Source organism: Arachis hypogaea, chromosome 3 (genome assembly GCF_003086295.3).
Source record: "Arachis hypogaea cultivar Tifrunner chromosome 3, arahy.Tifrunner.gnm2.J5K5, whole genome shotgun sequence".
NCBI lineage: Eukaryota > Viridiplantae > Streptophyta > Magnoliopsida > Fabales > Fabaceae > Arachis > Arachis hypogaea.
In genome coordinates this window covers 31,159,928-31,232,016 of record NC_092038.1, presented here as the reverse complement: position 1 = coordinate 31,232,016, position 72,089 = coordinate 31,159,928, and the positions used below count along the sequence as shown (strand labels likewise).

At 32.7% G+C, this 72,089-nt stretch overlaps 3 protein-coding genes across 4 annotated transcripts; 2 read left to right on the top strand and 1 right to left on the bottom strand.

Moving 5' to 3' along the window:
* Positions 1–2,319: 2,319 nt before the first annotated feature.
* On the bottom strand, positions 2,320–8,178 carry LOC112790134 (poly(A)-specific ribonuclease PARN-like). Of its 2 annotated transcripts, none has more exons than XM_025832381.3 (8): positions 7,758–8,178; positions 7,178–7,308; positions 6,429–6,623; positions 6,236–6,348; positions 6,010–6,126; positions 5,819–5,933; positions 5,501–5,716; positions 2,320–3,229 (listed from the first exon to the last, which is right to left on the bottom strand). In XM_025832381.3, the coding sequence occupies exons 1-8, from the start codon at positions 8,090–8,092 to the stop codon at positions 2,574–2,576; spliced, it is 1,878 nt and encodes a 625-aa protein (XP_025688166.1). In that variant the 5' UTR covers positions 8,093–8,178; the 3' UTR covers positions 2,320–2,573. The 2 variants fall into 2 exon arrangements, with proteins under 2 accessions (XP_025688166.1, XP_072088807.1); XM_072232706.1 differs by having other exon boundaries at positions 6,236–6,345.
* A 34,173-nt stretch (positions 8,179–42,351) lies between these two features.
* Positions 42,352–58,251, top strand: LOC112790133 (uncharacterized). The gene is made up of 17 exons (XM_025832379.3): positions 42,352–42,537; positions 42,632–42,695; positions 43,234–43,342; positions 44,052–44,114; positions 45,706–45,809; positions 47,045–47,111; positions 47,991–48,062; positions 49,184–49,345; positions 50,065–50,138; positions 50,242–50,339; positions 51,688–51,795; positions 52,863–52,969; positions 55,107–55,241; positions 56,314–56,361; positions 56,821–56,935; positions 57,072–57,172; positions 57,930–58,251. The coding sequence occupies exons 1-17, from the start codon at positions 42,465–42,467 to the stop codon at positions 58,014–58,016; spliced, it is 1,587 nt and encodes a 528-aa protein (XP_025688164.1). The 5' UTR covers positions 42,352–42,464; the 3' UTR covers positions 58,017–58,251.
* A 5,048-nt stretch (positions 58,252–63,299) lies between these two features.
* On the top strand, positions 63,300–66,152 carry LOC112790132 (small ribosomal subunit protein bS20c). The gene is made up of 3 exons (XM_025832378.2): positions 63,300–63,792; positions 63,945–64,114; positions 65,688–66,152. Exons 1-3 carry the CDS (start codon positions 63,654–63,656, stop codon positions 65,919–65,921), a joined length of 543 nt encoding a protein of 180 aa, XP_025688163.1. The 5' UTR covers positions 63,300–63,653; the 3' UTR covers positions 65,922–66,152.
* Positions 66,153–72,089: the final 5,937 nt, after the last annotated feature.

The following is a 72,089-nucleotide window of genomic DNA, read 5'->3' as shown; positions in this document are numbered from 1 at the left end:
CCTAGAGCAGGGACATATATAGCACATATTTAATAATTTTGGGGACTAGGGACTTAGTTAATTTTCCTGGGGGATAAATCTGTCGTAAGTCCAATTTCTTGGGGACCTATTTGGGGTATTACTCTTTTTTTTTAATTAGATACAATCAAGTTGGCCAATAATTTACTGGCCCACAGATTAACTCACGCGCTCTCTTTTGTGCCAAAAAGGCGAAAAACATATTTCTGCTTACCAAAAAAAAAAGACTCCATAACATAATTTTTGTGAACCCTTCTCTTTTTAGTGTTCGTGACAGAGTATATAAACCCTTTTTCTAATCGCACTCTTTCTTCTCTTGATAATTTTGGCACCTTCTCTTCATAATTTTGCCATTCTTCTTCTGTAGAATTAAATTCCTAAACTCGTCCTCAATTGTTTCTAAAGTTATTATTTAACCTCTTCGATCTTTGAATTGTTTCATTAAAAGTGTACGATTGTAGTTCAAATTAGATAATCAACGTCAATTGGTTCTTTTTTCAAAATAACTTAAAAGGAACAGGTTTTGGATCTCGTTTAAATATGATTTACCGGAGTTTGAGATGGTTATTTCTTTGTTTATGCACAATTTGGAGATGACATAATGTATTCATTTTCTGTGTTTGTTGAAACATAATTCTATGTTTATTTTAGAGTATATATAAAGTTCAGCTTCTTTTCATAGAATTTCTTGTTCAACTGCAAACATTTCTGTATTATCTAGGTAATAATTTGTTTTTTTTTTTTCAATTTTCTGTAGTTTTTGGTGAGGAACTTAAATGCTTACAGTTCTCAGAAATTATTTTTATGTTCATAAATTTGAGAGGCATACCCTGGCTTGTTCCAACGATTTGCTGTTACCAGCATGTAATGCAAGGTAGCATAGTCAAAATAATGTGAATTTTTATTTTCTATGTTTATTTTTCAAAAATATAAATCGTGTGCGTATCCGTGTATCATAGTCCACTAGCCACCTTCGGATTCTTCGGATTCATATATGTTTCCTTAAAGTACTCCTTTACTATAGTAGGTTCAGAATTAACTTGAAAATTTCGGACTAAAACTCTTGCACCAACCTTTGTCCTATTTAATGGAAAAGCGAAAAAAAATGATTGGATACAACCATAACAAATCTAATGACCTTCAAGATCGCAACGACACTCAAACATAATCATAACTGCACAATCTTGATTTAGCACTGATATTAGAAGTCAAACTGATTGATTTTAACTTCAAAAAATAAATAAAAATATAGCTTTATATACCTATAATACAAAAAAATTATGTCCTATAAAAAAAATAAGAATAAAAAAATAATTACACAATTAAAAAAATAATATGACAAAACCTCAATTTGTAATAACTTAGTATCAACTTTTATATAATATAAATAAACTTATGTATCTTATAATTAATTTCAAAATAAAAAATCATTTTTACAAATATTAGATAATTATTATTTTATAAAAAAAATACTGTGTAATTTTTTTTGTCAAGTTATAATTTTATTTTACTTTTTTTATTTCTCACGGCCCTAATTTTCAAACTAAATTGCAACTTTCTAAAAAGTTATTTTAATATGCTTATAGAAAAATTAAAAAAATTGACTTCTCTCATAATATAAAGTTTTTTTATCACTCTCTTCTTAAAATAAGTACTTTTAGAACTAAAAAATTCAACATAAAATAACTTATTTATAAATTACTTTTAATATAAGTATTTATTGTTTAAACTATTTTTTCAAAAGGAGTTTAATTAAGCTATTTACCCAAACTAGACCTAAACTCTATTTCAGAGTTTATTGTTAACCAATAGATTATTGCATACAGAAGGTAAAAATAATTTTATAATTTTATTTCTTTACCCGGGCCAAAGTCTAGTTAGAATAACAACAAACATTTTGCACCTTGCAAAATTAAGAGAAGACTACATCCAAATAGCCTAACCTAATGGAAGCGTGAAGGAGTAATTCTGGTGTATAATCATTAAACAGTACTAGTGTGCCCTGTCATGAAAACATTAGTAATATTTGGTGGAAAAACAGAGACGAAAAGACTGAAACTAAGAAACAAAGACTAAGAGATAGAGATTGAAATAAATTTCAATATTCTGTTTGGTACAAAATGGGAAACAGAAATTAAAACAAGAATGAAATTCTAATTTAATTTGTACAAAGGGTAAAATTAAAATTAATTAATTGAAATGAAAGTATTTTAAATATAAAATGTTATTAAAGTTTCAACCTCCATCTCTAAAATATTGTCTCCTATGTCCCCACTTTTTGGAGGTACTAAAATACTGAAATTTTGAAAACAGCGACAAAAATTTTAGTATCAGTTTCTGAACTAACAAACACGATACTGAGTCAATCTTCCAATCTCTGTCTAAGTACCTCAAAACAAACCTACCTACAACTCTAAAAGTGTCTTCTATTCTATACGCATGCCAGTAGCAAATATAAATATATAATACATTTACAGTTTCCGTCTGAGGAAATAGTTATTCAGATAAAAACGTGTCAATTAGTAAACGAAAAACTGCCAATAAGGTTAATGAACTCAAAGATCATCGAAGTTAATTATGTTGTCATTGTACCAATGAATCTCTGAAGATTTGCTCCCAGAATCCACCTTCATATCGGAGTGAGAACCCCCCAAGGCGCTCTCTAATGACTCTGCAAGATTCATCCCCCACAACCCTAGCCTACATATTGTCTTGTAGGTCTGATAAGAGGTTACTCGCATGCCATCTGATACCAAATCCTTCAAGGCTCCATCAACTTCTTTACTATTCATTACATCAAGAAACTGTTTTGATAAACTAGGCTGCCAGAATACAACAATGGCACAACTCTTATCCACCAATTTAACATCGAATTCTCCCAAAAATATATCATGGGATGCATGGAGTAGACTCTTCAACATCCCTGCCGTCGTCCCAAATTTGAATCCCCATAGGAAAACCACATTGTCAATGCTAACTTTCCTAGTATTTTTGGCCCATATACTGATATCCTCATTAACTGGTGCCTCTTGGATATCGGCTGCTGCACATGGATGAAATACGTTGACGAAGTCTTCGAGCTCGGCTGCCATATGCTTATTGCTGGACTCATTAACATATGGGGAAACTTTCAATATAGAGCAAAGTTTCATAAATAAATAGCATAGCCTTAATGCATTAATTCCATGGCTCTTGCCTTCATTTGCTGTACCTATAAACGCAAAAATTAAAATGAAAGAAAATGAGGTACCACTTACCAGTCACTGATTAATATAGCCAGCTATATATAAAATAGAATAAAAGAAACACCAGAATTTCTTAAAGTTGAAAAATTGAGTATGCAATTTGTTAAGTACTAAACATGAATCTTTCTACAAGAATAGCATAACCTTTAAACCTTAGTGCTCAAAATCCGTAAATCTTGCCTTCACTCACTGTATCTGTATGAGCCCAAAAATGAAGAGATTGAAGGGGAGAGAGAAAATGAAGCTTAAAAATGGTTTTGGCCCCCTTTAAATAGTGAATATTGGCATTGGTTACTCTAAATTCGGTTTGGTTTCAAACCAAACTTAAAGGAAATCTACTTTGGTGCGATACACTATATCGTTTCCTCAAGTATAGCGGGGATACCACACTCAAGCTAGTTAAGGGGAGAGAAGAATTCTCCTTGAATATAACAGCAAGTGCATACTGCTTGATGCTGAGCTTTGGGCATCCCAATCTATCCAAGTCCTTATCATGATCCCCTGATGTTAGCACTTCCATTAACTGATGACAAAGATAGTGAAAATCCAAGTCACACATGCTAAGCCTACCTCCATAGTCCACATGGTATCCAAAGTGTTCTCCACTTCTCCCAACTCCACTCCCTCATAATATATTTTAAAAAATGCTAAAAGATAAAGGGCTTCTTCAAGGGTGGGTAAACATCCCCTAGGTTCCTCAAGCAATCAAGATAATTTCTTATGAATCCTTAAAACTCTGAATGTTCAACCATGAGATGAGCATGTTTCTCTCTAAGTGCCATAAAATGAAGCAGGTGCTCAAAACTATTGCAAGGTGCTCCATGGACTGTGATAATATAGACATTGCCTTCCCAATAACTACCAATGATAATGTCACTTACAACAGTCCATGAAAATTTTATGGTACTTCCGACAAGCATAGTAGGGTCTATTACCTCACTAATAGTGTCAGCCATGGTAAGCTTTGGATCCGGCCCAAGAAATTCAGCATTGACTTCAGAAGTATGGTGATTAATCCTTACTATTCTTGAATGTTATTGGGTTTATTGCATTCTTAGCGCATCATCTTCCCAAAAGCCCAATTAAGCCCAAACTTACAAGTAGCTTTTGATTACTATCTTGATAGTTGATACAAAGGAAAGAGACATTGGGAAAGACTTCAAAGCAATTTCAGTACCTCCAAAAAGAAAGGATGGGGCAGAAACACCTTACTGTCCCAATACAGGAATAAAACACAAAACTAGGGGGTTCAATGCCTCCCATATGCAAAGCTAACTCAATAAATCACACAGTCCCTTTTAAAGTCATCAAGTATAATGTTTGAACCTTCATATGCAAGACAAAGCAGTAGAAACAAAATTAATAGGACCACACTCAGATGAGTTCATGATTCTCCTCTAAGCCCACCAGGAGAACTTTCAGTTACCGGTGGAGTCCATCTTCTATTAGATTACGTTCTTAAAAGAGACAGAAAGTTTTGAATTCTCCAACTTGGAGAGGCATCAGATGGCATTGTTGGCTGCTAAATTCAAGCCAAATTTTTTAAGTTGAAATCAACGGCTGTGTCATCCTTGTTCTCCCCATTTGCATCACCAAATGAAGCTTAGGTGTAGCTTTCCTAGTAGCATGACCAATATAAAAAATTACAAGAAGCCAATGATGAGTCCCACCTGAAGTACCACCCTTTCTATCTCAGGGTATATAGATGAGAACTAGCAAGAATAAAATCTAGAAGATTTCATGTATGAAAGGTTTAGGATCTCTGCCAAAACAATCTTCAACAACTGAAAATTTCTATGGTTTTTTTCTTAACTCATTTACTCCTTAAAAGCCGCATTCCTCCTCTTTACAAGCATCGGTCTATTTCATTGAATCAAATAAATACTCAGCCATGAACCTCTTGTCTTCCTCAGTAAGTTGCTTACATACTTACCATGGGTGGAAGGGGTGACAAAACAAACACGGAAAACAACACTTAACCCTATGGCAATGCTATTGTCTTCCCCATAATCATGTTTCAATCAAAGAAGATGCAAAACATGGAGTAGGAAAATATATGCATCTTTAAAGGAGGAAAACCATTAAGAGATAATATGAATATATATCTTGACAAGCATGCAAGTTGCAAAGGAATGACCATATCACTTTCCATACTATTAATAAGATAAAATGGATAAAACCATCCAATAAGCATGCTTTTGTTGCTTGTGAGACTAAAATGTTATAGACTAACTGACCTTGGTCCGGAATTTTCACATCAACAGGTGCAAAGAAATGATTATTCAAGTAGGATATAGCACTAGGTATGTTGGCCACTTTTCTCTTGGTTCCAATTACCCTTATCAAATAATTTACGTCAAGTACTTCGGGGAAAACCGTGCACATGGAGCTCACAAATTCATCTACTTCAGGTGGAAGTGGCGCAATGAATTTTGAATGAATAAGTGTACAATCTACAAAAACAAATAAAAAGTTAATAAACTATAAAATGAAGTAGATAGACCTGGGAAGTACACTAGAATTAAAGTTGAGAAATTTCCATTTAAGAGATACACCATTAAGGCTATTGTGGGAGATAACAGGTTTCTGTGAAGCAGAAATCAAGTCGATCACCTCTCGAAAACCACGAATTTTCTTTGTCTCCTCCTCTTCAACATTTTGAAGCTCTCTCTGCATTGTAAAAACATTATTACTTAATGATGTGACCTTAACAAGGCAAAAAAATAGAGATGAATCATTTAATTACCTCCAAGAAATCCTTATCTTCTTTCGAATTTGCCAAAACAACACGTATAGCCTGGGTGGATCCACTCTTTGCAGGGATTATCAAAGGAAGAAGGTCATCTGAAATTTCTGCCAACATCTGCAAAAGATCCGAAGTACAAAAGAACAGAAAGAAAAGTATACGAGTCAGTTAAACAAGATTGTATTATTCAAGTTGGAATAATTAAGAATTTATTAGCCCATTATACCTCCACAATTAGCTGCACTTGACGTTCACTGCAAACATCTATAGTCAGGCAAGGTCTTGATCTTAATTGTTCACTGCCTCGGACAATATTCCTAAGAGAGTTTATAAGCTCTTCTGCATAAAATTAATGTTACAGAACAAAAGGACCTAACCAAAATCTTATTGTGAGAAGAATCTTGCAAAAGTTGCCATACCATCTTTGTTTCCACTTGTACCAGAGCTTTTACATGTCTTTCTCCAATGTTTAATCCGTGACTTAATCCTCTCAACAAAAACTGTATCAGCAACAGTAGAGATTGAAGAAGATTTCATCACACAAAAAGAAGGGAACGCAGTCCCACAACGAATTTTGGCCACTGACTCTTGTACCCGGGACAAGTATGATATGCCTGTCCCACAAAATAAAATGGATCATGGCTCATTAGTAAGTAAATAGAGCGGCATATCCTCAATTCACATAGCATAGCAAAGCATTGTTCATTCACATGTTCAATAGAGATTTTATACAATCTAGTATGGAGTTAATGGACTTTCTATCCATGGACTATTAAAACCAAAAGAGAAGGGGAAAAATGGTAAGAACCAGTATCATAAACACACAGAATCATAAACTGGTATTCCAGTGTAGAATCTCAGCTCTAAATCAGTAAACTGGATGTGATTACAAGGGTAGGATGCAGAAAGTAGAAAACAAAAGTTGAAAACACACTCTTGGGCAGTAAGGGGACCTTACCCTCCTTAGTCTAATATAACTAATATCACAGCCTTCCTTCCCCCGCCACATTCCCTCTGCTCTTTCTGTACTAGTTGGGTAACAACTCCTCTCTTGTCTCACCTTCCCTTCTATCACTCAGCTCTTCCTTTCTTTCTCTTCCTACCGTAACAAGCCATTCAAATTGCCAAACAGGAGAACGAAAATGCAAGAACTTCAATAGAACCTCACCATCATTTATGCATGCATTGAAATCAAAGCCTTGGCATGCCATAGATGCAAGGGACGAAGGCTGGCATGAAAAACTGTAAGACGGCATCCCCATTCTCAGCTCATCTCTGGGAAACAACAGGAAATTATACCTGCACCATACCCAAATACCAAAACTTCATCTCTTTATCCCATTTCAATCATTGTGAGCCATAAATTTAAAATTCAAAAAAAGAAAAAAAATTATCTGAATCAGACACACAATCTTAATCAAGTACAAATTCACAGTCACGCACAAATCACAACTCCCTGATCAAAATTCAACGCACAATCTTAATCAACTATATAATTTTTTCAGTGTTCTAATTTTGCGCTTATTCAATATATAACTCATTTTTTCAATCCTACTAAATGTTCTTCAAATACTACTACTATCAACGTTCTTCCTTGTAAGCTACTAACTTCGGTACTTTTCCATATTTCCTTAATTTAAAATTGGGCACTGATATGATTCAAAAAGGATACCAAAATAACATTTTTACTATTTAATTAATTAAAGAGAAAGAAGGCGGTTGCAAGCAAGTTACAGAAGGGAACTAACGGATGGGCGACGAGGGTGTTAGAGTCGGATATGGAAAAGGGGCAGACAGCGAACTGGAGGAGCTGGAAGTGATGGGCGGAGAGGCTGGCCTTGAGGTAGGCAGTTTCCACCGTGTCGAATGGGAGGAGGCGGTGCCAGGATGGCGGCGCGGGGGAGCCCGTCTTCTCCATGGATACGGCCACGAAGTCGGAATGCGCGATGTGGTCCTTAATCTCCTGTAGGGATTCAGGGAAGTTGGAGTTGTTGACCTGCTTCACTCTCCATCGTTTGGGGGACGCCCTCGTGCAAAGGGAACGCCTCTGCTGCAAGAATAGTAGCTGAAACAGTGAAACCATCACAATATTGTCGATGGGTCCTTCCACCTTCGGTTTGTATGTACCAGTAAGTTTGAACTTTGCCACCTTGAAATAAGGCTACAAGCCTTTTCTTATTAGTATCAAGCTGATCATAAATACAAAAATTCATTCTTTTCCATCTTTTGAAACAAATAAAAGTTAATAATTTTAATTTCAGTGAAAATTTTAATTTTCACATTTATTCTGTTTTATTTTGGTCTAATTTTTAATTTCATTTTCATAGTTATAATTTTAAAAATTAAAAAATTAAAAATATCTTTACAAAAATATTCACTCCTTTTTTAGTTAAAGACAAATTAGTAAAAGTTAAAATTAATAAGAATTCAATTCTATTAAAATTATGTATCATTTTAAATTATGAATTTAAATTATAAATAAAATTAAATTCTTTTTTAATAGAATTAAATTTTTTTTCTTAAAATTTTTTTTTTCAAACACACTCTTAGTTTAATTTTCAAGTTCAACATTATAAAAGGTCATTATTAATTTCATAGTTTTTAAGATAGCGTTTGAAAGAGAATTTGAGAATAAAAGGCAAAAACTGAAATAAGTTTTAATATTGTATTTGGTGTAAAGTGTATAAGATTAAATTTTGTCTCAATATCCTATTTGGTTTGAGAAAAAGTAGAGATTAAAATGTCCTTATTAATTAAAAATAGTAAATGGTCAAATTGATCATGCGATTTCCAATTTGGTCTCTGAAAATTTTTTTAATCAAATCAATCCCCTCAAATATTTCAGTTTAGTCATTTTAATCCTTCCGTCACTTTTCATATTGGCGGTGTTAACAGAGGCTGACGTGACACGTTAAGTTATATATCAGCACACTCATCTACATCCTAATTGGTAGTCAGCATGATATCTTTATGAAATTTGGTCAAATCAGTCCCTAGTCCCAAAATATTTAATCAACTAGAACAAAATCCTAACTCCAAAAACGATTTTCAGTTTCAGCAAAAGAACACCAATAAAAAATAGAATTTAACAACAGTACAATCCTAAAAAGATGTTCATTAACAGAAATGAAGATTCTTGATGGCCTAGAGAAGGGGGGTTGAATCTATGATCTTCTTTTAAACTTGATTAATTAATTCTCAAACCAGAAAATGAAACCTTGCTTCTGTTTATATTGCGAGATTGATTATGCAAGAGATAATTTTATTTTGTCTCAAAACACATGAAAACAGAATCAGAGCAGGAAAGAAGAAGATGACACAGTCATGTATCCTAGTTCAGCCCTTATGCAATGTAGTCTACATCTAGTCTCCACCACAACAGTGATGAAATTTTCACTATCTTTTTAAGTATTACATACACCAATTTCTAAGGATTCAACCTATTCCTATCACAGACAAACCAAACTTTTACCTAAATTTGACTTGTCTAGGTTCACTCCTTAAACTCTCAACACACCATGTGTCCACCCAACTTAGCAAGGGATACCTCACAGGTACATGATACAAAATAGAAATACAATAAAAAAGATAATACATAAATCTTGGCTTTTCTCTCTAAATACCTCTTTTTGCCTTTTCTCTCAATGATTTTTTCTTAATGCCTCACTTAAATGCATTTTACCACTAAATAGAAACAAAAAAAAGATACAACATACAAATTGAATATTCAATGATAAACCGTAAAAGAGATGATGTAGAACAGCTTTAAAGCTATAAGATGAACTAGATTCAACACTCTCATATGTAGCTCTCTATTTTGGTAGAATATTTTTTTTATGTAGGAATTCTGTCCAAAATATTGAGCAAGAACAGTAGAGAGGCTCTTAATGAAACTCAAACTTTGGTTCACCTCCTTAAACAAAACTGAAGTTGATTTTCCCTTTTGTATAGAATTCTATTTCCACTACTAGGATTTGCTTCCCAAAATCAGCTCATTGAATCTTGAACTAACTGAAGTCTCCTTTTATTTTTCTTTCACCACACTAAAAATCAGGGATTAGATATCAAAGTTAAGCACAGTAGAGAGGAGATGAGCAATAGCAATTTGCTTTCTTAATGAATTTTTCAAATCAAAACCCTTAATCTAGTACTTTGGCTCCAAGTTTTAATATTAGCCATTGATTCATAGCAGATTAAAGTGACCTCCACTTTTTTTATGTTACCCGAAATGGTTGGACAGAGAAAAAGGTGAAATCAACAAGTAATTAACTTGCATGTTTGTGGAAACATTTTATTTTTTTCTTCTGATTTAGCTTGACCTGAACATTATGCTTTCGGTTCCAATTTTGATTTGTCATAGCCACTAGAATTTTGCTTTTTTTTTTCTTTCTCTTTGGTGTTTAATGAGAAAATGATATTTTTTTTTGTGCTATATCCGAATCACCATAACACCACCATAAGCTAGATGCTATTCTTTTCATAAAGACAATGAGCTAGATTGAAAGCTTGGTCCAAGTAGCTAAGGTTCAGGTGCTTGGTTCCATTGTTTTGGGCTACACACTAACACTTGGGACTGTGACACTAAATGACACATCACAACACTTTTGGGCTATCAACCCATTTATAATTATATTTGTCATCACCAAAAATGTTATTATTGTTTACTAAACTCAACAAGAAAAAACTATTTTTCCTTCCACAAAATTAAATTCCATGAAGAAAATGTAAACACCAAAACCAAACAGCAAAACAAACACTAAACATAAACTATGAACAGAGAAATTGATAGCCAGTAAACTTCTTTAATATTCGGAAAAACAAAGGTCTTGACCAACTTTCATGAATCAACAAGGAGCAATACCCTAACCATATAAACGGTTTTCTGTTCCAACAAAAGCCACTAACAAAAAATAAATTTTATCAATGGCACAATCCTAACATGTTAAGTAACCAGAAAAAAACCTTAAACAACAATGAAAATGGCCGTCGGTACCACAAACGGTTTCCAATTCCAACAAAAACCACTAACAAGAAACACATTTTATCAATGGCACAATCTTAACAACAAGTTTAGTAACCAGAAAAAAACCTTAAACAACAATGAAAATGGTCGTCGGTCACGTTTTCAATCATTGCGCCAAAGCCACTCCTCAAAGGTAAACTCGCGAACACGCTGCGTCGGATACTTCAATCGGTGATGATGATGATGAAGGCTTCTTCATCTTCTCCTCAACGACGTCAAAAAGGAAGTGAGAGGTGAGGGTTTTGTGAGAGAAACAGAGAATCCGTGCCAAATGCTTCAAACGGCAACAATGATGAAAGCTTCTTCGAACAGAAGGTGAGAGGGAGAGTTTTGTTTGAGAAATAAGGACTACACTATTTCAATCACTACCTCTCACCCATCATTGCCATTCCGTGTGCGGAATGTGAATTGACCTTCATCGGAGAAGACGCACACAACACCTGCCAGTTAATTGCACGTCAAAATCTAACCTGGTTCGTCTTTCAGTGAGCATTGTTGCTGGGTTTAGAGAGTAACGAAGAACAGGAATTTTTTTACTGAGAGCGAAGAGAAGTGTGGTTGAAGAATGAAGAGTGATCCATATGACTTTGTTTTGATGAACCAGCTCTCCTTGACTTAAAAATGGCATCGTTTTATATGGTGAGGAGTAATTTAATGTGTCAGGTTAGCTTCTGTTAACGGCGAAAAAAGTGACGAAAAGATTAACGTGACTAACTTAAAATCTTTCGAGGATGGATTTCATGAAAAAATATTTCGAAAACCAAAATGAAGATCGTATGATCTTTTAAGGACCAATTTGATCATTTACTCTAATTAAAAAAATAAAGTCGTAAACTTCTCTCTCTCTCTCTCTCTCTCTCTCTCTCTCTCTCTCTCTCTCTCTCTCTCTCTCTCTCTCTCTCTCTCTCTCTCTCTCTCTAGCTTTGCCGTTACTGTCGCCTTCATCGTTTGTGAGCTTCGCTGTTCGTCGTCGCAGATGACGAAAAGCTCGTTGTTATTCTCTATTTCGTTTCTACTTTGTTGTTCTTCTCTGTTATTTTGTGTTGATTACTAAAGTTGTGTTTGTATTAGATCTGCTTTTTCTTGCTGATGTATTGATTCCTGAAGAGAGGGATGGTGGCAGCTAAAGAATATGGCGGCGACGATGATTCGAGGAGAAGAGGATGATGTTGTCCGAAAAAAATGTTATTAAAGTTTCAATATTTGTTCTAAAAAATTTCAGTTCTTGTGTTCCCATTTTTCTGGAGGTACTAAAAGGACTGAAATTTTGGGGACAGAAGTTGAAATTTTAGTTCTAATCTCTGGCCACCAAACACAATATTGAGTCTCAGTCTCAATACTCTTAAATGCTACCTAAATTCACTATCGTTATTATATATTCTTTGACTTTTTTATTTAGTCTTTACTTTAGTACGATGATAAATTTATACGTACCGATACGATAAAAATGTAGACAAATAAAAATACACTATATTATCCATGTCAGCATTTATTTTTTGTTAAATATATATTGTGTTTGTTTGGACGCCATTAAGTTGACAAAAAACTTTTTTTCATTTTTTAGCGTGTTTAGTAAATTTTTAGTAGTAAAAGTAAAAGTATTAGAAAAATAAAATACATCTTTTTTGAGAAGCTAAAATATACATATTTTTTCTTAAAAAAAAAGATATTTTTCACATAATAAATAAACAAAAAATATTTTTATATTATTATACCTAAATATAATTGATAAATAAAAAAATTGTATAAAATATCAAAAATAAAATTATTTTTATTTTTTCATAAGATCTTTTTAAAAAAATAACTCAAAAAAAATATTTTTTTTTATAAATTCATTCAAACAAGTCCATTATATTATTACTTTATTAAAATATTCTTCTAATTTAGTAAAAACAAAAAACGTCTTTTATTTAATTTAGAAGAAAACTTAAATATTATTTGTTTTATGTTGAAAAAAAATTATTCTTTTAGTTTAATTAAATTTTAAAATTTAACTAACTTTAATTTTATATTTTAAATTTTAAATAATTTAAAAAATAAAATAAAAACACATGAAAAACATAAAAAGAAAAGTTGTTCTTCATCTTCTCTAAATTTTCAAGTGTTCGACATCATTAGACTCCTCTCACCTCTCCCTTCTCTCTAGTAAAGAAGAAGAAGAATCCATCTCCTATTTCTTGTGGCATTTGAACACCTGATTTTTAGGCCACCGTCTCGTGATCATCACTGCAAAAGGCAAGGTATACTTTTTGCACCCTCAGCTATCTTTTCACCATAATCTGTTCTCACTCTCACCATTTCTTTGATTTTGGCTTTGGTTTCATAATTATTGATTTTATGATATGTTCTCGTTTATCCGAAGCCATTGAAATGAAAGAGAAGTGAGTAGTGAAGGCAAGGTATACTTTTCGCACTTTCTCCCTTTCATGATTTGCATCGAAGCCATGAGATCAATAACTAAGCTCTGAACTCTTAGTCAACCTTTGAGCTATTTCGTCTCACTCCCTTATGTTCTTCATCTTTCTTCCAATGCTTACAATTCTTCAAATCACTCACCTTTATTGTCTCGCGCAGTAACCCAACGATCTGATATCGACATCTACCGTGCACTTTTTGATGAAATTTGGGGCTGGCTTTGTGGTCCAAGACAATTCCTCATCTGAGTTTTTGTTTTAGGAGGAAGCTAATGGGAGAAATTGGATTTTGAAGTGGAACATGATTACACCAAAGATGTTTCTGGAAATGCCACAGCGAGTATATTGCTTGACAAAGGCAAGAGCCTAAATTGTCACGGCCTTGGACACACTCCAACGCTACCGTGCCGGCACTCGGACTTACTCAACCTCTTGAGCTAAGACCAAGTCACCCTAACCCTCAATATTTAGCAAGAAAGCTAAGAATACAAGAGAACACAAGAGAAAGGAAGTTTTGGTGGAAGAACACTTTATTGCTCAAGTGTTTGTTACAAATGATTCACACACACCTTACACTAACTCTCACCTCCTATTTATAGCCATCCACATTCTCAATGGATGGTTAGGATTAAATCTAATCAATGGTCTAGATTAATCATCTAAAACCTTCTTTATAAATATCTATCCTACCACTACTTTCTAAATACTTCTAGATTGTTCCATACAACTCTTCATACTTTTATATCAATCCACACTCTTCTAGAATATTCTATGATCTTCTAGAGTCTTCTAGAACCTTCTAGGGTATTCCAGGAACTTCTAGGACATTCTAGAACGTTCCAGAACCATCTAGAGTATTCTCAAACACTCTAGAAAACTATACAAACACTGTTAAATTTAACCTTCTAAAATTTACCGTGACATTCTCCCCCACCTAATGCGCAGACGTCCTCATCGCGTTCTGTTCATGATAGCACTGTAGGTGTTCTTGAAATTGCCACAGATCTTCACGAGCTTCCCAGCTTGCTTCGGTTATCGGGAGTCCTTTCCACTTGATCAAGTATTGGATACTTGGTGGTACTCCTCTTCGTCGCACGACGCGATTAGCTAAGATCTCTTCGATTTCTTTATCAAAGGATCTAATTACCACAGGCGGAGCATGACTCGAATCACCTCTACTCGGTTCATCTTGGTCTTCGTGATATGGTTTAAGCATACTCACGTGGAAGATCGGGTGGATCTTCATAGAGGGAGGGAGTTGTACTTTGTAAGCAACCTCCCCAACACGTCCAATGATCTCAAATGGTCCTTCGTATTTGTGGATTAAACCCTTATGAACCTTGCGAAAGGCTTTGAATTGTTGTGGCAGAAGCTTAATCATTACCTTATCTCCCACTTGATAGCTTGCATGCCTCCTCTTCTTATCTGCCCATTTCTTCATCCTCTTGGCAGCTTTGTCGAGGTAAGAATGAGTGACATCTGCTTGTTCTTCCCATGACTTAATCATATGATAAGCTCTAGGGCTCTTCCCTGAGTAAGAGGAAGAAAGAGAGTGAGGTGTAAGCGGCTGTTGTCCAGTCACAATCTCGAATGGGCTCTTTCCTGTAGACCCACTCCTTTGCAGATTGTATGAAAATTGAGCAATGTCTAGGAGTTTTGTCCAATCCTTCTGATTAGCGCTTACAAAATGCCTCAAGTAACACTCAAGTAAAGCATTCACTCTCTCAGTCTGCCCATCGGTTTGAGGATGGAAGCTTGTTGAGAAATGAAGCTCCGACCCAAGGAGTTTGAACAGCTCTGTCCATAGTCATCCTGTGAAGCATGGATCTCGATCACTAATGATGCTCTTAGGCAATCCCCAGTACTTCACCACATTCTTGAAGAATAGTCGTGCTGCTTCCTCTGCAGTGCAGTCAGTAGGGGCAGGTATAAAGGTAGCATACTTCGAAAATCGATCCACTACCACGAGAATAGATCCAAACCCCTCGGACTTCGGTAAGGCAGAGATGAAATCTAGAGAGACACTTTTCCACGGTCGTTCTGATGGAGGCAGAGGTTCCAACAACCCGCTTGGTGTCTTGTTTTCAATCTTATCTTGTTGGCACACAAGACAAGTCTTCACATAGCTCTCCACTTCATCTCTCATTTGAGGCCAATAATAAGAAGATTCAATGAGTGCTAAGGTCCTTTGCTGACCTTAGTGACCAGCCCACTTGGTGTCGTGGCATTCTCTTACCAACTTCCTTCTCAGATTTTCCCATTTAGGAACGTATAGTCTTCTCCCTTTTGTGTAGAGAAGGTCGTTTTCTAACCAAAATCTTTTGGTCTTACCTTCTCTAGCCAACTCCACCAACTTCTTGGCTAATGGATCGTGATGTAACCCTTCCTTGATGGTATGCACAATATCACCTTCAACCGTAGAAATGGCCGCCATCCTGTATGGTTTTGAGATAGGCGGTTTCGCTCCTAACTCCAATTCAATGTTGTCATCCATCTTTCTTCTAGGTGGTAACTGCTTTGGCAACTCGAAAGGTATCACATCCTTATTTTCTTCAAGGACTTCCTTGATTTTGGGAGGAACGTCTTCTCTTTCAGATGTTGACTCCTCTTGTAATAGAGCCAAATATGTAGTCTCTCCCTTCTTGAACCCTTTCTTGAGTTGCATGGCAGATAGTATCGGTGGTCCGCCAACTCTAGAGACTGTAGGGACCATGCATGGAGACCCTTTCTCCATGACGCATACTACGTCGTAGTATGGCATAGGTATTATATTTGCTTTCCTTTGCAAATCGAGTCCGATGACTATTTTAAAATCGTCCATGGGTGCTACTGAGAAATCCACAAGGCCCTTCCAAGAACCAAGAGTCATCTCAACCCCTTTTGCTACTCCCTTAAGGGGTTCACCCTTGGTATTCACGGGTTTGAACCAGCCATTCTTTTCGGTGATCTTCAACCCAAGCCTCTTTGCTTCATCAGGCGTGATGAAGTTGTGTGTAGCACCAGTGTCGATCATAGCCATGACGGGTTTTTCATTGATAAAGGCTTTGACATACATCAAGCCTTTCTTTTCTGCAGTGCTTGCCTCTTTGGCCTTCACAGAATTTATGTGTTGGATAGATCCAACACACTCAGTTACTTGAGTTTGAGCTTCTCGTTCCTCAGCGATAGATGCCAAAGTCCCTAGCTTGGGACAATCCTTCATTTGGTGTGGTCCCTTGCACACGAAGCATCCTTCTTTGGGCACGAAAGCCTTCTTCTTTTCTTCGTACTCTTTCTTTGAAGAGTATTTTCCTTCCTTCTTGGTTGAGAAACTCTTCCCCTTGTCTCCCCCACCTTTAGCAAAACTAGGCTTGGAGGAAGACTTGGATTTAGAGTCTCCCCTATGATACTCAGTGAGTGATTCGGCCACCACAATGGCCTCATCGACATCCTTAACATTCCTTCTTTGTAGTTCTTGCTTTGCCCAAGGTTGGAGTCCATCAATGAAGAAGAACAATGCATCCTCTGATGCTAAGTTGGGGATTTGAAGCGTGAGAGTAGTAAACTCCTTTACGTAGTCGCTAATCGTACTCTTGTGCTTCAACTCCCTCAACTTCTTCCTTGCTTCATAAACCACATTCTCAGGGAAGAATTGTCTTTTCAGTTCCCTTTTGAAATCTTCCCATGTGGCTATGTTGCAAGTACCCTTTTCCATATCTACGCACTTTCTCCTCCACCACAAAGTAGCATTATCAGAAAGGTAGAGAGCTGCAGTGCGTACCTTTATTGCTTCTTCGACCACCCCTTGGCCTTCGAAGTACCTCTCCATTTGCCATAGGAAGTTCTCCACCTCGCGAGCGTCCCTTACGCCCTTGAACTCCTTTGGCTTGGGAAGATCAATCTTTGTTGTCTCCCTTATAATGGTTGGTCGAGATTTCGCCTCCTCGAACCAAATTCGAACTTCCTCAAATAGCTTTAAGGAATTCTCAAGCTTCTCTTCAATTTGGAGCATACTTTCTTTGAAAGCATCTAATTCTCCCAACACGTGAGCCTCGAGGGTTTCCTTGTCATGTTCTATCCTTTGGAAGCGCTCATCCATAGAGGATAGAACATTTTCTAACATAGAAACTCTTTCTTCTAAGAAGTTAGAGTCCTTACCTCTAGGCTCACTTGAAGAACGGATCTTCTTACCTCCCCATTGAGAAGGAATAGCATCCCTTCCCCTTTGAGACTCAACATGCTCCATGGTGATATTAGAAGCCATTCTCACAAACCACTTGTGCTCCCTCTCGAACCTTGCTCGGATACCAAATTGTCACGGCCTTGGACACACTCCAACGCTACCGTGCCGGCACTCGGACTTACTCAACCTCTTGAGCTAAGACCAAGTCACCCTAACCCTCAATACTTAGCAAGAAAGCTAAGAATACAAGAGAACACAAGAGAAAGGAAGCTTTGGTGGAAGAACACTTTATTGCTCAAGTGTTTGTTACAAATGATTCACACACACCTTACACTAACTCTCACCTCCTATTTATAGCCATCCACATTCTCAATGGATGGTTAGGATTAAATCTAATCAATGGTCTAGATTAATCATCTAGAACCTTCTTTATAAATATCTATCCTACCACTACTTTCTAAATACTTCTAGATTATTCCATACAACTCTTCATACTTTTATATCAATCCACACTCTTCTAGAGTATTCTATGATCTTCTAGAGTCTTCTAGAACCTTCTAGGGTATTCCAGGAACTTCTAGGACATTCTAGAACATTCCAGAACCATCTAGAGTATTCTCAAACACTCTAGAAAATTATACAAACACTGTTAAATTTAACCTTCTAAAATTTACCGTGACACTAGGGTGTCTTAGGTTCCAGGATTAGTTTTTATTATTAAAAATATTATTTTTAGGAATATAATATCTAGGAATGAAATTATTTGGTATATAAAATTTTTATATTTAATTATAAAATTTAATGGTTTAAAATATTATGCAATAATTTTAGGAATGAATAAATTTTTGTTTGGTTAAATCTAATTTTTTTGATAATATTATGTAATATGCCAAAATTACTCTTATTCATTCAAATTAAAAAATTAATAATAAACTTAATAAATACATAAAATAATTTACATATAAATATATTTCGAGATAAATTTAATATAATCAATCATCTTTAGATAAAAATATTTATTTTTATTTCCAAAAATACCTCTAATATCAAAATTTTTTTATTTTTCTAAAAGTTAAATATAAAACTAATTGAATATTATTATTTTTTTCATTTTTTTAATTTACAAAAAATATATCTAATAATAAATTTGCTAGAACATTATCATAATTAAATTATTCCTAATAACAAATATCTTTAATTAAAAATACTCCTAATAACAAATATGTTTAATTAAAATTATTATCGATTTTAATTTGTTTAGTTTATTAAAATAACTCTAATAACAAATATCTTTAATTAAAATTAACATTATCACAATTAAATTTACTAAAATATCCCTAATAACAAATATCACAATTAAATTAATTAAAATTAGCACAAATACTTATCTAAATTTCAAAAAATTCCGTAATTCATAATTCGTCTCATAATTCATAATTGAACTTATACAAAACAAATTTTAACATTTTTAAGCATATATGTTTTTTTTTTATCAAAGATAAAGAGACTCGAACTCATAACTTCTTAGGTAAGTATAGAGAACTATGCCATTTGAGATATCACTCGTTAGCAAGCATATATGTATTAAAAAGTTAAAAACCGATAAGCTAATATAATCCATAAAATTTGAAAGTAAGATTAAATCAATTTATTCAGAAATGGCAAAAATTTTTTCGGTTGAAGTTGGAACACCATGTCGTCGATCAAACTATTATCCCTTACAATGCTAAGGACAACCTTCATTTTGCCATTAGCTTCATTCGGTGCTCAACTCCCTTTTTCTCATACTTAAAATAAGAAACCATATCAATTAGAATTGTTGTGTGTTCTTGATAAGAACTTTTCATATCTCTAATTGATTATGCTACTATGTCAAGCACTTCCTCACTTTTGCTCCCTTTTTTTCTTTTATTCTTCTTTCTGGTAGATAAAAAACTAGGCATAGCAGAAGCATCAAGAGCAGCAGAAACACCAGGAGTTGGAAGCTCCTAAAATATAATAAACAATTCAATAAAAGACTATCTATTTAATAGTAGGAGAATCTATTTAATAACTATTGTAAAAGAATCAACATATATAATAACACAAAGACAAGCTTCTACTATGATGTTACATATACAAATTTCTACATTTGTATGTGAATCTTGATGATGCTACATTCACAAATATCGATTGTATATATATCAAACAAGCAAACAGAGCAATAGTAATAACATAGAGAGAAAATCACTCTAAAATTCAAGAAAATACACAACAACAGGGTCAACAATAAATAAATTTATGTACATGAATTAGAGTCAATTGCTTATGTATTTGAGAATCAGCTTCATACTCCATTTCAGTCTCTTCCAAATTTACTTGGGTGTTTTCATTCACCTGCCGATCACTTAAGGTTGCTTCGCGCTCAACCTCCATAGTAGCAACTGTTTGAGTTACATTTTCTGCATTATCTCCTTGAGCCCTATTTCTACCAAATACTATTTTCAACTCTTCAAAATGTGAAAATGGTATTAGAGGCCATTAGCATTAGGATGGGAATGAAATTAAAAGAAAAATAACTAAGCAATAAATATTAAAAAACTAAAATAAATAAATTTGTATTAAGAAAGTTGATTAAAATTTACACTTTTTCATTCATCAAAAATTTGTTGCTCCACTACAATTACTTTATCTTTGTCATTCCAACCAAATCTACTCTCAGCTATGTCCACCATCTCAACTATTACAAAGTATTATCTCTTTAGTAATTTTACTTTTAATTCAATGTATGGATTAGTCTAAACATAAGATAACAATTCAAAGTTACCACAATTCAATAAACATATAGCAAGTAAGATATGACATAACCTTTCTCCAATAATTTTGTCTTCCCACATAAATGGGATATGAAATTGAAACAAAACATACATAATAACAATTAAACCTCATCTCCCTGGTTCGGTGAGTTATACTTATAACAATGCCATAGATTCCCACCATAAATTATGTACATTCAAACTATCAAAATTAAAATTTTTAGCTGCGGTCAGAGAGATTAAATTGGATAATTTATCTCTACAGCAATAGGGTATAATTATGTGACCATCTAAAATGAATTTAATCTATGTAGAGGATAAACAAAATTATATATAGTAGGTAAGAAAAATGTACCTTAAGATTACATCTAGGGATTTTTTCATGAAGCATTCTTTTCAAATGTTTTCCATAACCGAATTTAAACGTGTCATTGTCATACTTTTAAAAAGTAGTTACAAACTCTATCAAACACTCAACTAGTTTTGCATCTTCGTATGACGTCGTCCGTTAACGCTTAGTTTGCTTTGAATTAAGTTAAAAATTCTTTTTCATTTTCTATAGATTAATAAGTAGAAAATTACACAAATAAGACAATTTTTATAAGTACATTAATAAACCGATAACAAGATATTCAACAATTTGTTGCCGAACATGGCAACAATAATATATATATAAAAACAATGGCTCTCCCTTCAATTTTGGAGAACAGCTTAGAGAATTCTAACACATACACTGTATACTTTTAATACTTTTGGTTCTTATAACAAGTACAAAAACAGGCCAAACCAACGAGAATAACTCAATAGTATAAGAATTGAGTGTAACACAACACACAAAAAATGATGTCAAAGTTAAATATTAAATACCAATGAGACCACTTGATTTGCTATGTAACTTCATAAGAATGTAACAGAAGAGTGAAATACAAATTAGGCTTTTTTATTTAAATAAAATAATAGAAGATTAAATTTACGTGAATTCCCTAAATAAAATTTTAAAATGTGAATCCCCTAAATTATATAATATATAAATTGTCTCAGGGTGATGTGAGTTAGATAATGCATGAAATATGTTATTCTACGACGATTTATGCATAAAATTTATTGGATAAATGCACATAAATTGTCCCAGGCCAATGTATTTTTTAAGTTGTATGTAAATCGTTCTACCTTAGCATGAGTTACGTTTTTTTCACCTAAAGCCTATAACCCTAGCACAATTTACGTGTAAATACACAACCTCAGCACCCAAGTACGATTTACGGGCAAATCCAAAATTAATAGATATATTTAGACATAATTTTAATTTGTACTTAAATATTTTTAGGTTAAATATTAAATTTTTAAGAGAATTTAAATGTTTTAAAATAAAAAAATTATTAAAATGATCAAATAAAAATTAACATCATTAAATTTGTAATTTTTATAATATATATATTTTATTATTTTATTTTTAAAAATTAATTTTTTATTATTTTATCAATTTATTCAATTTAAAAGATTTTAATATAAGATTAAATATTAGAATAATTCTAAAACCGAATTAATAATAGATTCTTTATCTAAATGACAGAGAATTGGATAACATATTTTATATCGAGAGAATAACACTGATTTGACAAAATAGCAATCAATAATTATATATTTAGAGGATACAAGTAACACCAGCATAAAAATAAAGTGAAATAATTAACATACATAGCAAATGTAGAATTTAACAAAAAAAAACAATTGTGTGAATACTTGTAAAACATTTATTGTATGAATACTTGTAGATATAGATCAAATTCATTTCAATATCCTATTAAAACTAAAACTGAATTTATCTCAATTTTAAAACCTAATTCAAAAAATAAAAATATTTTTATATTCATAAATTATTAAGACATATAACAAAAAAAATATAGCTATCTGAACATAATATAAACAAATTTTGGACTTATAACAAATTTTGGATATAACTATCTAATACTTGATTAAAATTTTTAAATTGAATAAATGGATAAAATAATAAAATAAAAATTTAACTTTTAAAAATAAAATAATAAAAAATATATTTTATAAAATTACAAATTTAATAATGTTAATTTTTATTTTATCATTTTAATAATTTTCTTATTTTAAAACATTTAAATTCTTTAATTTTTTTAGATATTGTCTTTTGAAATAAAAATAGAGTTATTCATACACAATAATTTAGTCTTTTAAATGAAATTTTTTTTATTTATTTTAGAAGATAAATCTTTATTGTAGCAAAATCATTTTTTATATTCATTTTTTTAACTAATTAAAGTTTTCACTTCCTAAATTTATTGAAAAATTAATATTCATCCTAGAAATATTTAAGTATAAATTAAAATTATGTCTAAATATATCTATTAATTTTGAATTTGTACGTAAATCGTGTTTAGGTGCCGAGATTGTGTATTTGCACGTAAATCGTGGTAGGGCTGTGGGATTTAGGTGAAAAACCGTAACTCATGCTAAGGTGGGACTATTTACATACAACTTGAAAAACACATTGGCCTAGAACGATTTATGTGGATTTGTCCAATAAATTTTATGCATAAATCGTCCTAGGATAAAATGTTTAATGCATTATCTAACTCACATCACCCTGAGACGATTTATATATTATATAGTTTAGGGAATTCACATTTTAAAATTTCATTCAGGAGATTCACGTAAATTGGATCTTCTATTATTTTATTTAAATAAAAAAATTTACAAATTATACAAATTATACAGTGTCCAAAGGCTTCCAAGCTCCATTCAATTCATAATGATCACCTTCAAAGTAAGCAAGAATAATTTGAAAAGAATAGAAGGGGGACACCACTTACCATTCTTTCAAATCAATTACTTTGATAGCAACTTCTTTGTTAAGTTCTCTACTACAAGAAAATAGAACATTTGTAACAAAAATTCTGTAATAAATTTAAAATTATTATAAAAATTAATTTTTTGTAACAAAAATGAGTGATTGTTAGATAATAATAATATTTTGTTACAAAATATTTTGATATTTGTAATGATTTGATTTTTTTGTTACAAATTATATTAGCTTTTGTAATGAATTGGTATTTTGTTGCAAAATTTTATAATATTTTGTAATAAAAAATGAAGTTGTTGCAAAAGTTTAAAATATTTTGTAACAAAATATTCATTTGTTTCAAAACTCCAATTATTTTACAACAAAAAATTAATTTGTCACAAAATTCAATATTATTTGTAACAAGTTATTTGTTTGTCACAAAATATAAGAATTTTTGTAACTAAAAAAAATTATTTTAAAATATTAAAATCTTCAAAATAATTTTATTTTGTTTCAAAAATTTAATTTTTTAAAATATTATTTGTATTAATATAATTATTTTTATAAAAAATTAAAGATTAAATGATTAATTTTTTAAAAATGGTATATATTATTTTATATTTTTTATAAAATTAATATATAATTTATACTAATAATCAAGTCTTAAATGTTGACTAGAAATTAATATATAATTTTATATTTTTAAATAATTATTTACCAAAAAATAATTAAGTCAAAGTGATGAGATTTTGAATTTAAAATTAATTAGAACTCATATAATTTTTATAAATATTTGGATATTTTCTTATTTAAAATTTAAAATTTTAGTAACGAATTTTGGTTTTTGTATCAAAAAGATTTGTTACAAAATATTACTTTAAATTGTAACAGTTTCATTTTTTGTTATAAAATTTTTTTGTAATGGGACATACTACAACGACCTTTTTTTGTTATAAATTCCTTTTGTTTCAAAATTCTAATTTTTTGTAACAATTTTTTTGTTACAAATATTACTTTTTCTTATTGTGTCTGTCAAACCTGGAAACAAGTAGTAAAGCCAAGTAAAAACAACTTATTGTCCATAACATTGGTCTTGTTAATGAAACATGCAAGAATAACAAAAAAACTAGTTCTTTAAACCAAGTCTTACATAATCTTTTATTGTATGTTAATTATCCCATTGGAAAAAGACAACAAATACAACTAATATTTTGAATATTCAACTTGAGTTTAAAATTTTCCCCCTCTTTAAGAATTCTATAAACAATATCCACAAACTAATTATTTCAATAATTAATGAGAAAAAGGAGGAAAGTAACATATGCAAAAGGCTCTGGAGTTTGATTAAGTAACTTTAATATAATTTTATAATGCAGAACCAAAAACAAGATAAAACTAAAGCAGTTTTTATTGTCTTTATTTATATATACATACGTAAGATGCTAGCATATATTCAGAATTTATGCTCAAACACTTCATTTGTATCTAACATAACCACATATTCAATTCAGTATCACAAACCAATCAACAATAAGATAATAGCAATCAATCAACTATTTGACAAAATTTTTCAAATTTAGTGCAAATCCACGTGTCAATAAATTATAGCTCAAATAGAGTTCAAGAAAAAAAATAAATAATAAATAAAACATAAAAATCCAAATATAAATAATGTCAAAACTACAAGTTCTAGCAGAAAGTCATATAGTGCTAACAATTTAAAATCTTTACCTGAAGAAGAAGATTCTATACTTGAAAAAGATGAAAAAGATTGTAGAAGACAAATTAAACTCTCTTTGATGGTTATTACTGAGACGCGAGTAGGGAGAAAGGCGAGGGAGACAACATGAACAAGAAGCACAACTCGAGCAGACGCGGAGGCAAGACATAATCCTTGAGAATTAATCAAATTCAGGGACAAGGGCCAATTGAATAGTTCAAAAATCTACCAAAAAAATCTAGATCACCAAAAACGCTCTCCACATATGAGTTGAAAGGGTTACTGTGGATGGCGACCATGACCTAATGTTCATGTTGGGATCAGCTTGGACCATTGTTGACGGCGAGTTTTTAACCGTTGATTTGCGAGTAAGTTACCCCTGTTGTTTCGGCGGAGAATTCCAGCTGTCAATCGTCTTGTGGTTTGGGCGCATTCGATAGAATAGAAAATTCAACCACTTTGCCTCGTTCTAGGTCCGCAACATTCACCGCCGTGTGGGTGGTTGATGATGTTAAAGTCGCCTTCGATCTGCGGTTGTCGATCATCTTGTAGTTTGGGCATATTCGGTATAACAGCATATTCAGGCACTCAGCCTCATTCCAGGGCTGCAACATTCGCCACCGTGTGGGTGGCTATTGACGTCAAAGTCACCTTTGATCTGCGATAAGTGTAACCTTTGATTTGATTTATTCTTTCCATTTCATTAGTTTCTTTATGATTGACGATGAATCTGCATGTTGCTAACTTAAATGCCTAACTAAATCCTAAGGATGGATCTGGGAAGAACATTTACACTAACTTTGTGACCTGCATAGTGTTTTTATATTGTAGGTAGTAATTAGTTTATTGCAGCAAACAAGTTCATCATCTTTATTCTTAGCCATTATGCTGCAGAGTGGTTATGTGTTGTTGCTAGTAATTAATTTAATTAAGTGGACGATTTTATTATCTTTCTTGTTAGCCATTATAGTGCATAGTATTTGTGTGTTGTTGCTAGTAATTAATTTAATTCATCGCACCATTTTATCATCTTCCTTCTTAACTATTATGCTGCATACTATTTTTGTGTTGTTCGTAGTAATTAATTTAATTCAGCGCATGATCTGTCCTGTTAGGCATTTTGCCAATCGGATATCTTGTCCCTGATGTTCGTTATAAATAGTTAGCCTTTTCAGAATGAGAGCTTCTTTACATTTAATTATTGTGCTGTATTGTGTATTGGTTGCAATCATGGAATTTTGTAGTGCTTAATTCGTTCCTGGTTTATATGGGACACAGTGCTTCCGATTTGAGATGGAAAGCCATGGAGAAAGAAGTTCTAATTTCTCCATCCAACGAATTGACGGATGGAGCACGAACTCAGCAGATGGTGACAAAGGAAGCACTGCATGGTCACCAGAGACAGAGGGGAAGGTCGATCGGCAGCAGGGGACAGGGAAGATGGTTCAGTGGCTGGTGATTAGGGGTCCATGCTAGTATCAGCAAAAATACATGTTCTGGCTGACAATCCATATGGTGATGAAGAATCAGGATCAATGATTTTAACTACCGCCACATTGGAACTAGCTAACTACAATAGTGTGGAAGAGACGTACAGAGCATATGTGGCTTTTGCGAAGGCAACTGAATTCATTGTAAGAAAGGGTGATTCTGTGAAAGATGAGGAAGGGAATAACATGCGGAAGTTCGTTTATTGCAATCGACAAGGTATGCATGAAAAGAAGCATTATGAGAGGGTTGATAGGAAGATGGCTCATAAACTAGATACTAGAACCAATTGCTATGCCAAGTATGTTATATACTTGGACAGCAGTTTTGGGAAGTGGAAGACGAAGACATTTATTGTGGATCATAATCATAATTTGGCCCCACCGAATTTCACCAAATAATGGCACCACACTGAAAGCTGACAGATAGAGACAAAGCTTACATACATAGCATGCATGAGGCTGGGTTTCAGACAACTCATATCATGGGGTTCTTTGCTCACTTGTGTGGTGCATATTGGAATGTGAACTTTATCAAGAAGGATTTGTATAACTATATGGATGATGTTTGGTAATCTCACATTGTCGAAGGGGACGCTACAACAACGATTAGTTATTTAAAGGGCAATACTGAGATGGATCCATTGGCGGATGTAAAATATTCGTACTGTGCCGAGAAGCATCTAGGTAATCTTTTTTGGTCAGACGACCACATAAAATATGATTATGAGTGCTTCGGAGATGTGTTGCCATTTGATTTCACTTATAGGAAGAATTTATACAACAGACCTCTAGTTGTACTTGTTGGTACTAACCACCATACACAGACTATTATGTTTGATTTTGGTTTGCTAGAGGATGAAAAGATTCTGTCATATAAATAGTTGTTGAGCTGTTTTTTTAAGGTTATGCAGAATAAGGAGCTGAAAGTAGTTGTCACGGATGGTGATGAGTCTATGAAGGAGGCAATTTGGAGTGAGTTCCCTAATGCAATCCATCGACTCTGTTGTTGGCACCTTGCTCAAAATGCACTTAAAAAAATAAAGGATAGTGATTTTTGTGCCGCGTTCAAGACAGTTGTGTATGACCATTTTGATATTAAGGATTTTGAAGATTACTAGGCGGAGGTGGTACGTAGCTAGATTGCAAACACATACGAGAAAAAGGAGCAGTGGGTGCATGCTTACTTGTGCAATATGTCTTGTCCGGGTTTGTGAACAACATCCAGATGTGGGGGCATCGATCCATCGCTGAAGAAATTTATAAAATCTGAAAACTGCCTGCTTGTGCTGGTGGAAAACCTGGACCGTGTTGTGAAGGATTACCACAACAACGAGTTCATTGGGGATTATAAGTCATTGTATACCGATCCTGTCCTGACAACCATATTGGAGTCTCTTGAAGGGTCAGCTAGTAAGTTGTACAAAAGGGAAATATTCTTCGAGGTAGAAACAAATCGAGAATGTCGGTGGGATGATTGTTCTTCACAAGGACAGGTTTGGTAGCACTAAGAAGTTTATGCCGAGGAAGTTTAGAAAGCAATATCATGTCCATGCTGTGATATATGATAGGAGTTGTGACAAGTTTGAGTGTTCATGCTAGTTGTGGAACAACGTAGGTATTCCTTGTGGTCACATCTTCTGTGTTCTTAAAGAGCTAGAGATAGAAGATTTGCCTAATCGATTCGTTCTTAAGAGGTGGTGTAAATATGCCAAGTTTGGTAGAATTAGTATAACAGAGGTCTAGTCAAATCTGGAGAGGACATTCCGCGTTAGGTATGGTGCGTTGTGGGCTGCTTGTTTGTCTATGTGTTTTTCGGCAGCATAGGGTTCAGAAACCTACAAAAAAGTGGTGAATGTAGTCGCGAAAACGTCTAAGGAGTTAAAGTCCATGTGCTACGTAGGCAACAGGGGTGGATAGGCTTAGCCCGCTGGCGATCACATTGATGTTGAAAATCCTCATATCATAAGGTCAAAGGGTGCTCCTCGAGGCAGTACTAATGCAAACAATGGGAGACGTTGCAGAAGGTGCTTTGGGTTTGGTCATCACCGCCACAACTGTTTGGCAGATGAAGAAGACAATAAGGATGAGGTTTGCTTCTTCATTATAAATGACATCAATGTTGCGCTCCATAATTATCATGTTAGATTGAATAAGCAAATTATAACTTAAAATTGACTACTGTGCGTATTGACTTTTAGTTTGTCATGTTGCTTCTTATGTTGTCATATGTTTTCCTCTTTGTGAACATGCTAGTTTTGTTGTAGGAATTAGGTTCCAGGTCGAGTCAAATTCAGAGCTGTGGCTAGAAAAGGGGCCAGGGTACTTCGTATTTGCTGCCAGCCAATCAACTTGTGGTTGTCGGAGATGAAGGGTGTTTCATTGTCTTATGGTCCTGCCTTCTAAAGGTGTTTTCATACGGATGTTGATTTTTTATTTGTTTTTGTGCTTTTGAATATCTATTGTTACTTAAAGATGCATATAAGACAAAAGAACACCATGCCCCACTATCTTCATTACCTGCATGTAAGACAAAAGAGCACCATGACCAGCTTTTTTATGTTGGCTATACATATTCAAAACACTACACATTACCAACTCTGGTCAGAAATTAGGCACCACATGAACATCAATGCCTTCATAGAGTGAATCGGATTCTTGTGCTTAGTGGGCCACCTGTGACCAATCACCACGAATAATACTAATATCACCTCACCCCTAAAGACCCATCTCCCGATCACTTGTACTACTATGAAACCCCTTGAACATTTTCTTCCAATATAATTCCTACTTAAAGTAGCACCCAACCTAACTCCACAAGAATCATGGAGCTTGAGGAAGCAGAGGATACTTTTACATGTTCAAGGGATGGGTGCCAGGTATATTCACCACCGAACTGGAGGTTCTGGAGTAGATGCACGACTACGATGATAACTCCTGGAAGCACTACAAAATGCTAAAGGGGGCGCAGTATGGATGGAAAAATTACTTCGATGGAGAAAATTCCGTTGAAGGCTAGCAATAGATCCAAGAAGGAAGTGCACCAATAGGGATTCAACCTGTCATCCGCCTGAAGAAGGAGCGGATGGCTATCCATGTACTAAAATTGCACTGCCAGCAGCACTGTGAGATCATGTTTGAGAATCTCGAAGGTAAACCAACCGTAATAGTTATTTACAACTCAGTTCTTTTTACCACATGGTCACCTATTTTGAGTTGTAGGTGATGATTTTATCCTAAACCTACCAACATCCCCACTCATGACCCCAAATTTACAAGATTGGCTATTAAAAGTATGTAAACAACCAAATATCCCAGACCCCATATACCTTATTATTGTTGGATCCGCGAGAGATGGTCGCCGATGTTATCGCTATCTAGTTGACTTGGTTCCACCTAAATCCGTGACTGCCAACGTCCTCCGTTGCCGCATCTCTTTCGACCCCGCGACTGCCCACGAGGATGCCGCCCGGGTTAGCCTCAACACGCTTTCTCGATCGCTGGGAAGATCAATCTATGAGTACAAATTCGAAGTTCTTGAGAAGTGGAAGAATAGGTTCATAGAGCTCATAGCAGATCTGGAAACAATGGAAGCCAGATTCGACTACTTGAACTGCGCAAGGAACCAACTAGAGGACACACTTGACAATATCGGCAGAGTTCATCACCCAAGGGGAGGTCGTGGAAGAACCAGCCACCATAGGGGTTAGGATTCATGCATTAAACACTCACAAACAACACATAGCTTGCATGTACATAATTTCGTGACGCTTTATCGTTCTAATATTAGTTTATGTCATCCACTAGGTTGAATCTTGGGCGTTATATTTAGAAAAATGTAATCGTGACCCTTTAAAAAGACATGTGATTGTTGTCATGCAATTTGAAAAAAGCTAATGTAAGTGTTGAATGATTAGAACAAATTAACCGGGGATTGTGGATTCAAAATGAGAAGTTCATCTGAATGGTGCATGAAAAGGGGGTTAAAGAGATTGCACAACATCGAGTAAGAACAGTTAATTGTCCTTATAGATTGAGTATAACATAAAAATAGATGACTTTTTCATGATTACTTTTTTTTTCAGTAGGAGAAACAAAAGTTATTAAGATATTTTTTTTAAATTGCTGTCATTCACGTTTGGGAATATTCAACATAACTTTAACATCGCAAATATTTATCCCAACTAAAGTATAATAGTTTAAATAAATTTTCATATGAACTGCACCTAAAATAAGTTCTTATAACCTTATTATTAACTTCGACTGTTTGAATTTTTGAAGGTAATATCTCATTTTTTCATAAATTATTAGAGATGTAGTATTTTGAACTGAACTCCATATTATTAAAGTTTTATATTCTCCTTTTCAAGTAATAACCTTTCTTTTAGAAAATACATCAACTATTTATTTTCTCATCATTGTAGCTAGTTGTACAAATTTTGAAATATATGAACCGTCATGTATTTAATAAATTCTTTACTTTAATAAATAGCTAAAAATGTTTCAGATTATTGAATATCTAAATTTTTTGTTTAGCAACTAAATTCCAATAAAAACCACATGAAAAATAAAATAATATACTTGGTATAGTACATAACAAAAATTTAACGAAATTAAGAATTTTAAAATTTTATCAAAATTTAAAAAGATTTCGGGGTTTTATATTTATTTAATTAAGTATTTTGGTCACATAAAATTTAAGAAGATAAATGTAATGTATCAATGTTCTGCATTGTATATTATTACAATTGTACATGGATTTAAATTCAAATACTCCAGCATACTTGATTAAAATAACCCAAAATATCAATCAATTTAATAATTAATATTACATGTAATGAATTTTTTTTTTCAAAAATTTTGTAGGCGTCATAGTGACCATTGTTAACAAACAACTTTAATAAAATAACAAATATTTATGGCATAAATGATAATTAAAAAATGCATGTATATAATATTTTTTATGTAATATGTATAATATCTATATTATTGTAATGTGTATTTGCGTCTATATTTGATAAAAATTTATTTATGTGTTAAAATTATTATATTATTAAATACTAACACAATAATAAAAATTTTTATATTATATAAATTTAATTTATTAAATTAAATTTATTCATGATAAAAAAAACAAATAAATAAAATAATAACAATAATTCTTACCACACTGGCCAATTGGTTAATTAAGTAAAGTTAAGCTTAACTTCTCAAACATAAAAGATACTATTATTTTTTAATAGTTTTCTTTTATATATATATCACTTATTTATTTTTATTATTTTATTTAGTGTAGTTTGTCTTGTATAAAATAGTCACTTTCATTGAAAAAATTTTTACCTTAAAATTTACAGAATATCAACTCAACAATTAAATGACAAAAATTTATTGAATGATTAATTTACAAAGAGAAAGAGATTTCATTATGTAAACCTAAATTTAAAGAAAATTGTGATTTAGTTTGAATTTTAGTCTTTTTTACTTTTATGTTTTTTTTTTTTATCTCTCACAAATTTATATATTGACATATAGTTCTTTTCTTATTATACAAAAGATAATCAATTAATATAATGACATGAAATATTTGTGAAGACACCATTATTAAATATATTATATACAACATTGTCAAAAAATTGAAATAGGAAGAAGATACTTTGTAATTATTATATATTTTGATATGTGAATTAAGTTATTAATTTTGTTAATATACTTAAATTTAGATATCTTAATATATTTATATTAATTTATTATTTTTTTGGTATACTAATTTTTCTCCATTAATAAAATTTTTGGGCCTGTTACTGTCTTTTACGGTGTTTTTTTTCAAAAAAAAAAAGAAATAAACAAGGATTGAAATTGTTGAAGAAAATAATTTTAGTTGACAGCTATAAAATATACATGCGTATGTTACAGTATTATCTTATATTTTTCATGCAAAAAAATTAATGCACTACAGTCCAAATTTTTGAAGAATATTTATTTTATTTTTCTTATTTCACAAATTTCGGCCATGATTTAAACCAAAAGCTTATATATAAGTGTCTATTTCCAATCCATGAAATGAAACATCTTTTTGGACTTTATACTTTAACAAATTTGGCCTTATTTTGCAGAATGGTCCAACAATATTTTTTGTCTAAGACCTAATAACACATAAAAAAATTTCAAATGACAATTCTACCCACAAGGTAACTCCTTAATAATTACCGCACACTTACTTAACCACCAGAATATAAAAAATCATTGAATCAAATGCATCAGGTGTTACTATTTTTTTTATAGTCAACTTTTGACCATCGTTATCCATTTTTACTTTGGCCACCGAAGACTTGGCCTATCTAATATATATATTGCATTGAATTATATTGGAGTATAATTATATAAAATCTCAAACATATCCTCAAGAGTAAATAGCAAAGAATATAATAAAAATAAAATAGCAAGACATAAACATATACATTTATATAATATTAATTTTAATATTATTAGAAAATAGGATGCACATAAATAATTTATAATATGATAATTTTAAGTATCACTATAAGCAAATAGACACATAAAAATAAATAATATACATACATATAGTAATATATATATATATATATATATATATATATATATATATATATATATATATATATATGTAATACCATCTATTTACATTAAGTTAAACTATTTTTACAAAAAATTTTAAACACATACTAAAGAGAAGAAAAGGTAACAGTGTAATAAAAACAAAATAGCAAGCGATATAAATATATATTTAAATAATATTAAATTTAATAATATACAAAAAATAGGAAGTGATATCTTAATGATTTCTAGTTATAGATCAAAGAATTACATATTTTACTGTTTAAAGTGACTAATGTGTTAACAATTCAACAAAACACAAACGCATATAAGAATATGTGTAACAAAACTCACACATTAGCTTAAGACTAAATTGGATTATAAACTAACCATTATTATTTATTTATTAAAAGACCATATCCCAGGCATAACAGGGTAATTTGTGACACCAAATGAATTCCTTATGACAACTAGCCAACTATTTCAACATAAAAATACCACAGTGTATGATCTAAAAAAAATTAACAAATAAGTAATGAATCAGCACATAGTTCATAAGAGCTAAAATGCTAGAATTAGATTTCAATAAATCATCTCAACCAAAGAAAATAGCACATGGTTCATAAGGTATTAGCTAATGACAATATATAACACTAATAAGTAATGAAGAAGAATACATGGTTCATGGAATTAATAAACAAACATAGATTACATCTGAAGCAAGTTTGGTCATGGACATTCAATTTTATAGCACACAAATCTCAAATCCGGCATTTAATTATATATAAAATGCAGTTAAATATACTTTCTCTAACAATTAGAACCTAGAACCCTAACAATCAGAAACATACCTTCTCTAACAATCAGAAACAAGATACATTCAGAAACTAAAACCTCCAAAATTAAAAATCCTATAATCGTAGAACCTCCCCAATTCATAGAACCAAATTTAGGAAAAACAAAACATACCTTCTCTGTCTCGTATGGCCATTGTTGTTCATCATCACCATCATAACCACGGAGCAGTCTTAAGAGCTAATCCGCGTTGGTAATAAGTTTAGAATTTCTTTCTGGTTGAAGGTAGAGTTGCATTTGAGTTGAGTTACTAAATGTAGTAAGGTAATCTACTACACTGCCTTAACTTAAAAAGGACTAGACCGAACCTTAGCCCGGGTGGGAGGGCAAGACCCACTAGATCTAAAAAGAGTAAGCACCTTCTTCGACACTAAAACGAGAGAGGGAGCGAGGTAATCTATGAAAAATAGAAAATAGAGAGTGAGCCAAAGAATGATTACCTAGTGAGCACACGATGGTGAGCGACGATGGGAGGAAGGGGTTCGGCATTGGTGGGAGGGGCTGGGTTCGGCACTGCTGGAAGCCTGGGAGGGGTTTCTTTTAGCGCCGCTAGGTTAGAGTTTCTTTGAGTGCATCTAATTTGGGGGTGGGATAATGGCAAGGGTTGGTGGTCTAATGGTTTTTTTAGGATTTTTAGTTGACCGGTTCAGTTAAGATTTTCAATGTCAACCGAAAATTGAACCGAACCGCAAAAAGAACTGCAAAACATGAATTTTTGATTTTTTCAATTTTCGGTTTATTCGGCTTTTGATTTTTTTAGTTCGGTTGGTCAGTTTTGTTCGATCTGGATCTATTTTGAACACCACCCCTACTTTGGGGATATCCCTATGAACTAAAAAGGATCAAGCATGTCAACATGTCAACGATCAAATATCAACTTCAACATATATACAGTAAAAGAGAGTCTTCACATATTAATAGTTGGTTTTGCAATTTAAACTCAACTAACTTTCATATAAATCAAATAAAAAATTTAAAAAAATTAAATTACGTTAAAAAATACAATACATACCACATGTGATGATAATTTATGATAATTTCATATAATATATAGGCAACTTTACTGGCGAACGAAGCATATTTTTGTTGACCAGAGGAACTTTTTTTTATGAAATTCATGTACATATAAAAAAAAAAAGAAAAATCAAAATCAAGGACAATGAATAATTCATGTTAATATTCAGTTCAGTATTCACCTCTAAAATTTGGTCTTTACAAATCACGAAGCAAAAACATCATTTAATATATTAAAAAGCTAAATGTGTACATAACAAAAATCAAAATAACGAAAATTCCATTTCTTTTAAACAAAATCCAAACACAAACAAAAAACACAATAATCATACACTTATGAAAGCTATCCTGTGTTCTGGTTAATTCCTTCGCAAAATTAGAGGCATAATATTTATGAATGCTAATCAGTTGAATGTTTCAGACGCGAGACCAAATTTAAAAACTGTAAATATTAGCGTTAATCAGAATATATATCAAATCTAATTTTGAGACCCATTATATGTGCTTGTCTATTCATACAAGTATGGGCAGCTAATCAAATGAGTAATAATTATGAATAAACCATAAAATAGTTAACCCACACATTATCAACTTCATACACTCAAAGCATGCATGCAAAGAATTAAATTGTTCAAATTATTTAAATGTTCAATGTTCGATGTTCAAATAGAACTAAATTTGTACTAAAAAAGTTTTATTTATCATAAATAAAGATTAGTAGATTACAGCTAGTTAGAGAGAATGAATTGTTTTTCTCTTGAAGTTGAAAATAACATTTATTCAACCTAATAGATAGAAAATTATTAGCGATAGCAATAGCAATGAAATTATCGTCCAATAATTAAGATATGTTGTTATGTTCAAAAGAAATTTAATTTTCATTTTTTACGGGTTGTTTCACAATATGTCTTCATTTGTAGTATATATATTATGCTAAGTATATTTATATATATACACACACAAATGATATCAAGTGATCAACTTATACATGTTCTATTGGGCATAAATATTTTTAATTCATGAGATGTAATTAATTTAACTTGCATTTAAGGCCATTAAGGTTATATATATATATATATATATATATATATATATATATATATATATATATATATATATATATATTATTGTTACTAATATACAACTGTATCTATAGGTAGAAGGATGATGCTTCGAAGTAGTTGGTATATGTTGTATGATAAAAGAAATGAGAAGCAATATTTAAGACTTTAACACAACAAAATTTATTGTGTCTTGGAGCAAGAACAAAATAAAATGATGACATATATATAAAAGAAGGATGATCTTTAAAATCTTTGTAGTTAATATATATAATAGATTTAAACTGAAAAGTGAAGAAACAACCTTTGTAGCAGAAATCAATCAATGAGGTAAAGTAAAATTGCATGAGACATAGTAAGATCGAGCCTTTCGAGATTGAAAAGGGATATGTTTAGGAAAAAATTGAATAGAAAAATGGATAATTAATTATAATTATGTATCTGTTAGAATCAAGAATTGGTTACGATGGAGTATTGGAGACTAAAGAAAAAATGACTAGATGGAATTCCATATGTAATGATTAATAAATTTCTCGTAAATCTATGTATAAGTAACTGAAGTTATAAGAAAGAGTGATTATAAAATTATAAAAAAACATAAACAAAAAAGATATGGCTAATCGGATGAAGAATTACAATGTTAGATTAGAAACTACGAATGAACTATATTACTTGAATAATACACTTTAAGCAACTTTGCTCTCATACAATGTGGTGAAAGATATATAGGAATTACACTCGTCTGTAAACTCTCTTTTAATGTTATAGTATATGATTAGATATAGATATAAAAAATTGGCATTGTCAATTGTATCATTTAAACCATTAAAAATTATTAAAACAAATCAACAGTAAAGATTAAAAATTAATTTTAAATTTCACACAACAAAATTCAACTCTTTTTTTCTCTTTCTTATTTTTTTTCTTTCCTTTTCACACTTTACTATTAATATCATTTATTACCTTCTACCATAATATTTTCTATGGCTCCATCCCTTATTTAATAGATTACCAACACAAATTGCTTGTTCACTTAACCAACTACAATGGATGTAATAATGGCATTGATGATGATGACCTCGACGATTACAACAATAATGTTGAAGGTTATGATTGATGTACATTCTGGATTTTTTATAGGTTGAGCCTCTGTAATGTAGATGTATGATATTTTGGATCATCCAACCATAATTATTACTAATTGGTAGGGATATCATTTTCTATTTCTCAACGATTATACTTTAAAAAAAATTATTGATTCTTTTGGTATTTTAATTAGCATAATTAAACTTTTGGCCATAAATAAATATAGAATTTGAATTCGTCACAAATAGAAGCAATAATTTCATATATAAATTATCTTTGTTGTTCAAATAATTTTTTTTTCAAATAATTATAGCATCTTAGAATTAATAATAATTGCTAGATATATTGTAAAAAAAAGAAAAGATTTTGAGAAAAGAATATGTGCTAATATATAACACTCTATTTAGAATAGGTAAACGAATTTATGAAAAAGAGGGTAATTCACATAAACAAATAAAATGGTGATTAATATTACACCAATGTCTTAAAATGAAATAGCTTATATGCATGTCTGATTTTCACACTAACTCTATGTAACTCGAAGCTATTAAACTCGATTTACGCAAACTCTATGTAAATCGAATCAATTGGATTTGACTTAGCTATCGAAGTAGTAAATCGAAGTGCATAGATTCGATTTATTAGAGGAGGAGCATTGGTGAGATGTAGCCCATGGTAAATCGAAACAAGAGAGCTCGAATTATAGTAGGAAGTAACCCAAGGTAAATCGAACGAAGTGGTTTCGATTTAGTGGATTTGATGCACATGGTAAATCGAATCCAACAAATTTGATTTACAGAGTGCGCACCCAAGGTAAATTGAATCTGCCTTATTCGAATTACTATTGGCAAGCTCTATATAAGAATTCGAATTTGATAGATACAAATTACAGCTACAATTCACTCACACCCCACATATAAAGATAATTATCTTAGAAAATCTTGAAAACTCCAGATATAGAGGACGACCCGAATCGTATTTACCACTTGAACGGAGTTGTCCATATTGCTGGTAGTATCAATAGAGTTGCCTATATTGCCCAAATCCAGTTTCTACATCCGGGAACCTTTGTTATGTCATGGCCTCTAAGTCTAAAGTCGAAAAGTGTGTCGGGGGGGGGGGGAGGTATTGCTGAGTTTCGGAACTCGATGCTCTACCACCCTAACTAGAATACTCCTCCCTAGATCATCATCGTTATCCTTATCACTCATGACGGGTTCTACATCATCTTTATCCTGTAGTACATCTTCCGCAGCATCTGGATCTCGACCCTTCCCTGAAATCGGGATCATAAAAGGAGTATTTGCCATCACAATAGAAAACTGACCGAAAGATTGATTATCACCTATTTCTCCATTGCCATCGTAGTTTAGATCAGTTGCGAAGGACGGAGATACCACCAAAATTGCCTCAGATGCAATTACAGACACAAATAAAAAGGTACAAATAAGTATTGAACTAGATGTTCTTGATGTTGCTACAGATTGAGGATTTCAATTTGATCCTCCAACTACATACCACATCTCGAAACTTGGCCAATAGCTCATGAGTTCTCACCTCGAAAAATTAACGATGACAATGAAACAAAATTTACAAATCTTCGTTATTGTCTATTACAAAGGAGTCGTACTTCACACCATCTCGGACAACAGAAACTGAAATTCTATAAAATAACTTCTCCACCGTTTCATGCCATGCAGTCCCAATTTTCGGATTATAGTATTCTAAAAGTTAACAACACTCGTAGAATGTTTGATAAATACACTTAACGGATCCTTATGAGTAAATTTTATTCCCTCTTGCATTTTTTTAATCGTCCATTTGTAGTGCATAAGAACTAAAAAACTATCTTCACTAGTCATTGTGAGTGCCACTTTGATGAAGATTTAATGTTCTGCTCATATTTATATAGTTTATACACATAGCTAAATCGATTGAATTAATAGAATTCGATTTATGGTATTGGCTCATTGTATGGGTAAATCGAATCAATTGGACTCGATTTACTTAGGGTGAAACAATTTTAGTAAATCAAAACAACTTGTTTCGAATTATTTCACCAATGTTCCTCCGCTAGTAAATCGAATATATTCACTTTGATTTACATAGAGTTTGCGTAAATTGAGTTTAGTAGCTTCAGTTTACATAGAATTAGTGTGAAAAACGAACATGTATATAAGTTATTTTTTCTTAAGATATTTGTGTAATATTGATCTTTATTTTATTTATTTATGTAAATTATCCTAAAAAAGATGGTGATAAAATAAGACTAAAAATTGAAAACACCAAACTTAATTGCAAAAATTGAGAAAAAGTTTTTAAGATAAAATTAGATCCAATTTTCAAAAATCAAAGAGTAAAATAAAATAAAATAAAGTAAATCAAAAGCTAAAAATACCTAATCTAAGCAATTAGATAACTAATAGTTGTCAATCACAGTCAATCCCCAGCAACGGTACCAAAAATTTGATGCGGGTTTTTGAATACCCACAAACTAATCGGCAAGTACACTGGGTCGTACCAAGTAATACCTCAGGTGAGTGAGGATCGATCCCACGAGAATTGATGGATTGAGCAACAATGGTCAAATGATTCACTTAGTCAGGCAAGCAGAAAGTTGTGTTTTGGGTTTCAAAAGCATTAAACATTACTTTAGAAAGTAAGAAAGCAAACAATAAAAGTGGTGTGAAATATATGAGAGAAAACAGTTAAGGTTTTAGAGTCGTTTATTCATCCGGATTAAGTTTTCTTACCAACTATTTTAATCATGCAAGATTCGTTTCACAGCAAACTGTAATTGACTAAACCCTAATGTCTTAGAGATTTAGTCTCCTCTAACCCAAATCAACCGCCAATGTCTTGATCACTTAATCTAGATTAGAGGGTTAAGAGCAATTCTAGTTTATGGCCACAGAAGCCCTAGTTACCCAAAGCTAAACGGATTATATGTCATGTATACAGATTAGTTCAAGTAATTAGCAATTTAGGAGGAATTTACTTTCAAGCTGTTGTTCAAGCGAGATAACTTTGTCGAGAATCACAAGAACACATGTAGAATAAGGGGTTATACTGTCGTTCTATCCAGATTCATAAGATGACGAATGAAAGCAATCCTTGAAATTGAATTAATACATTAATTAAAATAGAAAAACAATAATAGTCTTAATCCATAGAAATAAACAGAGCTCTTAACCTTAACCGAGGAGGTTTAGTTGCTCATGACTTACAGAAAAAACTAGGGTTCAGAAAAGTGAAACGTGCAGAAGTGAGAAGTTCCCCCTTAAAGGGTGAATATTTCCCTTTTATATCTAACCTAATTTGATTTGAAATTAAAATAAAATAATAAATCCTAAACCTAAAAGATTTTGTTTGTAAATAAAAATTACAAAAATAAAAGATAAGATAATAACTAAGATCTAAATCCACTAAAGATGCTCCTTTGAAGAGGTTGGTCCGGATTGAGTTGCGCTAAATGCCAGGACTGGCGTTTAGCGCCCAAAGAGGCAGAAATGCTCCTGATCTTTCAACGTTGCTGGCGCTAAACGCCAGCTTGGTGTTTAGCACCTAAGGGGATAATTTCGAATATTCTCCTTTTTGCCCAAGTTGAAAGAAAATCGCCGCAAAATATAAAATAATAATTCAACCCAAGTTACATATCGTGACAGTTCTAGGAAAACTGCCGCTAAATCTAAGGCTGATTGTAGCCCCACTCTTAACCACCACGATATGCGCTGCAATTATTCATTTAGCGGTGGTTTTATGCAGGAATTGTTGTAGTGTGGGGGCTAAACTTGTGTGTGGTATGCCGAATTTACGCACCTCACTAACGATCTGAAATATAATCGAATTAAAATCTAACAAAAAAATGGCGAAGAAGATAATGTACTAAAATACTGCAGTTACTTACTAATATCCGAGATTCTGTCGCAGGGCGACACAGAGACTCCAAGGACAACCATCAGTAAATCGCCGGCCACGCACGTGGTACTTTAATCGATCCGATTCTACAACTCGATACTCAACACTTCTCCAAATGCTGTAATTCTTCACGCCTTGCAGTACTACCACTCTGCTTCTGAATCTGTGACCAACCCTAAACTCCACACCACCATCGGTGTTGTAATCATCCACCCCCATATTGGAAACAGAGTTACCTCATGCATCGCGTCGAAATCCAAAGTATGGTAGTAGCTTGGTATAATTGATAACTCTGGAATTGGTTGCGGAGTAGGCAAAAGGTATCGAATTGATCCATCAACGGGAGTTTCTGGTTTGAACTCATCCTCGTCATCATCCTTAGAGGACCCACTTTCGTGGCTATTGGCAACGTGCTCTTCGTCGGACTCCTCATCGTCAACGTCCATGTCTACTACTGGACTAGCACAGTGCAAAAGTCGTGGTGCAAGAGACGGGTCATCCTGTACAAAGTTCGAGCTGCCAGAACCACCGCTATCAATATCACGAACCTTAACCATGATTCTCCCGTGCACGTCAAACATTAGGCGGACATTCTCATCACCATCGAGCCAGAACAGACAACACCATTCTCTATCGGTGCTAGCATCTTATACCCAACTCTTCCAATCTCCTTTCTCTCCCCATCACCGACGTGCGTCAATATTAGACTCTTTAACTCAGATAACTAATTTGCCCTCCGAGTTCACAGCAGCGCATGATTCTCACAATCAAATATAACTCTGATGTCACTATTTCTCATCTGATAATTGGGATACACCATCACTACAAGGAAACCACTACCACTCGATATTTTTACTAAGTTTTTTGAAGAAAAGCATAAGAGAAGAAGAATTGAGAGTTTTGTGAAAAAATACCAACGATTGGAAGATCCTTTTATAGTTGATTGATTTTTGTCGTATTATATATCGTTTACACTGTTAATGTGTTAACTCATCACGTATCTTGTTTATAGTGTAAACGAAATAAGTATAGTTGTATCTTATTTACACTGTAAACGAAATACGTAAATCCCACTCTTTCTTACGTAATACGTGTACAAATGTAATACATGTATGTGAATTTATGCCTTATTTTATTTATAATATAAACGAGATACGATTATACTTATTTCGTTTATACACAAAATAAATAAATTTATGAAAATCGATAAAAATTTTATATATTATCTATTTTTATTATTAAAATATTTATTTAAAAAAATCTCCACTTGACAAAATTCACTCTCATTAAAGAATAAAAATGGATCCTTTCCATTTTTTTTAATATTTAAGAGAATAAGTATTGGACACCATCCATTTTTTTTTTTTCATCAGTAGAATTGGACCTTTTAACGTTGGCATTACACGTCAAGTACGAAGGCATTACACGTTAAACGGCAATTGCCACGCACGCACACAGGTTTATGTCTTCCCTCTTTCTTCTTCTCACTTCTTCGTCTCTTTCGGTTTCACTGTGAGTCTCAGTCACCACACATGGACCACGAATTCTCCATGGACGATCTATTTCAGCTCGTCGAAGCAGCCAACGATTTTACTACCTACCCTGGTCAGTGCTCACTTCCCTATACATCTTTCACTCACCATTATTATTCTTCTTCTCATTGTTTTTGACTTTGCAAGAAACTATGCTTCGATTTCAGGGGTGCAAAGCGATGATTCCGCTAGAGACTTTCTCAACCGTTTCCCTCTTCCTCTCATAATCAAGTTAGTGTATTTTTTTCTTTTTACGATTTTTCTTTATTGTTACTCTCTTCTGTGTTTTAATAGAACTCCTTGTTTTGTTACCGTAACAAAGATTTTTCTAGCTTTGCGCACTGTCGTCTGTTTAATAGAGCGCTCCTTGTTTTGTCAAATATCTTTATGACATGTATTGAATTGCATTTTGCTAAATCCAAGATAATCAAACTCTAGAGTTCACCTAAACTTGAATCGCAGTTGGCAAAGCTCAACTGGTAAACTAGATTGAGGACCTATGGCTGCTGATGGATTTTGTCTATAAGACAAAAATACAGAGACGGCTCTGTGTTCTTGTCCCTGTGACAATATCCAAATGCTGCCTAAAGTTTACAAGTTGATGAGTTAACAAAAGAGTTTAATAACCTGCTAAAACAATGTAGCCTTAAGCGGTAAGTAACTTTACCTTTTAACAAAATTGGGAGTTTGTTTAATGTTTCAAATAAAACAGATAATTAAGTCAGGTTCTATAGAAATTTGCTCTTGATTTTCTCCGTTAATTTTGCAGTGCGTTACAGACCCAATATGATGTGCCTGGCCTAGAGAATACTCTAGTTGCATGCCTTGAGGGGTTGTTCAAAACCAAGTTGGGTGCTTCTTTGATTCCACAGTATATGGTTTGTGACTTACCGCCTTAGCTGTTCCATTGCATTTTAGTTGTTTCAAATTATTGCTTAAATTGTAATTTTATCATGTCTTTCTTTCACTTGCACTAAATGTAAAAACGGCATAAAATCGGGGAAAGGTAATTTGTCTTTTTCTCCTCCCCCCCCCCCCCCCCTCTCTTTTACTTTGGGCATGAAGTGCAATTGATTGATCCCGTTTCAACTATTATTTATTATTTTTTAAACCATATGATACTGTTTCAATGTTTATAATTGTATTGATATATTTTAGTTTTTCAATTTTTATATGACACTACTGCATTGTGGAAGCAACAAAGATTTGAATCATAAGAGAGAACAAAACGTCAAAATGAATTAACAAAAATCATAGGATAGAATAGATGTTAGACTTAGTAGAAGAAAACATTTCTGTGTAAAGTACCTCTTATTAAACATTGACTGGGAAAAGCGTAGATGCAGGTAAAAGTGTGCATCTACAATTCTGAACTTGTATGAACTAGAAATCTAAGTGGTTAAACAATGCTGCTGGTCAAATTTTCATACTTTAGGAGGCTTTAAAAAGTTATATTTGGTGTTATCTAATGAATTTTCTGTCTTGATGCATACTTATCACGGTCTTTCCGGTTACACTATTATAAATTCATGTATTTCATATTGTATTTGTTACTCTTATTGCTTTGCTGTTGTGTACTTGGTTCAGTCATTTGTTCAAGTTGGTCTACAAGCAGATTCTCAACCAGTCCGATCCTTAGCCTGCAAAACAGTACGTCAATATACTCTCTTCACCAAATTAGTTTGGATACCTATATTGTGCACAATGGCTGTCCACCAACCCAACCCAACCCATGCCAAATTAACTTTTTATGATAGTGATGTAAATATAGTTTAATTTGATTTTGCCTTAAAATCAATATTGAATAATTTTTATGTGGTTTGAAACTGTTGATAATATGCTAATGTTGAATTCTGTTATGAGATTGAGATGTCGGCTTTGGGCTTTTGCAGAACTATGTATGTGTTACTCATGTTTATCTCTATATGTACATAACTGAAAGGCACTTGAGACCCTCTCATAATTTCAGCATGTTCTTGGGTTTGGGTTTATTTGTTTGCTAGTATAAACTGTGAATAAAAGAGCAGAATAATCTGTTGTTTAATCTGTGGTGAGTAAAGTTTGATTCCTTAGACTTTTATTATCGCTTTGATTAAGTACACTATATCTTCTAGTGGTCCCTGTTCTTTTCAAGTTAAGTGAATACCCCATCCGGCCCCTAACAATTACCTCGAAAGGACAACGAGGCCCCCAAGAAAAAAAAAACACCTGATCCGGCCCCTGATATTTTTTTTTTGGGACTGATTAGCCCCTGTGTCAAAAAAAAAAAAACAACCTGAATTTTTTTTGGCACAGGGGCCTCGTTGTCCTTTCGAGGTAATTGTCAGGGGCCGGATTGGTTTTTTTTTTTTTGTTAAGGGCCTCGTTGTCTTTCGAGGTGATTGTCAGGGTCTATTTTGGATTTTATTCTATATTAGCTCTAGGTTCCTTCCATTTCCTTCCGTAGGCAAGTTGTTATAAACCCATACTGATATTTCCTTCTATCAATTTTCTCAACTTCGGCGAGGGTCTTGGTTTCTCTTTCATGATGCATGTCATGAAGTTTCTGGCCTATTTCTTGATGATTGCTGTTGGTGATATAAAAATCTATATTGAACCTTCACCTCATTGCTTAAGCTTTTGAAGAAGTGATTAGGAATTTAACCAAAATTTGAATTTCTTAAGCTTTTGGGATGGTTGCCCTGACATATACAACTTTTACAGTCTCCACATATCCATCTCCATCTCCATCTCCATCTCCAATCCTTTGTTTACAATTTATTCTATGGTCCTTCATTCCTATTATCTGTATCGTAACATCATATCTGCCTCCTATCCTTTTTGCATCTTGGTCTTAACCCTTGGTGCTTCTGCTTATTGAAGAGTGCTTGTCATGTTTCTGTGACTTTGCACTTAATATTTATAAAATGGTTCTGTAAGTTTTATTTGTTTTTAAATGGAATTTGAAATGGGTATAGGGGCTGAGCTACATAGATTTTAGTCGCCACCCCCTTCACTTCGACACCCCCGGAACCCCCTTGCCCGTTTTCCTTTTATACAATTCAACTTCAGTGATACTTCCTTCTCCACTCTTAAGTTTTTTCACAAAAAATGATGGGGCTAACTTACTATTTATTTTTACATCTGGGAGAAGAAAACTGGCTAGATATTTACATATGGGAACTATTATTGTTGTAATTGGACAACCTTTTCAGCATCACTATTATTTTTCAATTTTCATAGACATGGTAATGATTTTCAGGTCACTTGCCTTATAGAGAATCCTGGCAGTGATTGCAAGACTCTTGCTCGTTTAATTACAGACTTCAACATATATCCTCTGTTGATTGATTGCCTTATCAATGGGTAAGTAACGAAACCATTGTAGCGTTGCAGCTCTTATACCTTTCTCACTTCACTCGAGCATTTTTTCCCATCTTTTTTCCTATAACATATAATCCTTAAATTATGTCTGTGTCACTTGCAAATAGTTAAGGGACTTGGTTAGCCTTTGTGATTTAGTCAATTAGGATAAATGAAACTACATTATAATTCATCGCCACTTACTAGGAGATCTTGCTATTCATTAATATTTCCTTAATCCTTGTTGTAAGTTTTTTGTGACATGACTTGAATTTGGATAGGATTCAGTGGCTTGTATCTATTTGATAGAAAGCTCATGACCTTTTTTCTATGCTCTCTCTATGGTTGTTGGTTTATGATTTCCTTATCCTAGTCTCATTTTATCGTTATATCATTTGATCTGAATCAAGTTCTTTTGGAATTAAAAGGAACTAACATTCCTAAATGACTCCAGTATAAGAGGACAAGATATGGGTTATGGGTGAATCTCCATGATTTTTGCAAAAATTGGAACTAATCAAAGTAGGGACACGTGTATTAGTTTACAGAAATGGGTAAAATGTCGCTTTGGAATTTTAAATTCATTGGAGGGTGTTTCAGATGCCTTTAAATGGTTGGAAATATGAAGCATATGCCTTTGAGGATCTTGGTTGAAGCTGGTTTTTAACCCATGTCAACGAACTCAGGCATCTAAGGAAGGTATCGTTGATACCTAGGTGTTCTAGATATATGTTCATCTAACTTCTTTAATTCCAAGTTGGAACCTACTAAAGAAATTACACGAAACAAATGAAATTAATAAAAATGGGTAAAAACTCACTTGGGCAATCGGGATTCGGGAGGTATGAGATTACTGTAACTCATTAGAATCATGCCTTGACGGAACTTGGGTGTCATTGTTATTTTATTTTTTTATACGAAGACAGTGATATAAGTTAGGGATCAATATATCACGAGTTTTATATCCCGGTAAGAGAATCATAGTGCAAGAAACGCATCATCCCACATGAAATTTCTGTTGTTGGTCTCCATGTTAAATATAATAATGCTATTGATAGTCATAATAAAACCTGTAATTTGCATAACTTCTCACATATGATTATATGAAGCACCAAACTAGTGGCAATTGCTGCAATGAATGCTATAAAATTGTTGCTAAAGTTAGATGCTATGCTATTATTGTTTTGCTCATTACAATTTGTGTGGTTTGCATACCTTTGGACTTAATACTTATGCAGCAATGAGCAAGTGGCAGCTGCTGCAATGGAAGCAATGAAAATGTTAGCAGGTTTTCCTGAAGGCATGGTAAGAAAGTTGTACTTCTATGACACTTAGATTAAGATGCATTTATAGTTAAAAAATGTGAAACCTTTTTTTATGTATTTTTAACTCTTGAGAAGCTACTCTAACTTCTACCCAAAAAAGATGAAAGTAGATTTTTTGGTACCACAAATATTAGGATTAGGCAACAACAGAAAAATAACAGTGTGTAAGAAAGAAACTATAGAATTATGGAAGAGAGATAGAAGAAAGAGTAGAAGAGAGAATGGATAAGAAACAGAGGAGCTGGAAGATATCTGGGTGATGTTCTCCAGTCTCTAGGGTATTCATGGAAGAGCAAAATACTAAAAGGTAGAGAACAAGGTAGCATTAGACAGATTACCACTCTCCTAAAGTTTCTACCCAGCCTAAATCTTTTCTTCCCTACTGATTCCTTTCAGCCCTCTTGTATACTTTCTCAATCCTCTCCTATAGCAAAATTCCAGCTGTCCTATTTGTTAAGCTGGTCCCACTCTATTTTCATTTTCAACTCTCTTCTCTTTCATTCTTCTACTGTAAATAAAAGGCAAAGGAGCTATTTCACCACTCTTGTTTAACTAACTTAGCTGTTGCTTTTTCCTCATTCTTCTTGTTTACTTCACTTGGGTACTTAATCGAAATTTTTTTACATAATTGAAAAAGCTAATAACTGATTTTTCTCAAAAATATATTCTTATTAAAAAAAGTTTAACTTAGATTTTTCTTAGATTGTTTTTCTTTTTTTTTTTTGGGGGATAAAATTATAGAAATATACGGAAAGTCATTTTTTGTCCATATCAGTCTCTTTTTAAGTTTTTTATTTTTTATAATGAAAATTACACCATATCAATCTTTAATGCTATTTGACATGAAATACTGTTGTAGGAAATTATTTTTCCATCTGCCAAAGGAGTTGACTCAGACCTCGGGGCTATATCGTCACGGTGTTCATCACTGGTATGCCAATCTGTTAATGCATGAATTATATTTGTCAGTGAGGATTTTAACATATATGTGGATGGCTTTCCCTTAATTTCATTGCAAGGAATTTCTGACATATCTCTGTCCTTTCTTTGGTACATTTGAAAGCAATAATATACAGGAGAACAAATCCAATTCTCTAGGTTTAAGGATTAATGATCCCTTTACAGTAGGGGAATATTCTATACCCTAATCTATCTAATGACATTATCAAGCTGTTGGCAAAGAATATAAGAACATATCAGCAGAAGTTACATTGAAGACTCAATAAAATATAAGAGGAAAGTACTTTTTGTACTTTCTATATGAATGTAAAGCAGTTAGTTATTCCCTTATTCAAGAATAACATAACATAAAATAGATTTTCGTATTTGATCTTTTTGTCACAAGCCAAGCCATAAAGTAGGGTTTTTACTAAAAAAACTAATTCCATTAAGATAACAAGGATAATACAAATTAGGGATAAGGGCTCCCCTATACAAAAGCAAAACAAACAACATATTTATCTATAAAGCATAGTTTTCCATTCTCTTAACATGTCTGAGAGGGGAAGTTCCCACAAAGCAGGGCCTTAGGCTACGTTTGTTTCTAAGAACATGACAGGACAAGACACTGAGAACAGGACAGGACAAGACACTGATGGATAGAGACACAAAATTTTGTGTTCTTGTATTCTGTTTGGTAATAAACTAGAACAAATTATGAAAATTCAATTTATTCTCATTTTTTTTCATTCAAAAAATTTGAGATGAAAAATATAACAATAAAAAATATAATTATGAAAAATTAACAAGAATAATGAAAGAAAAAATAGAAAATAAGTTGTGTCCCTTGTTAGTGTTTCCGTGTCCTTCCTGTCAGGATGGACACAAAATACACTAATTCAGTGTCTCTGGACACATTGTCTCTGTCCATGTCTCCTCTGCCAAACACGATTTTGTGTCTCAGAGTCCCTGTCTCAGTGTTCTGTCCCTGTAAACAAACGCAGCCTATAAGACAAGAATTTATCTTAATTTCTAGTGTAATTTTCATCTGTTACTCTATACATTTGATTGTTTGAAATCCCTAATTTTCTTGTTTTTATTATTTCAATTCAGGGTCGAGTTCGGATAATGGCTTTAGTGGTGAAACTATTTTCTGTATCTAGGTCTGCTGCATCTACCATTTACAGTTTGAATCTACTTAAATTGTTGGAAGCAGAAATAAAAAATGCAAATGATACCCTCGTAACTTTAAGTGTTTTGGAGCTTCTGTATGAGGTTGGTGCTCTCTCTCTCTCTCTCTCTCTCTCTCTCTCTCTCTCTCTCTCTCTCTCTGTGTGTGTGTGTGTGTGTGCGCGCGCGCGCGCGCGTGCATGCTCGACTTTAAAGACTTGTAATCCTTGGACTTATATATTTAGTTTATTAAATAAACCTTATAATTCACAGAATAAACAATATTTTAGTTAAGTAGTTACCCTTTTGTGTTGTAGCAATTACAAAAAAAAAAGTGTTTTACATAGAACAAAGAAACTAAGCATAGAATCTTGTTAGTAGACATCACATTAGTAACCATTAGTAGTTAAATAAAAATTTCTTTGATAATTGTTGTTAAACTTTCTATTTATTTGCCTTTTTTAATCAGTACGTCTGAGTATTCATTTCATTAAAAATACTCTACTTAGATTATAGAAATTGAACATACTCTAAATGCTCGAAATCAAATTAATTTCATTTATTTCTTGTGTAATTTGGTGCTGCAAGCATTTTTTTCTGTTCTTTAGGTTTACAATGTTTCTTCGCTAACAATTTCAACCTCGCATCCTTTTTTTTATTCCCACAAAAACCATTTATTGCACAGTATAACGATAATCCCAAATATATGAAGCAGAAACCAAACTGAGGAACTCTATATAAGGAATTATTAGTCATTTTGTGCTTTTTGTATTTAAATATAAGCATTTCTATATATTCTCATTGCTTCTGGGAAATGGATGCAGTTAGCAGAGATTGAGCATGGCACAGAATTTCTGTCAAAGACTAGCATCCTTCAATTACTTTGTTCTATAATTAGGTGCATATTTATGGTATCTCCCCGAATTTTGTACATGTACTGGATCATGCAAGAGTTTGTTTTTATCATCTAAGAAAATCTCTTTTCATTGATATGGTGGCAGTGACAATTCTGCGGAATCTATTTTAAGATCGCGAGCAATGATGATAACTGGAAGACTTTTGTCTAAGGAAATTATATACTCCTTCATAGATGAATCTTGTAAGTCTTGCACTCTATAATCCTGGTGTTCTTTATCAACCAATATATGTTGGAGGATATTAAAATTTGATTTCATTGTCAAAAATAACTATTAAGTATTCTTTCATCTGTTCATATGTGCATTGTATTTAATCTACCACATTTTTAGATGGTAGTATGCCAAAATTACTCCAGAAAGATCTTGATATATCCTAAAGGTTTTTGATTTGTATGACAAATATATCCATGTTGTAGATAAAAATACTGCATTTTGGGTATACCAATTATTATTCTTTGATGGGTTGTTTTATTGGCACATAACCTGGTGTGTAGAATTTGATACTTCACTCTTAGATGGGAACCAATAATCACTTTTGATATGTTGTAACCTATTGAAAAGCTATGGAGCACCGAAACAAACATAGGACACTAGTGACACAGGCATGGGCATAGATTAGCCCGATGTTCTTATTGTTATCAAATTATATCAATTTTCAATGCTTTCTATGACCCTAGCAAAATATATCAAGAATTTAAGATTTTAGATAATTTCTTATATCAATAGTTATTACATAGTTTTTCTAATCCCATTTCAAAAGAAAAATCCACGAACGGGCCATTTAAAATTTTGAATACTTTGTTTGAAACTTTTATTGTTTTATTTTTAAAATGGACCTGGAGGAGAGCTTTAGAGTAATAGTTAAGTTGTCTCCGTATGACCTCGAGGTCATGGGTTCAAGTCGTGGAATCAACCACTAATGTATTTATTAGGTTAGGCTATTTACATCACATTCTTTGGGTGCGATCCTTCTGCAGATCCTGTGTTAAGGCGGCTACCCTTTTTTAGGAAAAAAGAAAAGAATGGAGCTGAGTTATATCATAATGTCTTCAGAGTCTTTTATCATGTGGTCAAGACATTACTAGGCATGAGGGACAGTTTTGTTAAACAAGTGTCATTGAGTGTTGGTGCCAACAATTTACCCATATACAGACACAATAGCCCAACAAAGTGCCTATACGTAGTTAAAAGGAATTTAGTGGAAAGCTGGTCTCGTGCTGGTGTTGTGCTGATTTAGTTTGTTAAATATTTATGTACTTAACATATTTTTGCAGTTTAACAATTTTCTTGAAAGAACTAGAGAACAATGATATGATCAACCTTACATCCTTGGTGCAAATGCAATTTTTCTCATAGCAAGCCAAGTTAGAGTTCATTTGTGATGTGTTAATGTTCTTTACATATTGTGTGCCGTGTGGCATGACTCAACAATTATACCATAGTATATTAATTGGGCTATTAAATTGATCATTGTTATGTAACACTAAGAGCTGTTTGCTGACTTGTATACCGTTTTTGCGTTGAATTCAGGTGCTAAAACTGTTATTTCATCTATTGATGGTAAACTTCAGTCCTTGGAAACATCTGCTAGGGATGAATGCGAAACTGCACTTGAAGCATTTGGTCAAATAGGATCAAGTATGTATGTCATACATTTTACATGCTGTTTTAAAAACTTTTTCATTTCTCTTCTACAGGAAACTGATTTCAGTAGAATGATGTTGAATTTCCAGAGATGGGTACTTCAATTTTTCTCGCTCAAATTGATTCTCAAAGCAGGAAAATATAGGAGAAACTAGTTAGTGAGCCTTGGATAGGAGTTATGTATTTAGTTAGAATGTAGAATATAAAAGAGAGTATTAAGGTATGTTTGAGAGCTTTATAGATATTGGTAAAGAAAGATGAGGAATGGAAGGGACATATATATGCCCCACATTGTTTGAGGAATGAAAGGAATCTCCTAATCTTGTTTTGTAGTTTGGTATTTAGTTAGAAAATAGAAAATTTGTATTTTAATAAGGCTATAATAGTAATCTTAAAAAAAGAACCCATTTGAGGAGGAGGAGGAGGAGGGACGGGGGTGGGGGCACAGCATTTTCTTGTAAACTAGTGGTAACTAAAGGACCTAGTGTCCATTGGTAAACCTACCACATCCTCCTAAAAAATGAATTCCAACCATATTATTAAAATTGATCTTCCTTCTATGAAAAGAAAAGCAACAATATTAAAAGTGACTTTTCCATGTCATGCCTTCCTTGAGTGGTTCCCAAACAGAGATTTAGAAATATATTTGGTGTAGTAGAGAAAATGGTCATCAACAGTGGGGAGAGCAAGGGAACTCCCAGATATCCCCAACCCATGCTAGTTCATATTCAAGAATAATACACAATTCTGTGGCATTACGATCCTATTCTCATACATATATTTTCCCAAATACATCATGTGAGATCCTAATTATATTATTTATTAGTTCTACAGTATGAATTGTGCAAATGTTGATCTTCTGTTGGCCCCCACCAACTGGGCCTATTTATGCAGATTTGCCATTGTTTTCTGGGCATTAGTAGTAAGACTAGGAACCTTTTCAAAGCATGTGTTCAAAGTTCAAAGTCATCCATGATTTTAATAGTTCATTGCAGAAATTTGTTTTATTAAGAATCTCTATTAATTATTTAAGATTTTATTTATGGCTATTGTGATCTTAGCTTTTGAAGGAGCTAGACTACTACTCTCGGGTTCACAACCTCCAGCTAGACATGTTACTTGTGCTGCTTTTGATCGACAAGGACCACAAGGGCATGGTAGACAACTGGTTAGTCAACTAGATTATTTTTATTTCTTCCCTTGGAGTTCTTAAGACTGACGGATGCTCTAGATGTCCTGAGTGTATTGTATAAGAATATATTGTTAACATCTTAGAGTGTCTTAATGATATATGGAATCAGTCTGGTTATTCATGAAGTGATCTAAGGTCATACTTTATTAATTATTTTCTAATTGTATGAGTTGTCTTGAATTTGAAATGATAGTGGCTAATGTTATACAGGAATTATCATGAAAGCTTGAGGTTTAGACTCCTCAGCTTGTAGGTTTTATATACATTAATTAATCATTATTCATAATTACAATATCTAATAAAGGAGGAACTAATTATCCCTAATTGATGCATCACTTGACATAATATCAACATTCTCTTCAACTTCTGTCTTATGAAATGACAATCAACCTGCGTGTTACGTTCTCTCATGGAATACTAGATTAGAGGCAATGTGATGTGTTGCTTGACTATCACAATATAACTTCATTTGTGTAACTGTCCTGAACTCTAAAAGTAACTGTTTAACCCGGATTAACTCACAAGCCACTAAAATCCTGGCGTGATACTTAACCTCTACACTTAATTGGGCAACAACACTTTGTTTCTGACTTCTCCATGCCACCAAGAACTATCAAAAGAAGAACTTGCCCAATTTGCATCACAGTACCCAATTACTTGGGTATTTCCTTTACCTATGTATAGTAGTCCTTAACTAGGGGATTGCTTGATATACTTCACAATCTGCATTATCGCATCTCAATAATCAGTGCAAGAAGATTGCATAAATGCACTCACTACTCTAACGGGGTATGAAATATTTCATACCCTAGTCTAGTAATATTGAGGGATTTCAGCTTCCCTACAAGTCTCCGATATTTCCATGGACCAGGATAATATTCTCCTTGGTCAGACAACAATTTCCAATTTGGATCTTGAGCTGTCAATAAGCTTGTAATTTAACAAACCTATTTCTTCTAATATATCAAGGGCATATTCTCTTGTATAGGTAGTGATCATCATCTTAAGCTTTGTTAAACTAGGATGACCTAACCAGTTATGGAGAGATTAGGAGATTCAACAACCACACATACCACTAGAGTTGACTTGAGATGGGTAGAGACCTTGCAACTCTTCCTTCACCGATCATTTGCCCCATATGACGGTCCTGTAGGAAAAAAGGAATTGGCATCAAATGTGATAAAACAGTTAAGAGCTCGAGTAAACTTATTGAGAGTAAATTGAAAGGACAATTTTGGATAGATAAGACTGCTTTTAAAGACACAGATTCAATAGGTGAGACATGATTGATTCTTGTGGTGATAATTTATGAGCCATATGCTAAAGTAATGAACTTAGGAAAGTGATGAAAGAGGGTAAAAGAGGATTTGCTACTAGCAATATGGTCTGAGGCACCTGAATCAATTACCCATGAGATTAAATTATTACTAGATTGAGAGATGCAAGCTGTAGATACTGAGTGAGTACTAGTGGTAATAGGTGATTGATTCTGTTGCAGAAATAGCAATTGGTTGTCTGCTAGAAGGAACATCAATTGTTTTCTCTTCCGCTTGGCTGAACCTTGTTTGAGCAAACATTGACAGCTTTTTATGGAAATCCATGAAGAGAAAGTCTGTCCAGGTAGCATGCCGCAGGAACATTGTGAGATAAAAGATATCATGCATGGGAAGGCATGGTGTCCTCCTGACAGCATGATTAATTTTTGCCTGTTTTTAGGCTCTAGATACCATGTTGAGATATTGTAAGACATGAGAATCTGTGTCAACTGTGAAGCAGAGGCTGTCTTTAGGCTCTAGATACCTTGTCATATTGGAAGCCATGAGAATTTGTGTTGACTACTAAGCCGAGGCTGGATTAAGTGGACATTGGGTATTACACTTAGAAAGATATGGACAATATTTGTTACTCTAAATATATGATTCTAGCTCTTAGTTATCATCCTGATTAACATAAGATTCTAACAGTACAGAAGGTACACATCCAATGAGAATGCATCATTTACAAGTTTGTTCTAGATTTCAGAAACAAAGTTGGAATTTCATTTTACTTGGAATATTTTATGGTAATATACCATCTATAACTTATATGGTTGAATTTAAAATGGCATTCACAGGCTGCATTGCATGCTCTAGGAAACATATCTGGAGAGACACGGTCTGAGAACATTATACTCAATGCTGAAGCTGAAGAAAACCTACGACGCATGGTCTATGAGGCTGCATCCAAGAGCTCAAAGCTGACTCCATCGGTGATCTATTCTTTTATTGTTATTATTTATTATTTTATTTTTCATGTTTTCCTTCGGTGGTTTATTATCTTTTGATTCGGCTTGTAATGATTGGTTTCTCCTTAAAATAATGGGGCTTGCCATGTATTAAAAGCTTATCTTGCTCTATCTTTGTCACATTGGTCAGTGGTATATCCTTTGTTTTTTATATTAGGGAAATTACACCAATCTTCCTCCAATTCCATGAATATTACTTTTAAACTCCTTTAGATTTTTAATAAATCTCGCTCTTTTAATATATTTACTTCCATTATAGTAACATCCTTCCTTGCGTTCAAATTTAAATTTAAAAGAAAATTAAAGTTAAATAAAATGATTATTTCCCCCTTTTTTATTGTATTTATTTAATGTGCATTGATCTCTTCCCATCCATCGAGTTTTAGGGTTCTTCCTTGTTGCACCTCCATTCCCATAGAAGGAACAAGGTTTATGTAATGAGGGTTGAACTTGACTAGAGGGCAGAGTAAGTGGAAGAAAATACGGAAAATTTGATGTTTTTAGGGTGGAAGATAAGGCTTATTTGGTGGTTGTGTTTTATGGTGGACATCCTTCCTCCCTACATTTGATTGTCTTTCCGTGATTCAAAACAACACTGGTCACTCGGGGGAACCGTTGGAAATATCAATATTCAGGTTTTGGTTAGGGACAATATTGATTTTAGACAAGAATTTTGAGAACCAAAACAGTACTTTACCCTAATATTAACCTTGTAGTGAAAGGTACATCATCATCATATGTTACTGAGGAAATCTGGTAATGGAAACTTAGCTTAAGTGACTGCTAAATGAATATGAATTCTTCCTCTCAATGTTAGAGGGTTACCTTCACTTTCATGAATTTTGAAACTTTTTAACAAAACAAAGATTATCTGTTAGCCTTTGATTGCATTTAGCACATACTTTTTCAAAATTTGGGTTAGAATCTTGGAAGGAAATTTCCTCAAGGGAACGAATGTTCATTTGGTTGTCTTGCTTGGCGGCTTTTCACCCGTATGTTCTGAAACTAAATCTATCTTTGTTCATGTAATTTGCAGGGTCTATTTCTGTCTGTTTTGCATCAGGATTCGGAAATACGCTTAGCGGTGAGACTTCGATATAAATGTCTGCATTACAATCTTCTATGAATAATTCTTGAATAATTTCATTTTAGCTATCACATGATATTTCTCTTATATGGCCTCCTTGTGTACTTGCATTCCCTCAACTCTTTGGATTTAGTTATTTTTTAGGATGGGAGTGCCTTAGCACTGTTAAATTCAAATAGAGCTTTGATCTTTTATCCATAATTTCCTTATATTATGGGAACTTTAGAAGTTCCACCTTGCTTTAAAATATTGTGATTTGATTAGAGTGCATACATTTGCATCAATGCCATCTCTTGTATAATATTGAATCATCGGGTGGACTGTGAAGAAACAGTTTCAGCCACAATCTAGTTTTGTTTTTCAAGTTTGTTCAAACTTGTTTATAAGCACTGTTGCACTAGGTAGTACATGATTGTCCTTAACATATATGTGGCATTATGTCTAACATATTTTCAGGCCTATAGAATGATTAGTGGATTAGTTGCCCGATCATGGTGCTTAATGGAGATATGCTCGAAACAAGAGATCATAAATATAGTGACCGATCCAAGTACCGAAACAAAAAAAATAGGTCAATTATTATTATTATTATTATTATTATTATTATTATTATTATTTTGGCGACTGTTGCCTCAAACCATTTGTCAGTCTACGTGCCACATTGATTTTCTTGACTATATATTTTTTCAATGCAAATTACATTGTAGGCATGGAAGCCAGATATAACTGTTGTAAGGCAATACACAAATCATTGATGATGTCTAGCAGAGTTTCCAGTGATTCTGCTTTTGCTGGTATAGCTACAAAGGTAAGATACAAAAACTTTCACTACCATTGTACTCCCTAGGTTGCCTCTTTAGCACCAAGGAGTGCCATGGCCAACCCCAAACTTCAGGTTTTTGTTTCCAATGTTTCCATTTACACTGTCTCCCCTCATTTTTCTATTTTGGCCCCCATTTTTGAAAAGTTGATTTTATATTTGGAGTTAAGAGTTGAGAGTATTGATTTAGAAGATAAAAACATAATACAAAATATCATTTGAAATATTTAGAATTTATTGATTTAATTTTTGTATCCTACTTTTACACTTACTAAATAATAAAATATTAGGGATTAATTTGTCCTTTTATTTTATGAGGAATTAGTTTGTCTAATATTTTAAAAGATTAGCGACCACTTATTTGTTCAACACATAAATTATCAAGGCCCAATTTGGAGATATCCCGATATTTTTTTACATATTTAGTGGTTTTGATAATTCTATAATTGTGAATAATTTCTAATAATGAGAGAAATCAAAATATTGATCCACTTTTCTAGAGAAAAACTAATGCATTTTTTGTTTCAAAAATTCAAATATGTATACTTAATTTAAATAAACTATTTGGCTCCCCAGTAATTTATTACAAGCCGTCACTGATTGGATTAATGTATCTGAACAGTCACGGAACAGAATTATGAATTATTTTTCCCTGCCAAGAAGAAATAAAGAAAAACATTATCACACTTGTTTCCATCAATTTGTCTCGACTTTTGAAGTGATATTGGGTAGTTTTGGCATGCAGTTGCAGGAAGCTGTGGAAAAGGGTCCTTATCTGATTAAGAAGCAGGTCGAAGCTCAGCCTGTAGTGATGACGGCTGAGAGATTTTAGATTTACATCATGGAGATTTTAGTTTTATACCATAGTTTTATAGAACAGAACTTTTTTGTTTAGTGTTGGAACGTAGAGTATGTTGGCTATTGCTTAATTTCTGGAGTAGACTGTATATCTTCGCCTGTGCCCAGTAGTATGTTAGAAATGTCTAACTATTTTATCAGTAGATTTTTTTCATCAACAATTTGCGCTTGAAACGGTTTCTAATATTTTTAACTGATCATGTTGCCGACCTACACTCCAAAAATTATGTGCTCTTTGGTTCAAAGAATGTTACTGTCCAAAACGATCACTATAAAATCATATTTTGTCTTTGAACTTTTTTTTTTTTTTTATGTTGCAAGTTTATGTGCTTATTTGGCTCTGTAGTCGAAAAAAAAAAGAAACTTAAAGTAGAAGTAATAATAGATAATTATTTATTTTAATATTTTTATTGAATCAGAAGCAATTAAAGTATTTGGTATTATAAATATACAGACTTTTTAAAAAAAAATTATATTTGAATAAAAACTATACCATATAATTACTTTCAAATAACTAAATATTTAATATTTTTATAATTAAATGCTATGAGATAAATAATTTAATCCTCTCTAACTAATAGTAAATAAAATTTAATAACTTTATATTCAAAGTATTTTTGATACAAAACTATGAATGTTAATCGGATGTGTTTTTGTTCCTCATTTTTTTTTCTTTCTCATTTTTTTCCTTATCAGATTTAGCGATTGATTTTTAGATTTTAAAGTAAGATATTAGCGACTAATTTAACTATAAAAAATATAGCACCTGATTTAGTGACCAAAGTGTTGTCGCTATTTTGTGACCGATTTCGTCAGTGATTGATTTAGCTATTAAAAAGTTCGTTGTCATTTAGTGACTAATTGGCGACCAAACCAAAAAGTTGGTCGTCTTAGGGACCAATTTCACAATTGATATTGTTGTGTATAAGTTTGGTATTTTTGGTTGAAAATTGATCGCTAAAATCAATGGTTAACGGTTAGTGACTAAAGTCGGTTGTTATTTTCTAATTTAGCAACTAAGGTTTTAGTAACTACCAAAACCGATTATTATATCGGTCTTCCTATAATTTTTTTGTAGAATTTGATATATTATTTTATTATAATTAAATTATTTTGTTTCAACCACAATTGATCTTCTAAACTGGTAAAATAGTAGATGAAGTGGTTGAATGACTTGTTTGTTTCTCAAAACCTTGGTTAATAGTGAAGTTGTAAGAGATGCTTAAGAAAGGGGTTAAATCATACTTGGAATTTTTTAATCTAAAATAAGAACTCAAGCCTTCGAACTTGTATCCAGTAGATATATATGTTAGTGTGAAAGAGTTAAACTAGTTTTAAGTTCTCCTGAGAAACATTTTAAAGTATTACTTTGATAGGAATAACATCTGAGGTCTTTGGTTAATAAAGGATTTCTAAACTTTAAGAGGGATAAACTATTTATAATATATAAAAGTTGATACCAACTTTTTTCACAATGAATTTAAGCCATATTTTTTTTGTTAATGATGTCACATCAGCAATTCTAATGATTTAGCAAAAGATTAAAATTAACTAATCACTATCTAATCACTATTTAGTAAAATATTTTTAAAAAATTAAAACAAAATTTTTTTATTTATTATTATTCAATTGAAACATCAAGTACTAATTAAATATAATAAATATACATTAAAATATCATAATAATGATAATTATAAAAAATTTCAGTTATAAATATTCAAATTTTACAATTTATACATATTAAGACTCTTAGTACTCTTTATTTCTTAATCTCTTATATTAATTGTAAAAAATTTCTTAAATTTAATATAATATTTTTATATGTTTTTCATTCTCATTCATTCATTTTTTTTAATTATTTACAAAAAAAACGTAAGAGGTAGAAAATTAGAATTCCAAAGGTTAATGAATGCAAAACACATTACTGTAAAGAATGGTAGGAAATTAAAAAAATATTTTAAGTAAAGATTAAAAACTATCAATTTATGTCCCAAACATCTAAAGAATGAAAATAACATTAATATGTACAAACATATAAATAGAATGCAAAAAAATAAAAAAATATCTTTTTATAAATAAATCGATTATATAAAATAAAATATAATTGATGATAAGACATAGTATTTATATGACATGGTTGTTGAAATAATAAATAAAAATGACATTACTTCATCGTTAAAATATGATTTTTTTAAAGTAATATGTATATATATATGGTATCATATACCATTTAAGCTATAATATATAAAAGCTTGTACCAATTTTCTCCACAATGAATTTAAGTCATCTTTTTTTTGCTAATGATGCCACATCAGCAATTCTAATAATTCGGCAAAAGATTAAAATCAACCAATCATTATTTAGTAAAATATTTTTAAAAAATTAAAACAAAAAACTTTTATCTATTATTATTCAAATGAAACATTAAGTACTAATTAAATGTAATAAATATACATTAAAAGTGTCATAATAATAATAATTATAAAAAATTTCAGTTACAAATATTCAAATTCTACAACTTATACATATTAAGACTCTTACTACTCTTTATTTCTTAATCTCTTATATTAATTGTCAAAAATTTCTTAAATTTAATATAACATTTTTATATGTTTTTCATTCTCATTCGTTCATTTTTTTAATTATTTACAAAAAACACAAGATGTAAGAAATTAGAATTCTAAGGGTTAATGAATGCAAAATACATTACTCTAAAAAATGGTAGGAAATTAAAAAATATTTTAAGTAAGGATTAAAAAATATCAATTTATGTCCCAAACATCTAAAGAATGAAAATAACGTTAATATATGCAAACATATAAATAAAATACAAATAAATAAAAAAATAAAAAAATATTTTATTTTCCTTCAATTGCACATTTATTCAAGCTATATTCTGAAACAGCTTGAAGACAAAACTCAAGTTCTTCTGCAACTTCATACACAGGAGACGACAGAACTGGTGGCAAAATATTTAGATCATGACTCTTTTCTAGGTGCAAGATGATTGTCATCTCTAAGTTGCATCGCACTCTGATTATTTAGATCCTGACTTTTTTTGATTGATCAATAAGAATAGGTTCAAGATGATTGTTAGCTGTAAGTTGCATCATACTCTGATCATTTAGATCCTGACTCTTTTCTGATTGATCAATAAGAATAGGTTCAAGATAATTGTCAGTTGTAAGTTGCATCATACTTTGATCATTTTGGGACGGCAAAGGGTTCATGTTCGAGTTCCGCCACATACTTACAAACCCTACTGAGAGAGTAGTAAACACCCTGTTTATCAGGCGACCTATATCTGTACCTATAGCAAGTGTTTTTTCCGGGCAAGCTCTTTTAGCTGCCTGTGCATATTCTTCAATAGCATTAGGACATAACTCAACGTCAGACAATTTGAGAGGTTCCCAATATTGAGTTGAGGTGCGAAGCTTTTTATGTTTTCTTCCATTAAATATTACTTCAGTAGCACCATCGCAGGATATTTTATTGTGAAACTGAGTTGAGACCTCTTGAGCAAGAGTAACGGGTTCTTTTTGCACTGAAACTTCTTTTTGAGGGACAGTTTTGACCCCTTGATCCTGAATGGTAGGCCACTCTTGAACAGTGTTTTCGACAAATTCGATGACTCACCTTCTTCCATAGGGAGTTCAGCAATTCCATCATCAGAACCAAATACATTATCAGTGGTACCATCACAATGAGCAGTTGCAACATCCAAAGAGTTGGCCATATCAACTTTCTGATTAAAAGTCAACATTAACAGTAGACTTTTATAATTTGTTTTAATTTATCACCAAACAAAATACAAAATATTAATTATTATTTCTAGTTAAACAATAAATGCGAGAGATCAGAGTTAAGAACACACAAGAATGTGTATTAGATTAGTCTAAAATGCTTACATTCAGTTCTCAAGTAGATTGAAAGTCCCACTAATAAAATAAATGTACAAATGATATTATTTGTTGAGAGCCTTTCTCAAACTACAATTTTGACTTGGACTAAATCATAAGCCAATCTAAGGACCTTTTATATTCTACTAATCTTTTTAAATAAGACTTAGATTAGACATCCTACCAAATTAAAAACGTTAGACATTATTTTCTAAAACCTTCTTAGAACTATGAAGTCACAAAGATAGGCTCCTCACCACCTACGAACCTTAAATATTTTTGCCTTAAGTCCTCTCAGAGGCTAAGAGAATCCAAGTAACAATTAGTTAGTTACGTAGATGTAGGATATTTGTTTGATTCGTACAAAGGAAGATCTCAAACAATATACTTATTTACATATGGTGATACAACTATATTATGGTGATTCACAAAATAGATGATAGCAACAACATCTTCTAATCATATTGAAATATTAGTGATACATGAAGCAAGTTGCGAACCAAGTCGCAAATATTTTTGGCTCACGAGTTTAATCCAATATATCTTGTTATTATGTGGATTGTTTGATCATAAAATAGCTTCAACTATTCTATTTGAAGATAATACAACGTGCATTGCTCAACTTAAAAGGTGAACATATCAAAGGTGATAGAACAAAGCATATTTTTCTTAAATTTTTTTTCACTCATGATCTTCAAAATCCATGAACAATTGATGTCCAACAGATTCGTTCAAACGATAATCTGCTGGATTTATTTACAAAGTCACTTCCAAAATACCCCTTTAAAAGATTGGTATATCAGATTGGAATGCGCCGATTTTAAGATATTGAATAATGTTAACAAAATGAGGAGACTGTATTCTTTTTTTTTTTGGCCAAGTTTTTGCTTTATTGAATTTTTTTCTTTTCTTGATAAGGTTTTTAATGAGGTAGTCCGTAAAGCATATTGTATTTTTTTTTTTAATAAATGTTTTTTCATTGAATTTTTTAAATAAAATTTTAATGAGGTATAATTTTAAATAGACATTCAAAAAGAATGTTCTGATATGGATGTGAATTTTTTAAGGTTGAAAGACTTAAGTTATCAAAAGTGATTAGATTAAATGAGGTTTGAAAATAACACCTCTTATAAGTGTATAAATAAGGAGACAAAATTTGAGACAACACACACAAATTAGAGAATGAATAAATTATAAAAAAACATACAAATTATTTCAGTTATATAATAATAATAATATTAGAGAATATTAATATTAAAAGTTTTTATTTATATTTTTGTATTATTTATTTATTTTATTTATTTATCAACACATCTATCATTTAATCATTTATCATTTATCTTTGCCTTTTTATTTCTGCGGCATCTTTTGTTCTTCGTTTTTTCTTATCAATTTTCTAGCCGAACCGGTTTGACAACTATGACACCAGTCAAAATAAATCAAGACGCTGTGATACTTATGTGCAGCAAGCAGCATCACCATAAGATGCACTTTATTTAATTTTTTAATTTATTTTTTGATAGAATTAGAGCTACCTTTATATTCTTTGCAGAAAACAAAAGGGTTTAAAAATTGGAATAAGGGTAAAATACGGGGAACAGGTTAATTTGACGGGCATTATCCATCATCATCCCTTAGCTTCTACTGAGTGGATAAAGCAAATATACCCTTCGAACCAAAGAAAGAGCTCTGCGCTGAGAGTTGAGAGAGAAATGGCAGCATTCTCATGCTCCTGGCTGACCCTTCCCTCCAAAATGAGGAGCCTTTCCCTCACTCCCTCTTCCTTTCCCGTCTCCAATTCCACCTCTCTCGCCTTCTCCAAAAACCTCTCTGACTCTGCTTTCTCACATGGTAACTTAATTCTCTCTCTCTCTGCCGTCTTCCGCTTCATTTCTCCTCCTTATTTTCTGCAGAATGTGCAGAATTCAATTTTTCTTCTTTTCTAATTCCCGTGCCTGATTTGCTTTTCTTTGTTTTTATGTTTCTCCTTTTTTCAAACTTAGGCAGCTTGTCGGTGAGCATAATGCAAAACCAAACTCGGCGTTCAGCGATTGTTTGCGAGGCGGCGCCACAACGAAAGACCGATTCGGCAGTAAAGAGAGCACGCTTGGCTGAGAAACGCCGCATTTACAACAAAGCCCGCAAATCAGAGATAAGAACCCGAATGAGGAAGGTACCCCCAAAACTGTTCAACTTCTATTTTTTGTGTTGTTTTCAATCAGGTTCATATAGCACTGGAACCTTGGAACCACTTTTTCAGTATGACATGTTCTGGATAGTCAATATCTCGTTCACCATATTGATTGATGAAAATTAGTTTTGTTACTAAAGATTTCAATCTTGATTTCATAGTTGAGTGAAAAAACCATTGAACTGTGTAATATGCTAATATGTTCAAGGATTCAAATTAGTGCCTGCAACTACAATTGTGGACACGAAATCAGGCTGCAATTGTGGTTTAGCGTTGCGTCATATAATTTAACTTAACTGTAACCGCATCAAGGTTGCAAGGGCTGGAATGGATTCAAATTCAAGTTGGAAAAAAAAAATATACCACAAGGCATATTGCGGAAGCTGCAAAAGCCTGCAATCGCGACAATTGCACCCACCATCACAACCGCAATTTTGAACCTTGAATATGCTTCCAATAAACATCTGAGGCGTGTTTCCGTTTTGCTTTAAATTGATGGACGTTTCAGGTAGTTGGGTGCAGTGTGCAAGCTTCGTTTAGTGTTGATGATTTCAAACATATTGATGTCTCTTCGTTTTAATTATTAGTTTACATGGATGTTCATAACTAATAGGATGTTTGGTTTCCAAAGAAAGTGGATGTGTGATATCTTCTACTTGCATGTGATATTAAGGGCTGGTTTGGTACCCCTTACAAAATTATAAATCATGTTCATATTTTGGGTTCATTGGAAAATCAATGTACTTGGGCTTATGCAACGAAAGGAGTAAAGAATGTGGAGATAAAATTGGGGTGAAATATTCATGTATTAGATTCATAGCTAATTAATATGAGAAACTGAATGTCATCTCATTCTGTCTCTTTGTGAAACTAACAGACCGTAAGTGGTTATAGATTGTTGCATCAAACATTGTTCAGTGCCCTTCCCATCCTGTATTTACATTTAAAGATATGCTTAGGAGGAAACATAGCCAGGTTAAAGATGATGAAACTCTTGGAAAAATAAAAATCGAAAAGAGAAGTAGGACAAGTGATATTAATACGATGTTATGAGATGTATGATGTGAAACAATACTCTAATTCCCCTACCTATGTTAGCATTGATGTATATACTAGCATAGTGCATCTGGTTCATGATTATTCCTAACATAGGGAGACACCTAGAACAATCAGAATCCTTATATTGTATCAGGTTTTGTTGTTTATTTTTTGAATTTCAAAGCAGCACACTTAGGCAGTGTTTACTAGCTAGGACAAGACACTAATATAGAAATACAGATTTTTTTTTTTTTTATTTCAGTCATCAAACAAAATGTCTTGTATACTTATTTCCAGCTCCAACACATTATGTTTTTTTATCTCTGTATTTTTGTTATGTCTTTAACTACTAAATAGAACCTAAGTTATGTGACATTGTGAATCATGGCCATGGGTGCATTAGATTGCAAAAGATGTGCTTGACAATTGTTACTCTGCTTAGCTAAACCAATTCTAGTTTCACGGTATTTGTTTGCGGACAAAATTGGTGGACAATCTTCTAATGAACGTTCTTCAGGTATTAGAAGCTCTGGAAGTGCTTAGGAAGAAATCCGATGCGCAAGCTGAAGAAATAGTTCCTATTGAGAAACTGATTGGAGAGGCATACTCAGTAATTGACAAAGCAGTGAGAGCAGGCACACTACATAGGAACACCGGAGCAAATCGCAAATCTCGACTTGCCAGAAGAAAGAAATTGGTTGAGATCCACCATGGGTGGTATACTCCAGCAGCTTCTGAAGTGGTTGTATGAATTCAATTCTATGATTAATTCACATGGGATTTAAAAGAGGTGCCAGTGACAATTTCTGCAGATTATTTTTCTGCTCTGGTCAAATATTGCTTTTAGATTTGCTTGGTATTGGTTTTGATGTTCCATGTTTAAATGTACTATCATCATCATGTAGAATATTGAACAGCTTCTTCATAATGAGCCTTTATTGTAACATTTTATTGATTACAGTAAATCCAGTTCCTCCCAAAACCTGATGATTCTCGCGAGCACCCAAAAATATATAAAAAGGTTATGTATGTTTCAAAATACTCCTGACATTTAATTTGTATCATTTTTACTTCTAACATTTTCAACCTTTGCTGGCAAAATTTGTTAAATTATCAATATTTTACATTCCTGCGTTACTCTTGCCCTTCATCTTGCTTCCCTCCCACAAGAAAAACAAACCCCGCCACCATCCTCCCCTTGCAGCCACCACCTTGACAAACAGTGCCACAGCTGCTAGTCACTGCCATCTTTCATCTTTTTTCTTTTCTCTTGAACAACACAACACAAGCCGAATGCCCTCAAATCCTTAGAAACCCATTCTTCCTCTCTTTTTCAGGATCAGACAACAACAAATCGCAACCCAGAAGTAAATAAAAAATATCTTGTTCAGCCTCATCTTTCATCTATGTACTGGTGTTATGGTTGTCGTTGATGGTGATTATGTTGGTGGTAGGATGGATTGCTAGTTGCTGATTTTTATGGAAAGGTGGCAGGAAGTAACATTACGGTCGTCGAGTTGCTGGACATAACCTCCGCCTTGGTGTCAATCTTGCTTAGCGTATGGGCTTGCGCTGTTTGATTTTCGAGTGTGATTCTTCTCGTCACTCTTGTCAAGGATGATGGTTGGCTTTATTCGAAGGATATGATGAAAACTAGGTTTGTCTTGTTCCAATTCTGCGAATCTATTTTTAAGATTCTTATCTGACTTAAAAACATGATAAAAACTCATTATTTTCTAGTCATAATAATACTGGGTCTAGATGAATTTTATATCAACAAATCAAAATGGCACTTATAAATAAGATAAAAACTTGTTATAAAAAAATTGATATCCATTTTTAAACTTGAATTTATCCCTAAATCTCAATTTCATGTATCTTGGATCTCTTTCCTAATTCAATAAGTTTGTTTAAAAACAAAACAATCAGTTCTTAATTAATATTACACATAATGTATAGTTTAAAACACATCATATATACACCAAAGTTTGGATCCTGCATTTTTTCAAACCTCTAAAATTTCAACTATTCAATAACATTGCATCAAACGCATATAAAATATTTAGCAGGTAATAACCAAAAAGATTAAATTAAAACATAATCACTACTAATTTTAAAATAAGTTAATTACACACCAATAATTCAATGGATTATTAAAACAAAATTAACAGCCAACACATTAACTTAGTAATAATTTAAAGTCTCGAAATAACTAACAATAACAAAATATTAAAGTTACAAACAACTACAATGCTAAATTTTATAGAAATGTAGCTACCATTCATCAATGGATTCATAACTTGGTGTTATGGTTGTAAACTTGCTCTATGTGGTGTTGATGTGCTACTTATATTTGCAAAACGTGTAAAATATTAGTCTCCTTTTTATATGAAAGATTATTACATAAATTGAGTATTAAAAAAGAATAAACTCAAGAAAGCCTTGACTCTAACATGGTTGAATTGTTTAGCTAGGCAAATTTTTAGATTTCGAGCCTAGCCCATGTCACAATGAAACCATGCCAAATTTGGTCCAAACTAATCGGGTCCGGGGTGAACCCTAGTCTAGGCCATGAACATCTCTAATTCATTCAGCGTGACACAGAGTATTGTATGATAAAGTGAGCTTGGATCCGTTGTTTGATGCCTTGAGTTTTTCTGTTTTACTGTAGTTTTTCCAAACATAAAAATCAAAATAAAAATCCTGCTATTCCAATGAGCCTTAGTTCAAGTGGCACAAGTTCCTTTTCCTACTAAGAGGTCTCAGTTCGAGTCTCATCTGTGTGTGTGGGTGTGGTGTGTGTGAGTGTATAACCTAGGATTGAGGTTGTCCAATCCATCCAAAAATAAAAATTCTGCACGATTCATTTCAGATTGTCGGGTTGGACCCGAATCCACATTAAAAAATATAATAATATATTATTTTATTATTATAAAGTCAATAAACACCTAAAAAAGCCAAAGTTTTGAGATCATATGATTATCAAGTCTAAAATTCAATTGGTAAAATTTATTTTGATATTTTCTGATCAATTTAATTATACCAAAATATTTTAGAAATACTTTAAAACTAAGATAATTTAAGATATCAATGTTGTCGTAAACACTGGTATAAAAATGATAATTTTAATTAAAAAGGATAATATGTTAATTTTAACTAAAAAGGATAAAATGGTCATTAAATAAAAGATTAAGAATAAAATAATAATTTTAAAAATATGAAGGGCAAAATTGTTATTTTGACAAAAGATAAGGTTAAGATAAGTAAATATGAAAACATAAGGGTAAAATCATTATTTTGATGAAATATAAGATTAAGAAAGTAAAAGTGGGAACACTAAGGGTAAAATAGTCATTTTAGAAGAATATGAAATTAAAATAGTAATTTTATAACTTAAAGGGTAAAATGGTCTTTTGAATAAAGATTACTGATATAAATATAATGTTAAAAGACTAAGGATATAAAACCCATTTTATAAAAGTTTGAGAACAAATATGCAACTTTGAAGAAAGAAGAGTATAAAAAGTCGAGTGAATACCTAAACCCTAAATCCTAGAAGGGCTAATTAGTCTCATAAAACGTAAAAATTGGAGGTCAAAAAGGATAATTTTTTGTTGAATACCTCGTTGTCTTTTGAGATAATTATCAGAGATCGTTTATAATTTTTTCCTTAAAAAGTCATTATGTGAAAAGACTAATGCTACAAGAGTAAATTAAAAGATAAAAAGGCATAATAGTAATTATATAAAAGGTTAAGGGTAAAGGAGTAACTTTAAAAGTTTAAGATTTTAAAAGTCACTAAATAAGAGATTAAGGTTAAGTAGCTAAAGTAAAGGACTAAAGGATAAAAAAAAAAGATTAAAGATAAAATAGTAATTATAAGATAAAGGATGACAAAATAAAAAAAATTTCAAAAGCTGAGGGTAAAAAAGGCCTCACCCATTGAGACAAACTAACAAAGGCTAAATGCTTAAAAGCCTTAAGAACATAATGAAATCATTAACTAGATATTCGCTTGGCAAGGTCGATGGTTTCATCTCGCTTGTCCATTGTGCGAACTCAATGCAGGATTTGTGTTTTATTCCACCCATTGAGGTTTGTTCAGATACAGAAATACCTATCAATTGTTAAACACTGTTTTTCATTGTGCATATATTGTGGCATCAAGTTCTGCGATGATTTTCTGTTGTCATGTACTGGTGGTATTCTTAACCATTGGGCACGTACACATGGACTGACGCAATTGAGGAGCAATATCTGGGACTAATTCCTACGTAATGCCGGGTTGTGAACTCTAAACCGACACGCACGTGAGCTCATGACCTACATAGAACAGACATGCATCATATTGTTTGGCGCATTTTTTCTATGTTTGCACTCTATGCATATTCTCTCTGATTGTATTTTATGCTTATTCTCGGTTTTTTGTGTTACGTGATTAATCTGTACTTGTTTAATATTACTGTTACTTGATAGATTATGGTTTAGTTAATGAGAAACTGAGACTAGGATAGATGAGTGAAAACTAAAACTTGAACCAAGGGTTAACATAACAAAATGCACGACGATCTAAAATGATAGAGCTATGTCCTATGACCGATTTACAATTTTGTTCTCTTTGTTAGTACCATACTAGGAACCGTAAGTTCTCACCCCGTTCTCTTTACTATTCTTATAGATGAAGCTGGCGGTATCGTTCACTGAACACTGAGGCTTTTTCTGCTATCACCCAGACTATGAGGTACATTAAGCCTTTTGGAAGATACGAGTTATTATGTCAACTATAAAGACTAGATTATTTTCCATATACTTGATTTGCATTTTATTGAAGCATATGATTTTACTGTTTTTGTTAGCACCGAGTTTTAGACTAAGGACATCGTGAATGGGCTTGGACCTGGATGCCTTATGTTCCTAAGTGTTTGTAGAATATATATGTATAATATAATATATTAATAGAGTCTACGTCTGGATTGAGATTATCTTATGGTTTGTATAACTGATTAATGGTGAGAAACCTAACTTGACAAGTGCACTGAATTGTATCAAGTAATACTACGGTGAGTTGATTATTCTAATTAATGGACTGAGCAAGCAATGATTAGTTGATTATTCTAATTAGACAATTTGAAAACTTATTTAAGAGGAATTAAACGTTGAAACAGAGAACTAAAAGAGAGTATGTCTTGAATAATTGAGATGAAATAATATGGATGAAGATGTTAAGGCATTGGAGATGTTTAAATTTCAGGATAAACATTTCTTGCTATCTATTTTGATCATACAGAGATGTATTCATGGCAAATCGTAAAGAGAAATGATGGTTATGACGAGTCTGGGACTCGAAGAGAAGTGGTGAATTATTGAATATTGAAAGTGATCACTAAATGAAATATGGATATATATTGTTGTATACTGAGACTGTTGAGACGCTATGCGCCTGGCAAGGATGGTTGGTTAATCCCATTTGTGAGGTCTCGTCGGTGGTGTAAGGGAGGTGGTTAGTCCTGCTTACGTTGAGATGTGAGGTCTGTGACCGAGAATCCCTCTCGCATCCTTTCGGAATCACAAGAGTGTGCCAGGTACTATATCCCATGATCATGTGTCGGACACGATATCCCTGGGGGTTCCCATTTATATTCGTGGCCGAAAGGCGACATTCCCATGGGAATGTGTTGGGTTGGTAGTTGAACTGACAATGTGATATCACAGTCAATAGGACAGGCATCATCATGTGTATTTTCTATGTGTTTGCTTGCTTTGTTTACTTTCATACTATGCCTAATTATATAACATGCTTAAGTGTTTCTTGATTTACTTGCTATACATGTTAACTACTCGTGCTTTAATTGTATGCAATTACTTGTGTTTTCTACTGGGATTGAGAAGGTTTGGTAGGCGGTGGCGGTAGGATCGCATGGAGGTTAGGCTGGTGAAGGCTATAGGACAGTGGTAAGCTGATAGTTTAGAAATTCCCTAAGTTAGATAACCTGTTTAAGGATTTTGTTAAATTGTTTTATAAGTTTGGATCTTATGCTTGATGTGAAGTTCTAGGATGGAGCGGAGGATCTTTTATCACCTTTTGTATTTTGGGTTATGTTGTTGTAGACTCTCTCTCACTTTTGTATCCTTGTTGTCTTAGAGGCTTGACTATTGAGAGATAAGTTGTATAAGCTGTTTTAACTCAAAAACTCTGTTATGTCTGTATATAACTTGTCGGCCTAAACTTCACGGGCTACGGCTAGTATTCTATGACTATTATTGTTATATATATCTACATATACCTTGTTATCTTATCCTTTACGCTTTTAGTTTCGTGTGAACGCTTCACATTTTTCTATCTTTGTTTTGTGCTTTATTCCTTTATCGGGCTTCTAGTATTACTATTCCTTTATATGAGCTTTAGAACTATCGTGGCACTTCGTTATTCTTTGCCTTACGGCATGAGGTGAGGCTTAAGGTAATAGGGTATTACAGCTAACCCATTCTATGGTCAAAAATATCTTCTTGATGGTAAGGTCGTGCTCAGCATCCCACCTAAAGTGCATTTACAACAAAGAAACTTTAAAATTAGTTAAGCAAGATAGAAGATATAAACTAGCTAAAAATTTGAAACTAAGAAAAAGGTAATTACCGCCCATTTCTGAAAACATCGCTCCCTGGTTTTAGCGGGGATCTTCGTGTAGCTGGGCCAAGGATGGTCGTACATCAGCTTGATGACATTGGTCATCTCTTGAGTACACGCGTTGTTGTTCGGTGTAAACCTAACAACCCATAAAGAAGAATCAACCTAAATCTATTAAACAGGAATCATAATAATTGAAACTTAAAATAATAACCAAGCAACCAAATCAACATAAATCTACTAAACAGGAATCAATTTTCAAGAACTTTCACCCATAAAGTTAATGATAATCAT

What these genes read in the sequence shown, in the direction of transcription:
- LOC112790132 (XM_025832378.2), top strand. Translation starts at nt 63,654, where the DNA reads ATGGCAGCATTCTCATGCTCCTGGCTGACCCTTCCCTCCAAAATGAGG. An exon ending in TGACTCTGCTTTCTCACATG is followed by an intron (nt 63,793 to 63,944) that starts GTAACTTAATTC and finishes TTTCAAACTTAG; the next exon opens with GCAGCTTGTCGGTGAGCATA. An exon ending in TAAGAACCCGAATGAGGAAG is followed by an intron (nt 64,115 to 65,687) that starts GTACCCCCAAAA and finishes AACGTTCTTCAG; the next exon opens with GTATTAGAAGCTCTGGAAGT.
- LOC112790134 (XM_025832381.3), bottom strand. Translation starts at nt 8,092, where the DNA reads ATGGTTTCACTGTTTCAGCTACTATTCTTGCAGCAGAGGCGTTCCCTT. An exon ending in AAGATAAGGATTTCTTGGAG is followed by an intron (nt 5,934 to 6,009) that starts GTAATTAAATGA and finishes TTTACAATGCAG; the next exon opens with AGAGAGCTTCAAAATGTTGA. An exon ending in CTCCCACAATAGCCTTAATG is followed by an intron (nt 5,717 to 5,818) that starts GTGTATCTCTTA and finishes TTGTTTTTGTAG; the next exon opens with ATTGTACACTTATTCATTCA.
- LOC112790133 (XM_025832379.3), top strand. Translation starts at nt 42,465, where the DNA reads ATGGACCACGAATTCTCCATGGACGATCTATTTCAGCTCGTCGAAGCA. An exon ending in ATTTGGTCAAATAGGATCAA is followed by an intron (nt 51,796 to 52,862) that starts GTATGTATGTCA and finishes TTGTGATCTTAG; the next exon opens with CTTTTGAAGGAGCTAGACTA. An exon ending in GCTCAAAGCTGACTCCATCG is followed by an intron (nt 55,242 to 56,313) that starts GTGATCTATTCT and finishes TGTAATTTGCAG; the next exon opens with GGTCTATTTCTGTCTGTTTT.